At 36.9% G+C, this 60948-nt stretch overlaps 2 protein-coding genes, 2 long non-coding RNA genes and 1 pseudogene across 7 annotated transcripts; 2 read left to right on the top strand and 3 right to left on the bottom strand.

Moving 5' to 3' along the window:
- Positions 1–13888: 13888 nt before the first annotated feature.
- On the bottom strand, positions 13889–23968 carry LOC147567607 (AP-1 complex subunit mu-2-like; annotated as a pseudogene). Its single transcript, XR_015230803.1, has 7 exons — positions 23712–23968; positions 20695–20802; positions 15703–15799; positions 15504–15612; positions 15335–15465; positions 14848–14970; positions 13889–14359 (listed from the first exon to the last, which is right to left on the bottom strand). The product of XR_015230803.1 is annotated as an AP-1 complex subunit mu-2-like (transcript).
- On the top strand, positions 17980–20226 carry LOC147567608 (uncharacterized). Its single transcript, XR_015237822.1, has 3 exons — positions 17980–18862; positions 18941–19548; positions 19913–20226. It is a non-coding gene; the product is annotated as an uncharacterized LOC147567608 (long non-coding RNA).
- An 879-nt stretch (positions 23969–24847) lies between the features above and the next one.
- LOC147567606 (putative F-box protein At1g67623) lies at positions 24848–26084 on the top strand. Of its 3 annotated transcripts, XM_086654193.1 has the most exons (4): positions 24848–25060; positions 25229–25391; positions 25511–25949; positions 26001–26084. In XM_086654193.1, the coding sequence occupies exons 1-3, from the start codon at positions 24972–24974 to the stop codon at positions 25946–25948; spliced, it is 690 nt and encodes a 229-aa protein (XP_086510319.1). In that variant the 5' UTR covers positions 24848–24971; the 3' UTR covers position 25949; positions 26001–26084. The 3 variants fall into 3 exon arrangements, with proteins under 3 accessions (XP_086510319.1, XP_086510321.1, XP_086510320.1); XM_086654195.1 differs by having other exon boundaries at positions 24873–25060; positions 25511–26084; XM_086654194.1 differs by having other exon boundaries at positions 24955–25070; positions 25511–26084.
- A 259-nt stretch (positions 26085–26343) lies between these two features.
- Positions 26344–31232, bottom strand: LOC147567605 (AP-1 complex subunit mu-2). The gene is made up of 11 exons (XM_086654192.1): positions 30834–31232; positions 30318–30464; positions 30150–30212; positions 29876–30052; positions 29687–29790; positions 28421–28528; positions 28169–28265; positions 27978–28075; positions 27733–27874; positions 27230–27352; positions 26344–26736 (listed from the first exon to the last, which is right to left on the bottom strand). Exons 1-11 carry the CDS (start codon positions 30960–30962, stop codon positions 26638–26640), a joined length of 1287 nt encoding a protein of 428 aa, XP_086510318.1. The 5' UTR covers positions 30963–31232; the 3' UTR covers positions 26344–26637.
- A 14689-nt stretch (positions 31233–45921) lies between these two features.
- On the bottom strand, positions 45922–59079 carry LOC147567604 (uncharacterized). The gene is made up of 2 exons (XR_015230802.1): positions 58980–59079; positions 45922–46219 (listed from the first exon to the last, which is right to left on the bottom strand). It is a non-coding gene; the product is annotated as an uncharacterized LOC147567604 (long non-coding RNA).
- Positions 59080–60948: the final 1869 nt, after the last annotated feature.

Genomic DNA, 60948 nt, shown 5'->3' with positions numbered 1-60948 from the left:
GCTAATAAGAAATTTCTAGGGTTTAGTTTTTTCGAAGTGGTTTAATGGAAGTTATTTTCAAAACCCTAAATCAGTTCAAAGTGAAGAGTATGTTTCTTTTTTGCATGCAACAAAAAATTTGTATGGTTACCTTGTCTCTATTGTTGTGTAATTTCTTTGAAGAAATAACATATGAAGCTTGATCTCTTTATAAATTGTAGTTACTACTACATCTTCTGCTTAGATTTTTTATTGTAGACCGATAATTTAGGGTTCTATCTAATTTAGGGTTTTGTATTGTAGATTTTCAAGCATAGTGTTAGATCCAGAATATAGTTACTTTCAATAAAAACTTAATATTTTGTCTAACATTATTAAGTTTCTTATAAAACTTTATCAATGGTTATCTGTCAAACCTGATTTTTTGACAACCATAGAACATTACATGGTGTAATATGGGAAAAAAATGAGAGAATAAATTAGATTGTAAAAACAATGTCATTTTCTTGTCTAACATTTTTGAAGTTTATCATAGAACCTTGAAATGGTTACTGTTCAAAACTGGTTTCATAAGAAAAATGACTTGTTTGACTAGCATTTTTTTAGTTTCTTATAGAAATGCATAAATGGTTACAACCCAAAGATGTTGAATTGGTTTGTTGTTTGAACTTTGACAGGTCTGATTATGGGTTGTATGTGATTTTGCACATGGAAGAACTTTATATCGAATCGAACTATAAACATTTTCCTAACGAGATGCCAAAAGATGATTGAACAAAACTAGTGCAAAGGAAGAGGGGTGAACTAACTTGGTTGTTGTTGAATGAATCGAAGGATATATGGAGAAAAAATGTTTAAGTACTTTAACTTGTATTTTGTAACGGGCTATGTGATAAAACGTAGCAAACATGTTTATGTTTTAAGTTTGAATAACATCTTGAGCAATTATGGGATTATTTATCAATGTTCTATAATACCACAATTATATTATATTTTAGATGTCATTCAACAGGTTTATAGATACGATAAAGATGTTACTCAAATTTCTTGGACACTACTGAAACTATACAATTATAATACGTGGTAGGGCAAAGGCATGATGAACTCAAACACTTAATGCTGAATCCATTGATAACATATATAACTAAGAAAACAAATAGTTCGTACAAAAATATATCAAAAATCTGAACATTTTGATTAAAATATAACAAAGGCTAAAACCAACCTGCTTTGATTGTATTGAAAATTGCTAAAAACATCAAACAAATTTTTCTAGCATGGTCCAATGGGTATAAAGATACCAGTAAGATGTTGACAAAATTTCTCCAACATTACCAGCATTTTTGCAGTTTTTCGATATTTTGTAACTTTCTCTAGCCAAGTCATAATACTAACTGAAACATTGATCCAAATACATATGAGTATAACTACGATAATGTTGTAACCATTGATAAAATTTAATAGGAAATAGGAAAATCCTCTTGTTTAAATACGATAATCGGGTAACATTGATCAAATTCTCTAAACATATAAAAGACATAAGTAGAATATTTATATTTCTAGCAGAATAAGTAAACCTGCATAATCAAAATTTAAGTTAGTTATTATATAGCTGCCGTGCATGAGGCACTATTGTGATAAGCCGGTTTTTTACACCGACCGCAAACCCTCATTTTTTTTTGGTATGTTTTCTAAGCTCTCTCTTCTTACTGTTCTTGGTCTTCCCAGTTTTTTCTTTGTTACCGGAGGTAGTGTTCTGGTTTCATCGTTGTACTCCATTGGCTCATCACAATTTGGTATTGGGTAGACATAATATTGATACGTGTTGACGAACGCTTGTTTGGTGAAAATGATCAAAAAAGCTTTTCGTATCACCATTATAATTCTTGATGCACAACATGACATGTTGACAAGGGATACCATCTATCGACCACCTACCGCAACTACATGTGAGATCAATGAGATTGACAGAGTGGGTAGGAAATGAGCATACCTCATACACAAGCTACTGTAACAAATTCATAATAGATGTCACTAGCATCGATAAAATGCTAGTAGAATACGGAAAATGTAACCAAAACAATTTCACCTTATACATTTTAATTACTAAGAAGTATTTGTTAACCTACTGTAAATAATTCATTCAACAGATACCGATAGAATGTAGAATATGCTAGTAGAATCAATAGGATGCTAGAAAAATAGTATTTGCATTTTAACCTACTGTAATAAATACATTCAACAGATGCTAATAGAATGTAAAAAATGTTATTAGAATCATAAGATGCTAACAAAATAGTATTTGCTTTTCAACCTATTGTAACAAATTCATAACAGATGCTAATAGAATGTAGAAAATGCTAGTTGAATACAGAAAATGTAGCAAACACAATTTCACTTTATAAAATTTTTTTATGAAAAAAATATTGAATTGATAGAGATTTCAACATTCACTTTTTAAAGTGATAAAAAATGTTACATATAAGTTTTTTGTTAGAATAAATAATTTTTTTAAGAAGATTGTAGTAATAGAAATTGTAGTAGTAGAGATTCATAGATTCTAACGATCAATTTAAGTTGGACATACCTCACAAACGAATTTGTAGATGTCTAATTAGATCGAGGTAGAGATAAAACGCAAATCACAACTTCATACTTTCTTGAAGTTCAAAGAACAAAGTTACAGAGAGAGAAATTCGTTTTTGGGATTGAGCATCTCGTTTTAGGTAAATATCCATTGATTTGGTAGGTTACCTTAATCAAACACAACGGATTTAGAAATAATATACTTTCTTGAATTCAGAGAATATAGAGTTACATAGATAGAAACTCGTTTTTTTGAGAGGGCAACTCGTTTTTGTTAAATATCCACTGATTTGGTTAAATATTTATGAAGTTTATGGAAATAAAGATTGGTATTAAATATCCAACATAAATATTCTTTCATAACTTAACCAGCATAAACCTTTGGTTTGCCAATGGTTAAAAAATATTTATGAAAGGGCAAAAATGAGAGATAATTAAAGGATTGATGCATGGGGCCCACCAAATAGTTAATTTTTGGACTTATTTTAAATTTTCGTTTTATTTTAGTTTTATTTTATTTATTGATTTAGGAGTGGATATATGACTCATTACCCCCCTATTTTTGGACCTTAAACTCAAAAATCCTACCAACAATGAACAATGATATCCTTTATTAAAAAATGATGTTTGTCCCAAACTACGTTTTTCCCTTCTGTTTTATTATATAGACTAGGGTATATAACTCGTGCCGCTGGCACGGACTCTTTCATGGAACACATCATGTCAATAAACTTGTTTGCCCCATCTTTTTGAAGTGATAAACTACATTAAATTGAACCTAAGCTGGAGAAATTTGTGTTAATAAAACTACTTACGCAATAATTTATAAACTCCGAATTTTCAAATTAGCAATTGCGAAAAATTGATGTTGAAAAGTTATTAATTATGCAATATGAAAAATAAACAGCATATAATATTAAAATACTACCAAATGTGAAGACTAATTAATTAAGCCATGGTTTTAACTTCGACTTAGAAATAACTATAGCGAACAACAAATATGTAAGCCTTCCACTCTATGTCGAACAATTTCCTCAAGCGTCTAAATAACATAATAACAGTTATTAGTATTGAATGAACGGAAATGACAATTTAGAAATGCTTATAAGTATTGAATGTTCAATGTTGTCATATAGCTCATTCACGTTGAGGGCACCAGAAATTATCTTTAACAATTTTTCTTTTCAGAATCTAAAAGTCTGGTTGATCAAATTAATTACTTACTTTTTCATCAAAAGAAAATAAAAGCTTTCATTTATTTCTGCTATCCTTCCACATTGTAGTTATAAATATCAAAGAGGAAGCGGACAATTATAGGCAAAACGCATACACATCTTGAAATACATCAACATGTCCGTCATTTATGTACATTCTTAAATGCGGGAGTACCCCCAGCATAAGAATATTGTTTAATTGTGCGTTGATTATGTTTTGAAGATACAACGGGTTATTTGGTTGAGGATTTTGATCAAACATCTGGAGCTCAAAGTTTATTATGAATATTTCCACAATAAACAAAAAAAGATGACAATAAAATACTGAGGATTGAGAAAACCATAACTAATTATTTACCTTACTTTTGACGTTTTCAGGAAAAAACTAATTACCCCTAACCGTAAACCAAGAGGTCTAGAGGGAGCTGATCAGCTCTATGAGATAAATGATAGTAGGAGATATGAACGGTGAAACATCATCTTTATCATCTTTGGCAGCCGGAGCAAAGCTAAAATATTATAAAAAATTGTTCGAAAACTTGTTTATGAAGATTACCCGATCATTTCTAGCAAGAAACTATGATCATAGACTCCTTTACCTGGACCCCATGTAATAGTCGAAGAAGAGAGGAGGAAGGGAAGGGGTGAAAAGAGTAAATTAAGTGGGATTAAGAGATAAATATAAACATCTAATGGTCATAGTTGGAGTTGAAGGGTATGATAAAAGGGAAAAAAATCTCAAATATAAATTTTTAAGAGCTTTTCTAAATCATGTTTTTTATTAAAAAATGATGTTTGTCCCAGTCAGCTTTTTCTGTTTCTGTTTTATTATAGGGATATTTAGTAAATGCCCCCCATTTATTTCCCCTTTTTCCGTCAAAAACTCGTTATGTAGTAGGCGTGCGAGTCACGTGCTTGTCATCGGACCAGAATACCCCTGTCTTAATTTGTAGTATATGACCCACATTTATTTAATTATATTAGGACTACACCCCCGACCAAAATACCTTGTCCAGCCGAATAGTTTATCCCAAGCCAATACCTTCCCATCTCACGATCGGTTGAATCACCCTAGTTACATGTCGAACCACTAACTCCGAGGTTCGCCCATAGAATGGGCAATGCTCACCCCTATCCAGAGGTCGGAGCTAGATCCAATCCACGAGTGACTTCGGTTGGTGCAACCTTGTTACGTTCTCTATCTCATAAGTCTGAGGTTCGGTTATAGATTCGGTCATACTCCCCCCGAGCTAGAGCCAATCAGCTAGTGACTCTGGCCGAGGTGTCACTTGTACTCCGATGGTAGGGTGGATCGAGTCTTTACCAGTCCGAGGTATTTGTACCAAAAAATTACTTGTATAGGTCAAGTTGAATTTATAATATCTCCCAAACAGAACCCGAAAAAGAATGGAAGAACAAATAGTAGTAGTTTTACCCAAAAATGTGTAATTAGTTTCAAAAGTCTTTGTTTTATAATTTTTTATCACAAAAATCTAATATTGAATCTTCTAGTCCTGTTTCAAGGAGTTGCCCATTTCTTAGACATGGGTTTCGAAGAAAAGATGAAATCTTAGAAGATTTTGCTAGAAAAGAATTAAAATCTAGAATAGATGTAGAAGAAATTGAAAAAGAAGAATGAGAATCAATCAAAGAAAAAGAAACTGAGGAAGAAGTTCATCCATGTTAAATCGATTTTCAGATTCTCCTTCAACAACTAACCAAGGTATCTTGGTCGGGGTGTAGTCTTAATATATCTAAATAAATGGGGGTCATATACTAAAAATTAGGACGGGGGTATTTTGGTCCGACGACAAGCATGTGCCTTGCACACCCACTAAATAACGAGATTTTGACGGAAAAATGGACAATGGGGGTTAACGCTTGAACAATAATGTTTTTGGGGGTGAAGTCCTAATATTGCTAAATAAGTGGGGGGCATTTACTAAATATCCCTTTATTATATAGATGTCTGATAAGAGAAGTTCTAACCTCTCCAGGAGGCGCCTTTAACACCCAAAGTGTGGTCTTTAAGTGTAAATTCTTATTAGGCCCCAATTCGTTAACCACTTCCGTTTTCGAACCCAAGTGCATCCAAGCTTCTATATAGACCCTAAATTTTGTTTCCCTTTTTCCAATTATAATTCTTTTATGTTGTACTCAAATTATTTTTGTAAGTCACAGTTTCTTTTTTCTTTTATTTCTAACTTGTTTATCTTTCCTCCACTTCGTGATCTCGTTATTATTTGCTTATGTGTCGCCAATCGTTTGTAAAGGTTGTTTATTGACCCTCCAATCTCAGCATTTTTCTTCTTGGCTTCTCAAATTTAGCTATGCCTGATAGTAGAAAAATAATTTTTTATTACATGAAATGATGAAGTATGAAGCAATTGTAATCGAGCAAAAATATCCTCATCTTATGCGAGCAACTTTATGGATAAATTTTTTATATAAAAAGTTCACTTGAGTCAGTCCTGTCTCGAAATAAATCCTGGCTCGGCCCCTGTATATTTGATATAGCTTTTTCTACAATAATGATTTTTCACGTACCAGTGAAAATTATGAATTTTGATGGTCATTATTTGCTGTTGTTTTTTCTTCTTTCTTTTCTGTTAAGAGGATGGTCATTATTTATTGAAGTACTTATTTACTATAATTAGAAACTATTTTCTGTTAATAATAATTAGATACAATAATGACTTTTGACGTACCAGTGAAAATTATGAATTTTGATGGTCATTATTTGCTATTTTTTTTTCCTGTTAAGAGGATGGTCATTATTTATTGAAGTACTTATTTACTGTAATTAGAAACTATTTTTTGTTAATAATAATTACTGAGTAGTAAATAACTAATTAGAAACCAACCCCCAGTTGAATTATATTAGAATGATATTTCTATTTCAAGAGGAATAGAAGTTTCTAAATTTTAACTCCTAGCTTCCGACAAGGAAAGGGATAGGCCTAATCTCCTGTTCTATAAATTAACATTCTCTCGTGGTTTAAAGCGTATCGATTAATTAATTTATCGCCACCACCACTTCTCTAATATCAACTGGGGGTTTCCACCATAACCATCTATCAACACCTCCACCACCACCACCTACTGCAACCACCATTACCCTAGTCATGAATTTCATACCACAAGATGTAGGGTGTGAAATTTTAGGAAGGCTAGCATCTTCTTCTATCGTTGATCTCTTAAACGCTAATCAAACGTATGTATCGGTAATCCATGCATGCATGTTGAAGTACTTATTTACTGTAATTAGAAACTATTTTCTGTTAATAATAATTAGTGAGTAGTAAATAACTAATTACAAACCAACTCCCAGTTGAATTATATTAGAATGATATTTCTATTTCAAGAGGAATATGAGTTTCTAAATTTTAACTCATAGCTTCCGAAAAGGAAAGGGATAGGCCTAATCTCTTGTTCTATAAATTAACATTCTCTCGTGGTTTAAATTGTATCTGATTAATTAATTTATCACCACCACCACTTCTCTAATATCAACTAGGGGCTTCTACCATAACCATCTATCAACACCTCCACCACCACCACCATTACCCTAGTCATGAATTTCATACCACATGATGTAGGGTGTGAAATTTTAGGAAGGGTAGCATCTTCTTCTATTGTTGATCTCTTAAACGCTAATCAAACGTATGTATCGGTAATGCATGCATCCATGTTGAATTTTTTTTATATATCTTTATTTATTTTTTTGATTTAATTAACTTCGTAAAACACACTAGTTTTTATTTATTTGTTTAATGTTATTTTCTGGTTTTGATTATAATCTAATATGAATGGGGTTTAAATGCAGTTGCAAGTTTTTTCACGAAATTGAAGAAGCTAGATTGATATTTAAACAAGTTTCCATGGATGAGTTGCCTGTTGTTCAGTCGGTTTTGTAATATGTTAGGTTTCTAATGTGTTTTCTGTTATAAGGGATGCGACTGACCATAAAATCATTGGTGATGCAAGGGATTTGGGTGCCTTTAATATACCTTTTTCTTATCCAACTTATATCTATAGCAACCCATCATTTCTACAATACCACCTTGATGTGGTGTCACCTTATGGTAGCTCCATATGAGAAGTGTCACCTTATGGTAGCTCCATATGACAAGTGTTTGTGGTTAAGTGACACCACATCATGCAAGTGACAACACATGAGGTTATGTGTCACCATTCTACAACTCCATATGCAAAGTGTCCTCTTGGTGGTGACAACACACCATGCAAGTGACAACACATGGGTTATGTGTCAACTTCCTATTACTTCTCACACCCTATAAATAGGTGTACATGGTGTAGTGTTGGTATGAGTTTGTAAGAGATGAGAAAGTGTATGGAAAAGATTTGGAAAGAATTCTTCTAAATATAGTTTGGTTCAAGATCATCTTTTTTGTTTTAGTATAGCTCATTACCTATATCTCTTCCCCTTCTCTTAATTCCATTAAGTTGCATGCAAATATCGATACACGTTGAAGCAAATAGACCAACAATTTACAATACGTTATCAGCACGAGTCTCTAGCCAGCTAAAAGAAGTCGTTATTCTGTTCCGTGCCGAAATCAACATCGGTGAAATATCGAACAAAATAAGTCGTTACTTTGCCTAATTAAAGGTATATATTTCAATTATTGGTTTTATTATAACTAACATATTTTAATCTCATGTTGCAGATTTAGATTTATCCAAGAAGAGATATTGTTACAAATGAACAAGTGGTTGACTACATTAAATACCTTCCATGCCTTGGTTATAGTCCTGCAGACTTAATACCGAATGTGTTATTTCTTCAAGAATTCTCATGTGCTTACTTGTTTTGTTTGAAACGAACAAAACAACCTGTTGTTGTTACATAACCATGAATCTCGACCCACTGGGTTCATACTTGTGCCTGAAGCACATACAATATTGTCAAATGTTCATGGAAGGGAATAAAATTACATATGGAGAATTGGTTCTAAAAGAAACCACCAATGTGTATCCCCACAAGTAAATGAGGAAGAAATAGTAGACAAGCCCCTTACCACTAGAAGTGGGAAAAGGGATAAACTCAAAATATAGAGTTGAACCGAAGAATGATAAGGTAAATAATCCACCCAAGGTTCGAGAAGATGCTTGTCACATATGTGGAATGGTTAGTAGTTAATTCCGTACATGTTGTACGACAAAATAATTTGTGGATTTATATCTAACATCTTTGAAGTCTGAAGCTATAAAGATGAATCTCATGGGCTTGATCCACCATTGAGCATTAGAGATGATCTCCCCGAAGGAGTTAACAATGTGATCATATATTTAATTTTACTAACTAATATACTAACATATCTAACTTTGACTTATTTATTTTAGTTTTGGTATTGGGAATTTATTTACTTTCTTTTGCAATAGTGTTATTTTAATCTTATATTATATTATTTAATTTAATGAAAAGGTATGGATTCCAGAAGAAACATATCTAAAAGTGATGAAGATAGCTGTCTAGCAGATAATGGGACCACAAATTCGATACTTCGAAATACAAAATATTTCTCGACCTTAAAATTATGTGAAGCAAATGCGATTACTATCGCTGGCTCATCAAGCTTTATAGAAGGCTCTGGAAGAGCTACTATAATATTGCCCCGTGGTACGAAAATAATAATTGAGGATGCTTTGTACTCGACCAGATCCCTGAAGAATCTATTGAGTTTCAAAGACATTCGTCTGAATGGGTATCACGTCGAGACTGGGTCTGAGAATGATAAAGAATATTTATATATTACCTCGAGTATATCATACCAGAAGCGTGTTCTGGAAAGACTTGAAGCTCTTTCTTCTGGGTTATATCTTACAGAGATTAAAACAGTTGAATCATATGCCGTTGTCAACCCGAAGTTGCACGATCCAAATACTTATAAAATTTGGCATGATCGACTAGGACACCTAGGATCTACCATGATGAGTAGAATAATACAAAACTCTCAGGGACACCCTCTTCAGAACTAGAAGTTTCTGATAGATAGGGATTTTACTTGCACTGGTTGCTCACTGGGGAAGTTTATTACTCGCCCATCCCTGACGAAAGTACATATCGAATCTCCCAAATTTTTGGAAAGGATTCAAGGTGATATATGTGGCCCTATACACCCGCAGTGTGGACCATTTAAATATTTTATGGTGTTAATCGATGCATCAACTAGATGGTCTCATGTAAATCTACTCTCGACGCGGAATCAGGCGTTTGCAAAGTTATTAGCTCAGATAATTCGTTTACGAGCCCACTTTCCTGATTATCCGATAAAGTCGATTCGCCTAGATGGAGCAGGAGAATTTACATTGAGTACTTTTGATTCATATTGTCTCTCAGTTGGAATTAATGTTGAACATCCTGTAGCTCATGTTCATACTCAGAATGGTCTAGCTGAATCATTCGTAAAACATATCCAACTGATTGCGAGACTAATGTTGATGAGGACTAAATTACCGGTTACTGCATGGGGACCTGCAGTTCTTCATGCTGCAACCTTGATAAGGTTACGTCCTACTTCAAATAATCAATTCTCACCTTTGTAATATGTTCAAGGCCAGCAGCCAAACATATCTCATTTGTGTATTTTTGGATGTGCTGTATATGTTCCTATTACAGCCTCACAACGCACAAAGTTTGGGCCTCAGCGCCGACTTGGAATATATATTGGTTTTAATACACCATCTATTATTCGATATCTCGAACCCCTGACGGGTAAGACTTTCACTGCACGCTTCGTCGATTGTCACTTTGATGAGACAGTTTTCCCGCCATTAGGGGAGTAAATTTGCCTGAAGCAAATGTTACCAAAAAGGAACTTTCTTGGGTTAAACCAAATTTGTCTCATTTTGATCCTTGTACTAATCAATCTGAAGTTGAAGTACAAAGGATAATACATCTACAAGAGATTGCTAATAAAATGCCTGACGCATTTAGTGACGCAGCGAGAGTGACAAAATCACATATATCTGTAACCTGCTGCAAATGATCCAGAAAGGATAGATGTCCCTGAAGGACACGATAAAAATATTGCAGCAAATGAATCGTCCAAAACACGTCTGAAACGTGGACGACCAATCGGTTCTAAAGATATAGTTCCCCGGAAGAGGAAAAACCTACCACAAGCAAGTAATGTTCCAGAAGAAACAACAAATACACCCCTAGAAGTGGGTAAAGCCCCAGAAGAGGCAGAAGCATGAGTTATCTCCAAATGAAGAGATATCTATAAATTATGCATGTAATGGTAAAGTGTTGAATCGAGATAACATAATCATCGATGATATATTTGCGCTTTCGGTAGCCACTGATATTATCACTGAAAATGATGATTATGAACCACATTCTATTGAGGAATGTCGGAAAAGGACTGATTGGGTAAAATAGAAAGAAGCAATCCAGACAGAGCTGAATTCACTGTCAAAACGTAACGTTTTTGGACCTGTAGTCCTGACACCCAATGATGTAAACCCTATAGGTTTCAAATGGGTATTCGTTAGAAAACGAAATGAGAATAATGAAGTTGTTCGCTATAAAGCAAGACTTGTGGCACAAGGTTTTCTGCAGAAACCATGGATCGATTATGAAGAAACATACTCTCCAGTTATGGATGGAATAACCTTTCGATATTTGATCAGTTTAGCAGTTCTAGAAGAACTCGAGATGAATTTAATGGACGTGGTCACTGCGTATCTATATGGAAAATTAGATACTGACATTTATATGAAAGTCCCTGAAGGATTTAAATTGCCTGGAGGCAACCCACATACCATGTATTCACTAAAGCTTAATCGAGCATTATACGGATTGAAACAAGCTGGACGAATGTGGTACAATCGTCTTAGTGAATATCTGATCAAAGAAGGTTATGTTAATGATCTCGTTTTCCCATGTTTATTTATCAAGAAAGGAGATGTTGGATTCGCGATTCTTGCGGTATATAGTGATGATATCAACCTAATAGGAACTTTAGAAGAGCTCTCTAAAGCAGCATAATATTTAAAGAAAGAATTCGAGATGAAAGATCCCAGGAAAACAAAATTCTGTCTTGGCTTACAAATTGAAAGAAGCACAAGTGACATACTTGTTCACCAAATATTATACACTTAAAAAGTCCTGAAGCGCTTTAAGATGGAGAATTCTTATCCGCTTAGTACTCCCATGGTTGTTAGGTCTCTCGATGCTCTGAAAGATCCATTTCGACCTAAAGAAGAAGACGAAACACTCCTTGGTCCAGAAGTACCATATCTGGGTGCTATTGGTGCATTATCATACTTAGCTCAATGCACTAGACCGGACATTGCTTTTGCAACTAAACCTATTGGCCAGATATAGCTCTGCACCAACTAAGAGGCATTGGGTTGGAGTAAAGCAAATTCTAAGATGTCTGAGATGAACAACTGACATGGGATTGTTTTATTCAAAGAACTTATCTGGTGATTCTCAAGTAAAAGGGTACACAGATGTCGGTTATATTTCTGATCCGCACAAAGGGATTTCTCAGACAGGTTATGTATTCACAAGCGGAGGTACAACTTTCTCATGGCGATCTAGTAAACAAAGTATGCCCGCTAACTCATCTAACCATGCAGAAATTATTGCCCTACATGAAGCAACAAAAGAGTGCGTATGGCTTAGATCCATTATTGAACACATTAGAAGCTCAAGTGGTCTTGATTCAATCACAAATTCTCCCACAATCATTCATGAAGATAATTCAGCATGCATCGCTCAGATCAGAGAAGGATACATCAAAGGCGATAGAACTAAGCACATATCCCCTAAATTGTTTTACTCACATCACCTCCAGAAGAATAATGAGATTGATATCCAAAAGATACAATCATGTGAGAATTATGCTAACTTGTCTACTAAGTCTCTGCCTACTATAGCGTTCAGAAAATTAGTAGATGGCATCGGAATGCGAAGCTTGAATAGCCTGATGATGTAAGACTACATCGTTCCAAGATATGATATTCATCAGGGGGAGTCTATTATCATGTGCAGGTTCATGTATCGCTATCTACGCTCTGTACTCTTTTTCCTTCGTCCAGTTTTTGTCCCAATGGATTTTTCTGGTAAGGTTTTAATGAGGCAGTATTTTGCGTATCCGTCGTCACTCGATCTATCCTTTGTACTCTTTTTCCTTCATCAGATTTTGTCCCACTGGATTTTTGTGACAAGGTTTCAATGAGGCAATTATTTCGAGTGATGGTCATCCAAGGGGGAGTGTTATAAGGGATGTGACTGACCATAAAATCATTGGTGATGCAAGGGATTTGGGTGCCTTTAATATACCTTTTTCTTATCCAACTTATATCTATAGCAACCCACCATTTCTACAATACCACCTTGATGTGGTGTTACCTTATGGTAGCTCCATATGAGAAGTGTCACCTTATGGTAGCTCTATATGACAAGTGTTTGTGGTTAAGTGACAACACATGAGGTTATGTGGTACCATTCTACAACTCCATATGCAAAGTGTCATCTTGGTGGTGACAACACACCATGCAAGTGACAACACACCATGCAAGTGACAACACATGGGTTATGTGTCAACTTCCTATTACTTCTCCCACCCTATAAATAGGTGTACATGGTGTAGTGTTGGTATGAGTTTGTAAGAGATGAGAAAGTGTATGGAAAAGATTTGGAAAGAATTCTTTTAAATATAGTTTGGTTCAAGATCATCTCTTTGTTTTAGTATATCCTAATGTTTCTATCTTTTTTTCTTCCTTTAATTCCATTAAATTGCATGCAAATATCGATACACATTGAAGCAAATGGACCGACAATTTGCAACATTTTCTGTTTAATTCACTAAAATGTTTTGTAATATTATTTGGTTTTTAGTGTGCTGTATGTTTAATTCACTCTACTGAAGGTGTTCACCACATTTTATCTTTCAGTTTTGCATTTAGACTCGAATAATGACTCGAGCCGGAGTGGAACCTATTTTTTTCATATCCGAGTCCCTCAATCTGACAGATGAGTGTGTGGGAATCAAAACTATTTTCTCAACTTATGACTGAATGGAGAGTAAATATATGACTAGGCTTAGGTTAATATTATCTTGAAATAGGTCTGGAAAGAGTCACATTTAGACAACTTAGACATGAGTCAGATTCAGATACTTGAACACACACACACACACACTGATACAGACATACAGTCATAGTAGGAATCTAAGAACATCAGCTGCCACTAAAATTCGTAATAAAACAATCTTTCTTGGCCAAAATTCATAAGCGTGCCCTTACAAACCACTGTTACACAAAAACAAACACAACAAGGAACCGAAGTATCGCCAGAGAAGAAGCTTTTTACTGCACATACTGGAGCCTTGGACAGTCAGGAAAGTAACAGTTCACTTTCTATCATAAACTGCTTACATTTCCAGCAGATTCAAGTTCTCGGTCGATTACGATATCACACGTATGGTTGAAGTAGTGAGAACAGAGAATGGGACTTAAGTAAGTTCTCCAGCCATAGTTATGTACCTAACCCATGGTAGGGCTTGGTATCCACTCTTTTCGATTACCTTCAGGTAACGGACCTAAAAGATTAACACATAAATACGCACAGATAAGTATTACTATTGTAATGGTGGGTGACATATATACATATAAGAAAATGTCACTTTGCCCGGCCAAAATCCCGGCCGAATCCCGTGGCCGGGTAAGATTTAGTTAAAAAAACTCACTAAATCTGACCAGGCCACGTACCCCAGCCAGATTCGGCCCGGTGGAGTATCGGCACCGATATATATACACAAACGTTGAAACACACACTTCAAACTCATTAACCCTGGCCCTGCTTTTCCCCTCCGCAACTTTGTTGGATGCATTTGGTCTCAACTTAGCAACCGCGTAATCTACTTAAACGAAATACTTAGAACGGAATATATCAATGATTTCTCTATAGTAATATACTCAAATGCTAAACCAACTGAACAGAAATAAGGGTACTACTATGAAGAAGAAGTGACGTAAATCATATATTTAAGAAGACTAGTTAGTACAATGAAAGAAGGATAACCATTACCTGTATACCGGAGACGGTAAAATATGGTATCTCGAACTTGACACGTATAGGAGGTTTTCTCTCGGGAGCCGACTCTTCAGCAGTTATGCTAGGAAAACTGGATTCTGCTCTCAACATGTATTCCTAAAAGAGTTCCATTTCCACAAACAACAAATGAAATTTTAACTTTTATGCCATAAATACGGACCATAAATCTCGACATCTGAATCAACTAGAGTTAGACTTCGAAATGTTCATTTTCTATCTGACTCGTGCGTCTCATTCCTCTGAATGACCGACTCAGGAAGATTTCGAGTCCATGAGTAGGAATAAATTGAGCTGGATTAAGAGCTCATGGATTCTAGTGTGCCGCGGACTAAATTGAGTTAAACTCAAATTATCCAGATTCAGTCACTCAGACAAGTGAGACTTAGGCGAGTCTGATTTAGACTGAAAAAACACCACTTAGTCCAGGGTCTTCTAGGATAATGGTTACAATCTGATTTACCTTGCCACCAGGGAAGGATTTTATCTTCCAGCGAAGTGCATCGTTCTCGGGTGCATATGCAGCAGATCCCATGGAAGTACGTATATGAGGATTGGTAGCATCAGCTGGTATAGGTACTTCAATTTCAACACGTCAGTAGAAGCCAAGTAAATAGCCAACTATGACATAACCTAAATATACCTTCGCTCCTTGAACTGAGTTCTAGCTTTTATCATGATTTCAATACGACTTCTGGAATGCTTTTCAATTTGAGCTTCCACCCATATCAAAGGTTTCACCTGAAATTACAGACAAACGAGTATCAGTTAACGCAATCAAAAGAAAAAAAAAATGGCATTAGCCGAAAAAAATGTTTGAATTTGATGTACCTGAGTACTAAGTCTGTATGTCATCAGATCCAAAGATCCATCAGGCGGTATGAAAGATATAGTCCTGTCATTTTCAAACCTAGACAAGCGTACACACCTAATCCACAAAAAAAGAATCACGTGTTAGAATGCAAAAACTGGAACATGATTTTCTGTAGAAGTATTGGTCAAGGTGCCCTAATCAGGGCAATCTGATTTCATTATATAGATAAAGTATACAAAGTGAAAGGACAAAAAGACCCTTAGGAAAGTATACAAAAGACCAAAAAATACACTTATACTCTTATACACTTATATCCCCCCTCAAGCTGAACGCCGGTGACAAAGTGAGAGCTTGTTCTTTAGCATTAGAAATCTTGTGGTGGACAGACCCTTCGTAAACAAGTCAGCAACATTGTCTTCTCCACTGATATAATGTACCTTTAATCTTCCATTGGTAACTTGTTCTCGGACAAAGTGAAAATCAATCGCAGCATGCTTTGTCCGAGAATGAAGGACCGGATTAACAGCAAGATATGTTGCGCTGATGTTATCACAGAAGATAACCGGAGGTGCCTCTAGAGGAAATCCAAGTTCGAAGAAAAGATTCTTTAGCCAGGTGACATCAGCTGTAGTATGGGCTACGGCCCGGAACTCGGCCTCTGTGGAGGACCGAGACACAGTTGGCTGAGTTTTAGACGTCCAACTAATAACATTGGGACCCATCATTACACATAAGCCTGACGTGGATCTCCTATCATCAGGAGACCCTGCCCAGTCAGCATCGGAGTAAGCCCGAAGTTGTATTGACGACGATCGGCGAAATGTAAGACCATCGGAAATGGTACCTTTCAGATAACGAAGAATCCTTTTTGCCGCCATTAGATGAACATTAGTTGGAGCTTTCATGAATTTCGAAACTTGATTGACGGAGTATGTGATATCCGGTCGAGTAAGATTCAGATATTGAAGGGCTCCGACGAGACTTCTGTAAGTTGTAGGATCAGGGATCGGGGTACCATCATTGGAAGATAATTTAGAACCTGATATCGCCGGTGTTGATGTTGGTTTGGAATCACGAAGACCAAAACGACAAAGAAGATCATGAATGTACTTCTTCTGAGTGATAACCATCGAATCCGAGGAACGATGAACCTCCATGCCTAAAAAATATGTCAACTTTCCCAAATCAGTGAGCTTAAAACGTTGATGAAGATGAGAGATAATACTATCGACCTCCATACCCGAGAACCCTGTTATCAAAATATCATCAACATATAACAGAATGACTATAAACGATTTAGAATTCCTCCTATAATACATTGATGGGTCAGAAATCGACTGTCGAAACCCTAAATTGAGTAAAGAAGATGTGAATTTGGAGTGCCATGCCCTAGGGGCTTGTTTCAGACCATAAATTGCCTTCTTCAATCGACAAACATAAGATGGATGATCTGGATTATGAAATCCCTGTGGTTGTGTCATAAACACCTCTTCTGTCAAATCCCCATTTAGAAACGCATTCTTTACATCTAGTTGTCTCACAGGCCAGTCATTGTTGACAGCTAGAGTAAGAACACTTCGTATAGTTGCTGGTCGAACCACTGGACTGAACGTCTCACTATAATCAAGTCCTTGTTGTTGATGAAAACCACGAGCTACCAATCTCGCTTTAAACCTCTCAATGGTACCATCTGATCTTTGTTTCACTCTGTAAATCCATTTATTATCAATAATGTTCATGTGAGGTTGAAGAGGAACTAACTCCCAAGTATTATTTTGATGAAGTGCAGACATCTCATCCTCCATGGCTCGTTTCCAGTGAGAATATTTTGAAGCTTCGTGATAAGAAGATGGTTCAGTAAAATTAGGGTTTTCGAATTGGGAAAGAAGAGACGGAGGTAAGCTGTGTGAAGAGGTGAACAAAATTTTTGGCTTACGTGTTCCATCACGACTCCTAGTGACCATTGGATGTCGTGATGGAGCTGCCATCTGGGACGTGGGGACCGGGTTAGTGGGTAAAATAGGAACAGAAGTAGTGGGTGACGTAGACTCAACCTGATTCATGGGAGTGGGATTATCTGTCATAACGGCGTTAGGAATCCGTTGAGATGTGACAGGCCGAGAGACAGATGTTGGTGGAGAACGAGCATGAGGTACAGCTGTAGAGAGAGAGCGTAGAAACGCCACAGCTGGTGAAGGTTGGACCACAGATGTAGTTGTTTGTCGTTGAGACTGGACAGGTGGTGGAATATCCACATTTGGTGAAACAGAGGGAACCAAGGTACCTCTTCGTTCAGAAGAGGGAAGAGGACGAACAGTCCAAGAGAGAGAAGTTGCAGGAGTTGTTAATGGAGGATGAGAACCCACGGAAGAAGAAGAAGAGTTAGTTCGAAAGGGGAAAATTTCCTCATCAAACAGTACATTACGAGAGATATAGACTCGAGAAGAATTTTCTTCAAGACATCGATATCCTTTGTGATCCGAACTGTAACCTAGAAAGATACAGGGTTTAGTTTTAGGTTGAAGCTTAGAGGTGTTATAGGGAACTAGAAGGGGATAACACCTACAACCGAAAGTTCGTAAGTCAGAGTAATTAGGGTTTCAAAGATAAAGTTTTTGAAAGGGTGAAGAACCATTTAGGATAGGGGTTGGTAGACGATTTATCGTGTAAATGGCAGCATTAAAAGCTTCTGGCCAGAGAGTGGTGGGAGCAGAGGATTGAGAGAGAAGAGTCAGAGATGTTTCAACGAGATGTCGGATTTTCCTCTCAGCCACACCGTTCTGTTGTGGTGTGTGAGGACATGAACGACGATGAATAATGCCTGAATCGATGAAAAATTGGGAAAGTTGATGATTAACAAATTCACCTCCTCCATCCGATTGAAAAATCTTAATCTTATTTTGAAATTGATTTTCAACCAAATTTTTAAAATCTTTCATAATTTTTGTAACTTCTGATTTTTGATGTAGGAAATATATCCATGTGAATCGAGTAAAATCATCGATCAACAAGAGGACATATCTGAATCCAGAGGAAGAAACTGCCGGTGATGGACCCCATAAGTCAGCATGGATCAAATCTAAAGGAAAATTTGAATGATGAATAACAGAAGAAAAGGGTAAAGAATGATGCTTAGCCGAAACACAATTTTCACATAAATTGTTGTTGATTACAGAGGTAGTTACTGGTAATTGAAATTTAGACATAATAAATTTAAAATTGCGAATATGTGGATGAGCAAGTCTCTTGTGCCAGATTTCAGGGCTGGTACGAGATCCTTTTGACGCCACTTTGGTAAAGAAAGCTGAAGACGAAACAGAAGCAGAGGCAGGAAGAAGGCGAAAAAGGCCATCAGAGATCGTTCCGGCGAGTAGGGTCTTCCCTGTGGGAATTTCCTTAACAAAGAAACCAGAGCGATGGAACAGAATGAAACAGTTAATATCTCGAAGAAGCTGAGAGATGGATATGAGATTCTTTTTAAAATCAGGAACATGAAGAACATTTGTGAGTAAGAATTGATGAGAAGGTAGAAGAACATTACCAGTACCAGCTACAGAGGAGGTCTGACCATTTCCCACCATGACTTGTTCAGGAGCAGATGTCTCAGCACGAGAAATAACAGAAGCTGAATCAGAGGCAATGTGATTGCTAGCTCCTGAATCCATGTACCAATGTGGATCAGTGTGAAAATTATCAAGACCAAGGGTAGCAAATGATTGTGCTAATTCAGATGATCGAGTGATTTGAAAACATTGACGTGCTGTGTGACCAGGTCGGCCACAATATTGACAAATAACTCTGTCTGGTGGTGGTCCAAGAACAGAGGAGTAAGGTCGAGGAGAAGAACCCCTTCCACCATTTCGGTAAGACCCTCTCCCTCCACCTCTATTGTAAGACCTTCCTCTGTGAGGTCGATATTGAGTGAAAGAGGGACGTGAGGGAGAAGGAGATTGAGTGAGAAGAACAGTGGGTGAAGGAGTTGGAGTTTGAAGTAACTCAATACGAAACTCTTGGGTTAACAGGAGAGAGTAAAGTTCATCATAGGTAGGAGGAATGAGTCGAGTGGTAATCGAGGTTACAAAGGACTCAAACTCAGGTCCTAGACCAGAGAGCACAATAAGAACAAGTTCTTGGTCTGAAACAGAGTGACCAACAGAGGCTAAAGAGTCAGATAAGTTTTTGATTCGAAGAAGATAATCACTTATACTTTGTGAACCCTTTTTGCAGGTTTGAAGTTGAAGCTTAAGATTCATCAACCTAGCTGAGTTGAGTGAAGAGAAATTCCTTTCAAGAGCTTCCCAAACTGCTTGAGAAGTTGTCAATCCAAGAACCTGAGCTAAAACTGGCTCAGTGAGAGTGGCATTGATCCAAGAAAGTAGCATTTGATCAATGCGATGCCAGTAGCAGAAATCAGGATTAGGAGTTGAAGTGGAAGAAGAAGGATTGGGAAGAAACTCAAGAGGAGCAGGACAAGCTCCTGTAACATATTTGTATAAGTCTTGACTGTGCAAGATTGGTAGCATTTGACTACGCCAAAGAAGGTAATTAGTTCGATCAAGTTTGATTGAAATAAGATTGGAAATGTTAGTTAGGGAGGGAAAAGAGAAGGAAGTGGGTGGGTTTTCAGTAGAGAAAGCAGTGGGAGGAGAAGAAATTTGTTGAGTGGAATCCGCCATTGATGAAAGTATGAAGAAGAAGAAGAAGAAGAAGAAGCACTGAAAACAAGGGAGGGGAGAATATTTTAGACGGCTCTTGATACCATGTAGAAGTATTGGTCAAGGTGCCCTAATCAGGGCAATCTGATTTCATTATATAGATAAAGTATACAAAGTGAAAGGACAAAAAGACCCTTAGGAAAGTATACAAAAGACCAAAAAATACACTTATACTCTTATACACTTATATTTTCCACTCATATCTTGATACACATGTTTATGCACCCCCCAAGTATTTAAAAACACATTCTTGAAAAAAGTTTATGTAAATAGAGGAAATAATTAGATACATACTGGTGAAACTTAATATCATCAAGATCAATGGCTTTTCCCTTTGTGGATCGACCCTGAGCCTCCAATAATACTCTATCATTTAGGCCGAGCTTACACTCTGGCATACCACTGAAAAAGAAGCGCATCAAGTTATACTCTTCCAGTCCTTGCCAAATTTTCAAAATTTAACAGATTTATGTTAAATTGTTAATTGAATTGCTTTTTGACTAAGCAAAGAATTTATAATGTTAAATAAAAACTTAGGTTAAGAAATATGTCGAACAAAGTTTTGGTTCATCAATGAGGTCAGAAAAGGAATCACGATTCCAAGTCTAGGAGGGCTAGCTTAAAATTATTAAAATTAAACTTTTACCTTCAACCTATATTGGATTCTCAAACTATAATCAAAAGGAAACCTTTCAGTGTTCCTATCATGCTCAATGTTAATCTTAACTCACAATCTGAAAATGGAGGAATCTATTCAAGTAATTAAAGAGAGTATATTACTATTGCTATTAATTCCGTTTTCATGCACACGGCATTTTGGGTGTTCATCACCCAGTGTATCGACTAAGCTAGCTTAGGCTAGTCTTCAGATAGGCCCGCCCGCTCAAAGATAAAAAGGAAATGTCAATTTTGAACTTGCTATCTCAACGTTAGGATGTAACGACTACCTGTTAGTAAAGAGAGCTGAAATTTTAACTGATAGACAAAAAAACGGATTTTATATGATACAACTATACTTCAAAAGTATTTATTTGATTGGTTCAAAGGTAGCTCAGATGGTTTAGACGTTTAGTGACGCCTGACACAAACTATACTGGACAAGTTTCAGTGCTTGACTCCCCTCTAACTCTCGAAGATAATCTTTTTTTGCTACAAAACTATTTGGGTTAATTCCGTTTTGGCCCCCGATTTGTGACCAACTCGCCGTTTTGGCCCCTATAAGTGTCCGGCAGTTCGTTTTGGCCCCAATTTCCTGTTTGGCCCCAACATATTTTTGTAAGCTTCTTCATTCTACCCTTATGGCAATTTCGTAAATTAAATGTGTTTTCTTTCACTTTGTCCACCTCACCAATCAATTTCCACGTCACATTTGTCCACATAAGATCGCCGGAAAATGTCACGGCGACATCATTTCCGGCAACCACCATTTTTTTTTTTTTTGAAACTTCTTCTCCAATCATCTCCTCCACCTCCATTCCCTCTCTTCCACCTCCATTCTCTCTCTCTCTCTCCTTCCTCTTCTCTCTCCCTCCCCCTCTTCTGTCTCTCTAAAATTGTTAGGTTTCCGGGCGACATTTAAAATTGAAATTGAACTAACCTCTAAGAATCTAGTTTCCTGTTCAAGGCGTTTCAAATCTGCAATAAGACAATGTTTTCCTCGAGTTTCAGGAGTGATTATCGATGAAGGAAGCTGGAAGTCAATCGATTAAGTAGTTTGTGTTTCCATAGCCATTTCCAATCCGAAAATTCCTCAATTCGATTAAACCTTTCAAACAGTAAGTAAATAAAACCTAAAAAAACAGTAGAGATAGAAACCGATCACAACTATATAGAACAAGAACAGGAAGATAACGCCATTAAACAACTCATAAATAAAAACCCAGTCTTTTCATCGAATCAATTCGAATAAGAAGAAGAAGATCTTCAGCAACTAGAGAGAAGAAAAGCAGAGAAGGAAATATGGGGTTTTTTTTAGAGAGAGAAAGTGATCAATGGGAAAAAGGGGGGATTGGATTGGATTGGATTGGGGAATGAAAAGGGCATTTTCTTTTGGAATTATAGGTATAAAAAGGAGTTGGTGTTCTGTTATCTCTTGAACGAAGCTGTCTTTTTCTCCATTCATACAGATCCCATTGTTGACATATCAACCATTAATGGCAGACATAATTTCAACAATGGGAATTTCAAATCTTCAAATAACACCAAGACTTAATATTTATCTATCTAAGATTTTTCATCTATAATGTTTAGCTCAACTACTACCCATGCTTAATCACTCCATATCCATTATGAAATTCCAAACATACTAAAAAATCCTGATTACTTCAACTCTAGAAGAAACAAAACAAATCAGAATTTCATATCCAAGTAAAAGACAATACAAGTGATTACATAAATAAGATCAACAAGTAAAAAAACTCTATTTGTTATGAGAAGAAAACCTAGAATTGAATTGAACTTGAACTCTACATGGTGAATGTTGATGTTTCTGCCGTCCAGTAAATTTGTGATGTTTCCATCGGAAAAATTCGTCATCAGCGTAGAAGGAGCTTGAGACATTAGAGGAGACGACGAAATAAACCCTAATTTTGTTTCCGTTTGAGGATTTAACTGTAATAAGTAAGTTTTCGAGAGAGAGAGAGAGAGAGAAAGAGAGGATTTCTTTCTCTTTGTGTTTTCTGGAATAAACTGAGACGGTGGTATTTTTAGAGAACGAAGTTGTCTTTGTCAAATCTTCATTGAAAAGGATTTGAAATTCCCATTGTTGAACGAAGCTGTCTTTGTCAAATTAATGTCTTTTTCGACATTCTTTGGGTTTTCCCCAGATCCAGAAACCCAACATTTTTAGAGAGAGAAGAGGAAGGAGAGAGAGAGAAGACGAAGGAGAAAGAGACATGGAAGAGAGAGAATGGAGGTGGAGGAGATGATTGGAGAAGAAGAAGGTCCAAAAAAAAAAAAATAGTGGTCGCCGGAAATGATGTCGCCGGTGACATTTTCCGACCACATTTTCCGGCGATCTTATGTGGACAAATGTGATGTGGAAATTGCTTGGTGAGGTGGACAAAGAGAAAGAAACACATTTAATTTACGAAATTGCCATAAGGGTAGAATGGAGAAGCTTACAAAAATATGTTGGGGCCAAACAGGAAATTGGGGCCAAAACGAACTGCCGGACACTTATACTCTTATAGGGGCCAAAACGGCGAGTTGGTCACAAATCGGGGGCCAAAACGGAATTAACCCAAACTATTTAAAAGAGCGTAAAATAAAAAGGAATCACAAAGTCACTTGTAGAGATTCTAATTCAGCACCTCAACGTCAAGAGCGATGTCCGAACCACTGAGCTAATGGTGTATAACTTAAGTTCCAGCGCATGCCGGTCTTCACATAGGCCGGCCTCCGATTGACGTAATTTGTAGAAAAATAAAATACCTAATAGCATCCAAGTAAAAGAGAATCACGCCAAACAGACCAAGGGTAGAGGCTAATAACGAAACAAATAATGAGCTGTTTAAGACTTTAAGCCTCAATACATGAACTATTAATCTAAAATCTGAATCATAATCCACATTCGATTCCCCATTTCCTCAACCCACCTAATACATAAACTATTACTCCAACAATAATTGAACACACACTTAAATGCATAGAGGTATATAAAATAAGCATACTACACAAATTATCGGAAGCCTGCTTCATAACCCTGAAAGTATTTCAACCACGTCCAAAAAACCTAAAAAACAAAATAAGTGGTGATGTAAGTTGTAATAGTTGCTACTTCAATGGGAAGAAGAAAAAAAAAAGCAATTGATTTAAGAAACCGTTGAAGTAGTAATAATAATATACCTAGGTAACCCTTTCCAATTCCAGAGACATCAACAACAAGATCACCTTCCTTGAAGATTTCATCAACAACATCATATCCATGAAACTCCTGAAGATATCTCATAGGAGGAATAACCCCAATTTTGTTCAAATACCTGATCCCTGGTTTTGTGACTTCCTTATCCCTATTTGTTCAAATACCCAATTTTGTATAAATACTCCAACACCTGCTCTCATGCTCATTATGATGATACGGGTGATTTGCTGGAAGAAGTGGTGGTGATGGGATGAGGGGAGAAAGGAGAAGAAAATTATAATTTGTTTTTTTTATAACGGTGGTCGCAGGCCGGTGACCGTCAACCTCCGGCAGCCTTTTTTTTTTGTGAAGAGGATGGTCGATATTATTCGAAGTAATTATTTAGTGTAATTAGAAATTATTTTCTGTTAGTAATAATTAGAGAGTACGTAATTAGAAACCAACCTCCAGTTGAATTATATTGGAATGATATTTCTATTTCAAGAGGAATAAGAGTTTCTAAATTTTAACTCATAGCTTCCTACAAGGAATGGGATAGGCCTAATCTCTTGTTCTATAAATTAACATTCTTTGGTGGTTTAAACTGTATCTGATTAATTAATTTATCACAACCACCACTTCTCTAATATCAACTGGGGGTTTCTATCATAACCATCTATCAACACCTCCACCACCACCACCACCTACTGCCACCACCATTACCCTAGTCATGAATTTCATACCACATGACGTAGGGTGTGAAATTTTAGGAAGGGTAGCATCTTCTTCTATCGTTGATCTCTTAAACGCTAATCAAACGTATGTATCGGTAATCCATGCATTCATGTTGAATTTTTTTTTTTAATTTGTATCTTTATTTATTTTTTTATTTAATTAACTTCGTAAAACACACAAATTTTTATTTATTTGTTTAATGTTATTTTCTGGTTTTGATTATAATCTAATATGAATGGGGTTTAAATGCAGTTGCAAGTTTTTTCACGAAATTGGAGAAGATAGATTGATATTTAAACAAGTTTCCATGGATGAGTTGCCTGTTGTTCAGTGGCGTACATTGCCTAACCTTTCTTCTTTCTTAACACGATGTGAAGAAGCTAACAATCCCGAAGCTTTGTACAGACGAGGAATGGTAAGTCTTCCGCTTTTTATATTTGAGGTTCTAGTCTTATTACTTCCAAAAAAAATGTCTATACGACTATTAGGAAAATAATAGCCACAACTATTTTACCATTAAATTTTGGATTTCAGGTAGAATTTTTCAATCATAAAGAGATCAACACGGGTTGTGGATTACTGCAAAAAGCTGCCGATCTTGAACATTCAGCAGCAACTTATGTTCTTGGAATTATACTTTTTAATTCTCACGATGAACAATCCATTAGTAAAGGGAGAGAATTGCTGAAAAGAGTAGGCACAAAGAGAAGTAAGAAAAGATCAAGAGACGAAGAAATCGAAGAATGTAGAAAGAAAACTAAGAAGGTCGCTAATCAAATATGGATCAACAACTTCTTGACTCGACCCGAAAAGAGAATTTGTAACAATCTGAAATGTGAAAGTCAAGCTCCTCGAAAAAGAAATTGTAATTGGTCGCCTGATAATTCAAGAGATGATGAAGATGTTCTTTATTGTGAAACTTGCAAGTGTAATCTCGAACTTAGTCGGTTTTGTAATATGTTAGGTTTCTAGTGTGTTTCCTGTTTAATTCACTGAAATGTTTTGCAATATGTTTGGTTTTTAGTGTGTTTTCTGTTTAATTCTCTACTGAAGGTGTTCACCACAGCTTATCTTTTAGTTTTGCATTTAGACTCGAAAAATGAGTCGAGCCAGAGTTGAAGCTATTTTTTCATATCCCAGTCGCTCAATCTGACAGATGAGAACGTCCGAATCAAAGCTATTTTCTCAAGTTATGACTGAATGGAGAGTAAATATATGACTAGGCTTAGGTTAATATTATCTTCAAATAGGTCTGGATAGAGTCACATTTAGACAACTTAGACATGAATCAGATTCAGATACTTGAACACACACACACACACACACACACACAGATACAGTCATAGTAGGAATCTAAGAACATCAGCTGCCATTAAAATTCGTAATAAAAGATCTTCTCCATCCTCAAAATATTCATAAACAATTTTCTTGGGCAAAATTCATAAGCGTGCCCTTACAAACCACTGTTACACAAAAACAAACACAACAAAGAACCGAAGTATCGCCAAAGAAGAAGCTTTTTACTGCACATACTGGAGCCTCGGACAGTCAGGAACAGTTCACTTTCTATCATAAACTGCTTACATTTCAAGCAGATTCAAGTTCTTGGTCGGTTACGATATTACCCATATGGTTGAAGTAGTGAGAACAGAGAATGGGACTTAAGTAAGTCTCAGTTCATATTCTCCAGCCATAGTTATGTATCTAACCCATGGTAGGGCTTGGTATCCACTCTTTTCGATTACCTTCAGGTAACGGACCTAAAAGATTAACACATAAATACGCACAGATTAGTATTACTATTGTAATGGTGGGTCATATATATACATGTAGGAAGATGTAACTTTGCCCGGCCAAAATCCCGGCCGAATCCCGTGGCCGGGTAAGATTTAGTGAAAAAAACTCACTAAATCTGACCTGACCACGTACCCCGGCCAGATTCGGCCTGGTGGAGTATCGGCACCGATATATATATACAAACATTGAAACACACACTTCAAACTCATTAACCCTGGCCCCGCTTTTCCCCTCCGCAACCTTGTTGGATGCAGTTGGTTTCAACTTAGCAACCGCTATGCATAATCTACTTAAACGAAATACTTAGAACTGAATATATATCAATGATTTCTCTATAGTAATAAACTCAAATGCTAAACCAACTGAACAGAAATAACGGTAACTACTATGAAGAAGTGACGTAAATCATATATTTAAGAAGGCTAGTTAGTATAATGAAAGAAGGATAACCATTACCTGTATCCCGGAGACGGTAAAATATGGTATCTCGAACTTGACACGTATAGGAGCTTTTCTCTCCGGAGCCGACTCTTCAGCAGTTATGCTGGGAAAACTGAATTCTGCTCTCAACATGTATTCCTAAAAGAGTTCCATTTCCACAAACAACAAATGAAATTGTAACTTTTATGCCATAAATACGGACCATAAATTTCGACATCTGAATCAACTTGAGTTAGACTTCAAAATGTTCGTTTTCTATCTGACTCGTGCGTCTCATTCCTCTGAGTGGCCGACTCAGGAAGATTTCGAGTCCATGAGTAGGAATAAATTGAGCTGGATTAAGAGCTCATGGATTGAAATAACTCGAATGACTAGTGTGCCGCGGACTAAATTGAGTTAAACTCAAATTATCCAGATTCAGTCACTCAGACAAGTGAGACTTAGGCGAGTCTGATTCAGACTGAAAAAACACCACTTAGTCCAGGGTCCTCTAGGATCATGGTTAGAATCTGATTTACCTTGCCACCAGGGAAGGATTTTATCTTCCAGCGAAGTGCATCGTTCTCGGGTGCATATGCAGCAGATCCCATGGAAGTACGTATATTAGGATTGGTAGCATCAGCTGGTATAGGTACTTCAATTTCAACATTTGTTGCAGTGCTGAAGAGTCATAGCCACTAGTAAGTAAAACCAGGAAACTCTGATAATTAACACGTCAGTAGAAGGCAAGTAAATAACCAACTATGACATAACCTAAATATACCTTCGCTCCTTGAACTGAGTTCTAGCTTTTACCATGATTTCAATACGACTTCTGGAATGCTTTTCAATTTGAGCTTCCACCCATATCAAAGGTTTCACCTGAAATTACAGACAAACGAGTATCAGTTAACGCAATCAAAAGAAAAGAAAAAAAGCAGCATTAGCCGAAAAAAATGTTTGAATTTGCTGTACCTGGGTACTAAGTCTGTATGTCATCAGATCAAAAGATCCATCAGGCGGTATGAAAGATATAGTCCTGTCATTTTCAAACCTAGACAAGCGTACACACCTAATCCACAAAAAAGAATCAGGTTTTAGAATGCAAAAACTGGAACATGATTTTCCACTCATATCTTGATACACATGTTTATGCACCCCTCAAGTATTTAAAAATACATTCTTGAAAAAAGTTCATATAAATAGAGGAAATAATTAGATACATACTGGTGAAACTTAATATCATCAAGATCAATGGCCTTTCCCTTTGTGGATCGACCCTGAGCCTCCAATAGTACTCTATCATTTAGGCCGAGCTTACACTCTGGCATACCACTGAAAAAAAAGCGCATCAAGTTATACTCTTCCAGTCCTTGCCAAATTTTCAACATTTAACAGATGTATGTTAATTGAATTGCTTTTTGACTAGGTAAAGAATTTATAATGTTAAAAACTTAGATTAAGGAATATGGAACAAAGTTTTGGTTTATCAATGAGGTCAGAAACGGAATCACGATTCCAAGTCTAGGAGGGCTAGCTTAAAATTATCAAAAGGAAACATTTTAGTGTTCTTATCATGCTCAATGTTAATCTTAACTCATAATCTCAAAATGGAGGAATCTATTCCAGTAATTAAAGAGAGTATATTACTATTGCTATTAATTGCGTTTTCATGCGCACAGCATTTTGGGTGTTAATCACCCAGTGTATCGACTAAGCTAGCTTGGGCTCTTCAGATAGGCCCACCCGCTCAAAGATAAAAAGGAAATGTCAATTTTGGACTTGCTATCTCAACGTTAGGAGGTAACGACTACCTGTTAGCAAAGAGAGCTGAAATTTTAACTGATAGACAAAAAAAAACGGATTTTGCATGATACAACTACACTTCAAAAGTATTTATTTGATTGCTTCAAAGGTAGCTCAGATGGTTTAGACGTTTATTGACGCCTATCACAAACTATACAGGACAAATTTCAGTGCTCGACTCCCCTCCAACTCTCGAAGATAATCTTTTTTTTTTGCTACAAAACTATTTAAAAGAGCGTAAAATGAAAAAGAATCACAAAGTCACTTGTAGAGTTTCTAATTCAGCACCTCAACGTCAAGAGCATAAACAAACTAAGTTCTAGCTCATGCCGGTCTTTACGTAGGCTGGCCTCCGAGTGAGGTAAATTTGTAGAAAATAAAATACCTAATAGCATCCAATTAAAAGAGAATCACACCAAACAATCCATGGGTAGGGGCTAATAATGAAATAAGTCATGAACTGTTTAAGACTTTAAGCCTCCGGACATGAACTATTAATCTAAAATCTTAATCATAATCCACATCTGATTCCCCATTTCCTCCACCCACCTTATACATAAACTATTACTCTAACAATAATTGAACACACACTTAAATGCATAGAGGTATATAAAATAAGCATACTACACAAATTATCGGAAGCCTGCTTCATAACCCTGAAAATATGAAAAAGTAGAAAAAATGCACCTCAAATATGTTCTCATCTTCAACGCCCCAACAACATCAGAACGTATTATTTGCCCGTTGCTGTTGACAAGTATATTGACGCTTTCAACGACGTCCAAAAATACCTACAAAACAAAATGCGAGTCTTCAAATGGTTTTCTATCCAGTGCGGCGAAAAGCCAAAAAAAAAAGTCAAGTGAAAATTCCTACTTCATTCTTCTTATATCTTGTGCCTTCACTCCTCCAAGAAACTGCATTAGTCACAGCCATAGGAGGCCTTTGAGTGACTTCCATTCTGTAAGCATCAGTCTTGATAAACTCGCTTAGAATCTTTGCTTCAGTATACTGAGGGTAACCGAAGTCCATCATTTCGTCAAGCAACTCATACTGCCAAAAATTAGTTTACATCAGTAAAACTTAGTCTCATGCATTACTATCCTTTTCATCCATAACATTTGAAGAGAATGTTGAGAAATTCGCATACCACAACCACAAAGTTATCTCTCAACGACTCCTCTTCCAATTCTTCAAAATAATGTTTGAATACCTGCCACGTAAACAATAATAAAAGCACCTCAAACCCTAGACACTGCAAATCATTTATTTCATTTTCATGAGAGACGAATATATTAGAAATGCGAAAAGATCTTACGTCAACAACACGGTGTAGAAAGAGGAGAAGACTGGCAGCGTTACAGTTCTGCCTTGATGCAATCATTAAGTAGACATTGTTGTGTTGTATAAACATATAAGTGATACCATTATCATACACGACCGGATTTTGAGACTCTGCATCACCCTTTAAACAAAAAAATAGAAAAAAGGAATAAATTAAGTTATGCCATTCATTCTACAGAGTTGAAAAAAAACTGATGAAGCTAAACTAGTAAAACCCCACGGATTACTAAATAAACCTAATTGGACAAAAGGGTATCATTTGAACTGAAGGAACTAATACAAGATTATACTATTTTTACTAATAATTCAAATCAATATCAATTCAAATCAGTAATAAGAAGAAACAACTCCGCAATCTAAAGATTCAATCTTCAAACTTTCATATACTAAATGAAATCAAGATTTAGCCTTAAAAATTAAAACCCATCTAAACTGAAACCCTAATTTAATCATTAAGAGATAATAATAAATCAAATAGCATAAAAATTACATCTTTCTCGATTAGCTTTGAGAAGAACTTTTCAGCTTGTACAGCAGATACATCGCCTCGGAAATCACGCCATACAAGAACTCGACCTTTGATGTCGAGAAGAAAAAGCGCCGAGGCGGCGCCTGCCATTTGATTAAGGAAGGTTGCAAAAAGTTGAAGATCGAGATCAGATCAGAATTGCAGAAGCCAATCTGATCATTTTCAGAGTGACTATTAAGAAATGGATAATCTTGAGATTATAGATCAACTATTTTATGAAAATGGATCAATTTTCAATTTCGCCCAATCCTCTCTCTCTCTCTCTCTCTCTACTCTCTCGATTGATCGGATTTTGTTTAGACAACACTCGGAAGGAGTTTCAGAGAACACTCGTAGTTTGTTTACTAACATATGTATGATGCGTACTACGCACCCCGTCTTCTATTTGTAATGGGCTAAGTTGAGTAAGCCCAATAACAACCAGTTGACTATGTGAAGCTCTATAGGCACATTCAAAATAAAAAGCCCACCACGAAGTTGGATTTTTTATGAAGTGGTTGATAATGTTGACATAAACTCCATAATCCTAGAGGTCTCAGGTTCAATTTGGAGAGGAGGTTGAATCCATGGTTATTGAATTTGAGCTATTAAAGGTAAAAATAATGTAATAAGTTTGTCGGGCTTTAGGACTCTTTCATGTTGTTGGGCTTTTAGGCCTCTTTTATTATTAGTTTAACTTAGGCGGTTATCGTGCTTATCTCATTTTCATGATGTATCAATGTCTTGTAATAACTAACATAGATCGCAGTCGATTTCTGAAAAGAAAAAGTATGTCCACGCGGGACTAGGTCCCATATAGGGGTGTCAACAGGTCGTTTACCGTTAGGGTATCTAACCACCCAAAACTGGAACCTACAAATTGTGGTGGTTTTGGTTCTTGATAGTTCCAGAACTTTTAAATTTCCTAGGTCTCATCCGATATTGGTTATGCAAATTTCTTAGGTACCCATCCCTAGGACTATTTTTTTTTTTTCTTGAAAGATCCCTAGGAGGACTAGGTTTGAGACAATGAGATCGGAGTTGGTAAATTTTGTAAGCACTTTCTGTAACACCCCAAATCCAGATTTCCACGTCGGTCGCCATGAAAACCTAAACTTAAAGCATTTCTTCGCAGAACAGTAAACATATACGATATACTCATCAAGGAGACAAATAGTATCGAACTTGAAGCTCAAAAAGTAACAATAAATCAACTACTGAAACTTTACCAAGTTTCTCAAAACTCATAGGATGTCTCTAAATCATCGACACAAATGTCGGACAAGATAAAACATAAATAACACCAAGTGTTTAGGAGATACAACTCCAAATAACTACCTAAAGAAAGAAAGAAAAACCACTAAAGAAACTCCTCCAAGGCTAACTATGACTCAAGCAGGTGGCACTTCCCGATTTCCTTATCCTGAAAAATAAAAGGTTGGGTCAGACCCCAACAAGTAGATTTCGAAACCTCTAAAGCCTCAATAGACAGTTTCAAGAGCTACCAAAACAAATAGACAACCACTTATCATGAGAAGATGTCCAAGTATAGTATCCGAGTTGTGACCATTAAAAATAAAATGTACCACATGTGTAACAAACAACAAAAAGCGACATGACGAGTTGGTGTCCACCTTATGTAAGAGTGTGGCCCACAAGGTCATCTATTGTGTTAGCGCCGACCCCATACGCTCCATACCTATATCACATCCGGTAGAGAGGGTCGAACCAACCACAATACTCTTACAACCCTTCACCAACTCCATCACGTCACACATACATAATATCACACCATTTGTAATAAACAACCAAAAGCAATATGACAAGTTGGTATCCACGTTGTATGAGAGTGTGGTCCACAAGGTCATCCATTGTGTTAGCGCCGACCCCATACGCTCCATACCAATATCACATCCGGTAGAGAGGGTCGAACCAACCACAAAACTCTCACAACTCTCCACCAACTCCATCACATCACACACATATAATAGCATCACACCACAACATACATAAATCAAAATCATATTCGATAGCATATTACGACATACGAGTTCCATATTTGTAATTTTGCAAGTAATGAATCAATGATGATAATAGCCTAAAATTCTCATATCATGTTGAGTTCTAGGGCATGTTCATGTATCTATATAAAGAGTGTTGTCCAATAGTGAGAGACATATAATTATAAGAGCTATATACTAAAATCATGGCAAATAGAGAGGTTTAGCCCTAAATATCATTGTAATACACGAATCTAGCATGGAAATGTAAATGAAGGTTGTATGGTTCATCAAGTATGTCATTATAGCAAATATCCTCAAAATCTAACACATAGATGAGATTCAAAGTGACCAAAAATGAGTTTGTACAAATATAGATCTACTACTTCTAGCATATATATTTATGTCAAGAACCCTAATCTATGTTCAAGTAATACTAAAATCTAGGGTTTGTGGTGTTATCTAATTTGTCTAGGTTTTCTATAAAAATGGCTATTCAAGCCCTAGAGGAGTAGAAATCTACCTTAGATCCAAAGCAAACCAAGCCCCAAGTGAAGAACAACAAGGAAAAGAATCACGAAGCTCCAAACTCCAAGCCCTTCTTCTTCTAAACTTTCTCTCACTAGAAAGCCACTATCCCCTCACCCATCTCTAACTCACGGTTGTAGGGTTCAAAAGAATGAAGCATGGAAATTGTTGGCAGTAGGTTATTAAAGAGGCATTAGGTAGTGGTGCTAAAGGCACCTCAAAATTTGTTTAGAGGCACTGGAACTCTATCTGACACAATAGACACTGGAACTCCATGCAACCTGACAATCTCCTTAATGTAAAATTGTGTCAGTCGATCTCCATTATCTGTCGTCTTCACTGGTAAGAAGTGAGCCGACTTAGTCAGCCTATCAACTATCACCCAAATGGCATCAAAGCCTCGACTCGAACGCGGTAAACCTGTGATGAAGTCCATCGATATGTTCTCCCATTTCCACTCTGGAATAGCAACGGTTCTAAAAGTCCCAATGGATGTCGATTTTCTGCTTTCACCATCTGACACACCTCACACTTCCTCACATGTTCAGCAACATCTTTCTTCATTCCGGACCTCCAATATTGCCTCTTCAAGTCTTTATACATCTTGTTACCACCAGGATGAACAATGTACTTACTCCGATGTGCCTCGTCTAATATATCCCGTCTCAAGATTGGATCTGCCGGTACAATTAACCTCCCTTGGCATCTCAATCCTCCGTCCTGTCCTGTACTGAACTCAGTTTCAGTTTCTTGCATTAACGAAACCTGTTTCTGGCACCACTCATCGTTAACTTGTGCATCCACAATACGGTTCAGTAAGGATGGTCTAACAACCATACTACCCAGAACTAACGAGTCAACTCCTGACCCAACCATATCAATGTCATATGTTGCCACATCCTCCAACATCTTCCACTGATTCATCATCAATACGGCTATGATACCCCTTGGTTGTCGACTTAATGCATCAGCTACTACATTAGCCTTACACGGGTGGTATTGTAGCGAGAAGTCATAGTCTTTCATCAACCCTAACCATCGGCGTTGGCGCATGTTCAACTCCTTTTGCGAGAATAGATACTTGAGGCTCTTATGGTCGGTAAAGAGATCAAACTTTTCTCCGTACAAATAATGTCTCCAAATCTTCAAAGCAAACACTATAGCTGCCAACTCTAAGTCATGAGTTGGATAATTCCGCTCATGCGGTCTCAACTGCCTCGAAGCATAGGCAACCACCTTATCACTCTGCATAAGAACACAACCCAAACCCTGAATTGAAGCATCAGTGTAAATCACTAACCGAACACCACCCTCAGGAATGGTCAAAACTGGTGCAGTAGTCAATCTCGTCTTTAGTTCTTGAAATGCCAAGTCACACTCTGTAGACCATCGAAACGGAACTTCCTTCATAGTTAGGTTTGTCAAAGGATCTGCAATACTCGAGAACCCCTTGATAAACCGCCTGTAATATCCAGCCAATCCCAGAAAACTACGAACCTCCGTCGCAGATGTTGGTACCTTCCAATTAAGCACTGCCTCGACCTTAGAAGGGTCGACTGATACTCCAATGCTAGAAATAACATGACCCAAGAACTTTACTTCTTCTTGCCAAAATTCACACTTCTCGAACTTAGCATACAACTGATGTTCCATCAATCTCTCTAGTACTTGTCGCAAGTGATTCTCATGATCTTCCTTAGTTCTAGAGTAGATAAGGATATCATCAATAAATACGATGACAAACTTATCTAAGAAATCTCGAAATACCCGATTCATCAAATCCATGAAAACTGCTGGAGCATTAGTCAAACCGAAAGGCATAACCAAAAACTCATAGGAACCATAACGTGTCACAAATGCAGTCTTAGGAATGTCTTCTTCTCTAACCCGTAACTGATGATACCCTGATCTCAAGTCAATCTTCGAAAACCACTTGGATCCTCTCAGTTGATCGAATAAGTCATCAATCCTCGGTAAAGGGTACTTATTCCTCACAGTAACCTTATTCAACTCCCTATAATCAATACACAACCTCATCGACCCGTCTTTCTTTTTAACAAAAAGAACAGGCGCACCCCACGGGGAGCTACTCTGGCGTATGAAACCCAAGTCAAGTAACTGTTGAATCTGGTCCTTGAGCTCACGTAGTTCAACTGGAGCCATTCGGTAATGAGTTTTAGCTATCGGTGCAGTATCCGGTTCCAACTCTATGCAAAAGTCAACCTCTCTGCGTGGTGGCAACCCTGGTATATCGCCGAACACCCCATGGTACTCACATACCACATCAATCATCTCTAGCGTCTTACCCATCACCGGATGCTCTATCAGTTCCACGTTACCCAAGTGCATCTCCCTCATCTGTCTCGTAAGTCCAGACACAACCAGCACCTCTTCACTCGGAAGAGAAAATGTGACCGTCTTGGCAAAACAGTCCACAAGTGCATGATATGAAGCAAGCCAATCCATGCCTAGGATGACATCATAGTAAACTAACTGAAGTACAAAGAGGTCTGAAGCAAACTCTCGTTCACCTAACTTAATAACGCACCCCCGACAAATGTGGTCTATCACTATAGACCCACCCCATGGTGACGACACAATAAAAGGGCTCACACATCGATCTAACACAATAGGCAAAGTGCGTACAAAAGAAGTAGAAATAAATGTACCCATGGCACCAGGATCAAATAATACTCTTCCCAGATTACTATGAATAAGAAATGTACCTTCAACCACCTCAGCAGGTGCTCCAACATCCCTAGGAACTACGGCATTCAGCTGCAGCTGCTGACCCCGTCCCTGCAACCTCCCTTGTTGATTATGATCATGTTGTCGCCCTTGATTACCAATTCGAGTCTCATTCTTCCTAGGACAATCAATTGCTCTATGACCCTGCCCATGACAAGTGTAACAAATTCCCTGGAAAGCTCTCTGTCTTCCCCAGTTGCCATTCAGTGGTTCTGGTTGTCCACCAGTTGCTACCACTGCTCTATCATCCCGATCTGTACGAGGCCTCTTGCCATCACGCTGTCCATGATAGCGGTCACTTCGATTCTTACCACCGTTCTTGTTGTTATTACCACTCCATTTCTGGTTATGTCCCATCTCTTCCTTGCCACTCCTCTGCTTCCTCATCTCTTGAATGTAGTCATCTTGTGCCTTAGCACATGTCACCACTTTCTGATAAGTGTCAAAACTAGGTTGCCCAATGATTTGTCTCGCAATGTTAGGTAACAACCCACTTTGTAACACCCCAAATCCAGATTTCCGTGTCGGCCGCCATGAAAACCTAAACTTAAAGCATTTCTTCACAGAACAGTAAACATATACGATATACTCATCAAGGAGACAAATAGTATCGAACATGAAGCTCAAAAAGTAACAATAAATCAACTAATGAAACTTTACCAAGTTTCTCAAAACTCATAGGATGTCTCTAAATCATCGACACAAATGTCGGACAAGATAAAACATAAATAACACCAAGTGTTTAGGAGATACAACTCCAAATAACTACCTAAAGAAAGAAAGAAAAACCACTAAAGAAACTCCTCCAAGGCTAACTATGACTCAAGCAGGTGGCACTTCCCGATTTCCTTATCCTGAAAAATAAAAGGTTGGGTCAGACCCCAACAAGTAGATTTCGAAACCTCTAAAGCCTCAATAGACAGTTTCAAGAGCTACCAAAACAAATAGACAACCACTTATCATGAGAAGATGTCCAAGTATAGTATCCGAGTTGTGACCATTAAAAATAAAATGTACCACATGTGTAACAAACAACAAAAAGCGACATGACGAGTTGGTGTCCACCTTATGTAAGAGTGTGGCCCACAAGGTCATCCATTGTGTTAGCGCCGACCCCATACGCTCCATACCTATATCACATCCGGTAGAGAGGGTTGAACCAACCACAATACTCTTACAACCCTTCACCAACTCCATCACGTCACACATACATAATATCACACCATTTGTAATAAACAACCAAAAGCAATATGACAAGTTGGTATCCACGTTGTATGAGAGTGTGGTCCACAAGGTCATCCATTGTGTTAGCGCCGACCCCATACGCTCCATACCAATATCACATCCGGTAGAGAGGGTCGAACCAACCACAAAACTCTCACAACTCTCCACCAACTCCATCACATCACACACATATAATAGCATCACACCACAACATACATAAATCAAAATCATATTCGATAGCATATTACGACATACGAGTTCCATATTTGTAATTTTGCAAGTAATGAATCAATGATGATAATAGCCTAAAATTCTCATATCATGTTGAGTTCTAGGGCATGTTCATGTATCTATATAAAGAGTGTTGTCCAATAGTGAGAGACATATAATTATAAGAGCTATATACTAAAATCATGGCAAATAGAGAGGTTTAGCCCTAAATATCATTGTAATACACGAATCTAGCATGGAAATGTAAATGAAGGTTGTATGGTTCATCAAGTATGTCATTATAGCAAATATCCTCAAAATCTAACACATAGATGAGATTCAAAGTGACCAAAAATGAGTTTGTACAAATATAGATCTACTACTTCTAGCATATATATTTATGTCAAGAACCCTAATCTATGTTCAAGTAATACTAAAATCTAGGGTTTGTGGTGTTATCTAATTTGTCTAGGTTTTCTATAAAAATGGCTATTCAAGCCCTAGAGGAGTAGAAATCTACCTTAGATCCAAAGCAAACCAAGACCCAAGTGAAGAACAACAAGGAAAAGAATCACGAAGCTCCAAACTCCAAGCCCTTCTTCTTCTAAACTTTCTCTCACTAGAAAGCCACTATCCCCTCACCCATCTCTAACTCACGGTTGTAGGGTTCAAAAAAATGAAGCATGGAAATTGTTGGCAGTAGGTTATTAAAGAGGCATTAAGTAGTGGTGCTAAAGGCACCTCAAAATTTGTTTAGGGGCACTACACTTTCAATCTTTTCAAAGCCTCTAAACACGCTTTTCCAAATGTGAGGGCACCTATAGAGGTTCACCTCGACTATCTCCAGGAGGACTAGGTCTAAGATCCCAGATTGGTAAATTCTATAAACACCTTCATTTTTTGCTCAAGTAACATACGCTTGGTTGTCAATAACGGATCTCAATTTTCGAGTCATTTGTTAATAGTTTCGCGACCCTTTGTTGAACTAATTGCCACAACTCAGATTTGGGTTGTGGGTACTTCCAGAAGTTACTATAACATAACTGCTTCAACTTCATCTTGTTTATATCTTAATGTAAGATTTCTCAATGAGACTTCTATTTTATTCAATCTTAATTGTCTTAGGTATTTAAGAGTGACTAACTAATTCTGTTATTCCACACAGGTGTTGTTGGTGTGTGCTTATAGACACATATGAACCAGTAGAGTCAACCATGGGCCTGACTGTAGAGTGCTTTGACCATTGACTGAAATGTTGACTGGTTGACCTTCTTAATACAATTAGTTGAAACCCTAATTGATTAATCATTTCCCTCTTTTCTTCTTTTACTTCTTCTCTGCCGAGAAACCCTAGGCGAGTGTTCCTAACACTTAATATTGACGTAGTGCACTCAGCTTTCCACATTCTATGATAAAGAGTACAATTTTTCTAAGTAAGATTATATTCCCAATTTATGCATTCCACATAAACAATAATAAATAACAACGTTATCGAAAAAAAAATTGCAATGTGTATTAAGCCGATTGTTGTGTATCCGTACTTTATAATATTACGAGATCTTATGTTTCGAGTCTTAATTTATATGTACTGCAAAGATAGTTTTAGTTTAATGTCATTAGGGGAGGAGGAATCCTTAAAATTGTAAAGCTCTGGAATGAACTTTTTGTACAAATTTAACCTTTCGGGGTTTGAAGAGACTGTACGTTCCCGCCGCTCGGAATATAAACTTTAGCCCTTACCAAAAGATGTCACTCCTCTACTTAAATTCTTCCATATATTCTCTCCTTAACTTTCTCTATTCTTTCTCTCTACTCTCATAATAAAAAAATAAGATTTTTGAATTCACTGATCTCAAAGTCTAAACCTTTTAATATATTTCAATCAAAAGTGCATGTAATCTTGTTTACTTTAATCAAATACTGTGTATCTGTACAATAAAAAAAATGTGTCTATTTAATATAGCTACCATCATTTCAATTGTTGTTATCTTACAAAACGGCTGCCTCTATATGAAGAGAAAAATGAAATTTTGTTGAGTATTGTTTGTCCCAAAATTTGGGATTGTATTCAATAAGTACTCAATCTTTTCTTAGATCTTGTGAGTTGCCCTTGAGAGAGATCCTTCTTCAGTGGGGCTAGAGTATCTTCTCTCATGGTAAATTTGAGAGGGAGATTGGGAGGGAAGAAGGCCCCTTTAAGATGTATGAGACCGCCTATAAAACTTCGCATTCAATAATTATATCACATGCTTACATGTTGTAGTTGATTGATTATTTAACTTCACAATTTTTATAGGTCGCGGCTTTGGGGAATAAAGAAAATTCTCCAGGGAATAAATTCTCGAGGGAATCCAGATTTTTTTGAAAGTTCTTCGGGGAATAAATATTTATGGGGAATCCAAAATACATTTTTTTGAAAGTTCTCCTCCATCTCATCTGTTCTCTCTGCCACTTCATCTTCTCGCCACCTCATCATCTTCTCCGGCGAAGGTCGCCGGCCGGCGACCTTCAAACATAAAAAAGAAATTTTAATTAAATTTTTTTTTCTCTCTCTCTCTCCAATTTTTTTTCCTCTCCTCTCTCTCTCTCCAGATCAAAAGCCAAGTCCATGTATTTGTAGAGAGAGAGGAGAGAGGAATGTTCTCCTCTTTGGTTGTGCTTCTCCCACTTCCACCTCCGGATCCGCCATTATTTACCATTCTCTCTGTTCCTGTGAGTCTTACCAAGAGAATTGTGGGTCTTACCCACGTTTAATACAAGCCATAATAATCAGACTCCATAATTAAGCACAAGAGAACACATTGGAAGAGATAGATTATTAGAAAAATGAGATTTTATTGGCAAAACAAGCTCAAGTTGGAATTGCACTAACATAAAACTCTTGCCATTTCCTTATGGGTTGGCAACCAAGATCAAAACCCATTTACCAAAAGAATTTCTTCACTATGAATTTTCTCTTCTGAAATAGTAGTACAATCAAGAGAAATTGAATGAGAAAGAGGCTTATAACCTTCATCTCGCATTTGTTTCGTTAATCTTCGGATTTCTGTGCATATATTTTCAATCTGTGGATGCAACTGATCTCCAACTACAAATACATGGACTTGGCTTTTGATCTCAATCCAACCACACCCTGGTTCTTTGTTTACTCCTCGAAGCTTCATCATCCTCCTTACATGGGATGCAACAGATCTACTCTCTCTCTCCCTGGTTCTTTTGATCTACTCTCTCTCTTTAGATCTGTTCTAGAGAGAGAGGAAAGGAAAGAAAAAAATTTGGAGAGAGAAAGGAGAGAGAAAAAAAAATTAATTTAAATTTTTTTTTTATGTTTGAAGGTCGCCGGCCGGAAAATTAGCCGGCCAGCGACCTTCGCCGGAAAAGATGATGAGATGGCGTGAAGATGAGGTGGTAGAGAGAGGTGATGAGATGGAGGAGAACTCCCAAAAATTAGAAGTCCCTTAGCAATAAAAAAAAACATAAAAGTCAATCTTATTTGACTAGTTTTAAGAAAAGTCTTTATTCCCCGGAGAATTTTCTTTATTCCCCAAAGCCGCGGCCTTTTTATAGGCTGCCCTTTTGGAGAAGTTAAAAAAATTTCTTAGTACAAAATCCAGAAAGGAAATTGTAGATTTTTTCATATTTTTCGGGGTACAAAATTTAAAAAGAAAATTGTGATTTTGTCAAAATTCCAAGAGAACACAACTTCTTCTTCCTCATCTCTGACCACCACATCCGACCACCAGTACCACCGTTTCTCTAGGTTCGTTCTCTCTTCTCACTTACACACTCTGTTAAATCTTTATATATATATATATAAACTACAACTTTCTCATTCTCGTTCTCTCTCTCTCTCTCTCTCAATCCTCATTATTCCGCTAAAAGAAATGGTTCTTTTCGGCGAATCTACCTTCATCCTTGCGGAGCATACTATTGGTCAGCTTTGACCAAGTCAAGGAGTCAACAAGCCGACCAAAATACACATAGGGCAACCCTTGTTAAAGTCATCAAGGAAGTGGATCCAACGGAAACTTCTCGCCTGATCTCTCACATAGGAGGTCAACATGAGTCTCCTAGGTGCCTTGAACCCTGCTCCGGCTCAGTGACAAGCCAAGAAAAAATCAAGCCAGCTCTGGTAAGAGCTATGTTCTGGGTCTCGAAACAGTAACTAGGCTTGCAAAAATGATCTCAACACCTTGAGCCTTGTACTGCCTTGAGGCAAGTGGGAAGGTAGGTCTGAGACGAGATTTACTAATCTGGGCCCTGATATAGTCAGAGGCTTAGAATAGAGAAATCAATAAAGAAAAGGTCGGTTGCTCCGAGCTCGGATTAACCTAACAAAACAATAATGTAGAAGCTAGATAGGGCCAACCATCCACTTTTCATACATGAATGGTTTTATGTCAGGGATCGGTCAGTGTCAAAAGATACTTATTCATCATATATTATCCTCTAAACGACCTCCGAAACGTGGCTCTCATCAACACGGTGTCTTACCACCGCATCATCTTAGTCGAGCATCATTATAAGTCATCCAGACCTACATAAGCATATTAGGTTGGCCCTCTTATTCTAAACTCAAACTTTTAATTCATCTAGTGACCCGAACTTCCAAAGGTGGTCAAGATTTTCTAGATCTTGCTACAAAAAATAGTAAGTTTCATTCCACATTACACTTGATATGTTTAATCTTAGTATCTATATGCCATGTGTAGACATTAACCAATTTTGCGATGTTTGTCAAAGACGAATGGGAGAATTGAGGCAAAAAGAATGACCCAAAGTACTCCTACTTCAGAATTTGACTCGTCTAGTCCCATTGACGTATTTGGCACCCTCATATGACATAAACTAGGTGGTCGAGTTCGTTGCATGACATTGGACAAACCAAAACATTTACGGGGGTCATCTTTTATTAGCATCGATTTAAGGGAGAAGTACAACATATTGACGGAGATAGGAGTCATCTTTAGCTCCGCATATTTTTTTCATCTTTGTCTTCGTCTTTAGAGCATCCCCAACTGCACTGGAAATCACCAAATTTTGGTGATTTCCAGTGTCAACCCAACCCAACGGCACAGGAGATCACCAAAGATCTCCCGTGGCGTGAACAATGTTTTGGTGGGATGGTGGGTCATGGGTAAATTTTATGTTCTTTTTATCCTCTCTTTGTTTTTTTATTTTGTTTTCTTTATTTTAACCCTTTTAGTGTTTCTTTTTGTGTGTTTGGTCCCATAAAAATTATAATAAAACTGAAAATTAAACATTTCACTAGAATATTCGAAAAAAAACTACCTTAAATATTTTTATTTATATCCTTAATAACACATAATCGAAATATTATGATTATCATCTCCACCGTTATCGATTTTGTGTACTCCGGGTTTTCAGAGACATTACAATACTATTCGACAAGCATACTTTCGAAGATAACAAGAAGAAATATTGTTTGGAAAAATAAGTAGTGGAGATGGAGGTGGTCATAGCGGTGGATGCGGAGGTGACTATGGAGATGATGATGATTTACCTCCGTATTAAAGAAGTAGTTTCAATTTGTAGTTTTCGTAAATGTTGTTCGTAAAATGTCCGTATGGATGTGAACATGGATGTGGACATGGAGGTGGAGATGTAGGTAGGTGGTTATAGCGGTGGATGCGGAGGTGACTATGGAGATGATGATGATGATTTACCTCCGTATTAAAGAAGTAGTTTCAATTTGTAGTTTTCGTAAATGTTGTTCGTAAAATGTTTTAGTTTTAGTAAATTATTGTATTAGCTTCAATTTGTAGTTTTAATAAAATGTCGTATTAGTTTCGGTTTGTAGTTTTAGTAAAATGTCGTATTAGTTTTAATTTGTAGTTTAAGTCTTGTAATTTCAATTAATTTAATTTATTTAAAATAATTTACTGTTAAAAATGATAAAAATGAAATTTGGTATGATGAATAGTGATTTGGTGAGACTATTAGTGTTTTGTCATTGGTTTCAAAAATTTAGAAACACCAAATAATTTGGTGAAGATTCCTTTCTGGTGATTTTTTTGGTGACCATTGGGGATGCTCTTAGATCTAATTCTCTCTCCATCTCTAAATTTTTTTTGTTCATACGGTGTTCTTTTCTCTGTAAGAAGAGGTTGATTTGATATTCACTTGAAATTACTTCGACTGAAATTTTTAAGAGATAAAGAGGGTTGAAATTAATTTTAACATTGAGTCAATTTCTAGTGGTTCTTGTTATTCTTGAAAGTCAAATCCAGACTACTCTAAACTCAATCTACACTTCTAAATTTTAATTAAAAAAAAATATTATGTGATTACTGATCTCAAGATCACTAAGAACAACAATAATAGATTCTAATTAGTGATTATTGATCTCGTTGATTTAAGCTGGTATCTAAAATACTCATATTTAAAATTCTAAATTAGTTTACTTCATATATATATATATATAAATATATATATATATATATATTATATATATACTAGGCATAACCCCCCGCCCATCGGGAATGCCCTTTACGCAGTGGAATAGTAGACACAATATTAAATTGAATATTGTGTATGAGTTGAAAATGTTGAAGAGGTATATGTATCACTCTCTTGAACTTTTGTCACTTGTTGTTCGAGGATACACTGTACAAGCCAAACAACAAAAGAAATCATCTTATAATAATACAAAAAAGATGATTTATTTGTGTTGAGTATAAAAAAAATGTTGGTATTACTAATTTATAAATATTAAATATTATTTAACGTCGTTGACATAACCATATAAATAACAGAGTTGTTTTATTTCGGTAAGAATTGACCATAAAGAAATAAATTACATTTCTTTATATCATTTATTAAGATTTCTTGCGCACTAATACAAATAGTAGATTTTGACAGTGAGTCCCTACGAAAATAATAAAAAGTTAATTTTACACCCTGTTTAATTCTTCATAACACTCTTCGTAACATGCAAATCTGGCACTGTCATATTCATCAATAAATTTGTTCAAGTAGGCTACATGTTCTGGCATCGTATAAATCTATGTCATTAGTTGGCCCAAAAGTTTTATTGTATTATACTCACTAAATTGACCATATTATCATGCGAAGCAATATCGACACTTTCCCTCCTTCTCCTGAAACGAAAAATCCTTCGAGTCTTACATGTACTTAAACACCCTCTGGTGCGATCTGATTGTGAACTATTATAGTTAATACCAACTCCCAATATACTTATCCTAAATTAATACAATATGTACCCAAGTAGAGTCGTTGTTGATGGTCGGCGAAAAAAATCTTATGAACCGGAAATAATTAAGTTTCCTAAATATAATTTAGCCAAGGTTTACTCATGAATTCCAACTCTATAATCCTATCATCCCTCGAACTATACATAAAATCTCCAACAAGTAAACTATGAAATGCTTGAATGGAACTGAAGCCTAAATGAAAATGAACAACATAGCAATGTTATAAACACTAAAAAGGAGGTGTCGGCAAAATTAAATCCTGAAAATAAGTTTAGAATTGGGGAAAGGGAAAAGAAACATAATTGGGAAATATAAAAAAAATATGATTTATATATACCTCAAAACGTTCTGTTTGTCTACCTAATCTCTCGACTGTTCATCCATGTCTCTTTCATCCCAATTATAAAGGTGCAACTTTAACGGTGGTGAAAGAGAGATTTAATAAAGGTGAAGATTCAATTAACAACAACATTGTAGACTAAGCGTTCTGCGTTAGGGTTTCTTCCGTTTCAGTTAATAGAGATAAAGAATGAAGTTATCAGAGGGAGAAGGAAAATGGAGGGTTCACGTTTCGTATCCGAATGAGGTAATTGAAGGGACAATGAAGAGGTAATGTAAAGGACAATGAACAACTTCTGAGGGAGAAGGAAAATGGAGGGTTCACGTTCCATATCTGAATGAGGTAATTGGAGGGACAATGAAGAGGTAATGTAATGGGCAATGAAGTGTTCATGGACAACCTGATTTAATCCGGGAAAGAAAACAGATGGCTGAATTTGAATGATAAGTGTTTGTCCCAGTCATATGTCTGCCAAGTCACTGTCTAGCACGATTTTAGTTACATGTGAGGAAAACAAAATGTACCGTCTTTTGTAGTTGACCTTCGACAAATAAAGAATTAAAATGTGAATGAACATAGAAGAATCATGTAACATTGAGGACAACAAAATCGACCATGGTTTAATATGAAGATGTATAGTTTGAGGATTGAGAGACAATGTACGAAGGTATATTTAAAGATAACAAATTGAAAAAGAAAATTGTGTGTGCAGTAAGACTTTTAATTTTATGTCTTGAACAGATTTGTTTAGCGATTAGGGGAAATACATGATTAGTAATTAGAAAAATAAAAGCAAAACAATTTTATTGAAAATAGAAACAAAAGTTTGTTATAGATTGAAATCTATCGTAAACTCCTTTATTGCGAAAAATAAAATAATAGAATTGTAGTATTACTTAATCTCGTCTGCCGCTTCAATTACCGGAGTATTATAATTTTCACCTTTATAGACATATTCGTGTATATATTTAATTGCATCCATCCCATGTTTGGAACTTAAAGGCCTAATGAGTAGCTCTTTTGCATGAGGGTCCTTAGACAACTTCATCTCCACTTTCACGTGACAATTCTTTCTTGATCCGTCTGTACACAAAAAAAATGAGATTAAACAATATGGAAACCACTTATATTATGTTAGCGTAAATAAATGACAGAAAAAATATCTCCCTATCCAAATTTAATACTAACTTTACTCTTATTATTTTGTAACCAAAAGAAACTTGACTCTTTTTGATCCATGGTTAATTTTGGGTGAAAAGTTCCAAAAATCCATCTTTATAAGTTTTATGCCCCGTTCAAAAGTCAGATACTCAACAAATAGAAAATAATGAAAATTTATGCTTAGGGATTCACCAAATTATTTGTTTCTCGAGAAACTCAACAAAAAAGAAAAAGATTGAAGGAGTAAATTTGATGAGACATGGAAATGTCCCATCTGAGTCTCTTAATTTAGACGAGTTAGTCTCTCTAGAGCAGTTACTCTCACGAATTACTCTCTTTTATGTTCAGGTACCTTTTTACAGAGTTACGCGTGCAAAACGGATAAAGTCGGAAAGAATACAGACTAGGGGCATTTTGGTCATTTGTTAATTCTGACTTCTTGGTCAAGATTAGTGTTCGGATGGAAAGTAGAGTCCAAGACGAGCCCGTAGGCGAAAACGGAAGTCAAATCGGAGTCCGGATCAATAAAATATTCAAGGTCAAAGATTGGGGTCAAAATCATGTGACCAAAACACCTAGAGCCACGTGGCGCAGATCTATCGGGAGGACATGACGCGATCTGACGGTACCAGGAGTTTGTGGTATACTGTCGGGAGGCTTGGTGGTCACGTAGGCTGTATTCGGGATAACTCCTAAGACACTCCCTCCATGTAACCCGGTGCAAGTTAATACAGTAGTCCCGGGCACTCCATGCCATCATCTCCACACACGCTGAGATCCAACGGCTATATTTAGTCGCGTCATATGGCTTCACCGGATGGATAGGTTATTTCCTTCTCTCTCTCGTCTATATCTAATCCTTCATGAAACTGTTACAAAACAGACCCGAGAGAGAGATAGAGAGAGAAGGATTGAAGGAGATATTGGCTTCAATTCGAATCAAAACAGAGTGAGAGGATTTTTCGGTTGGTTTTCCTATAAAAGAGAGAGGAGTTCGGCCATTGAGGATCATCACGGGTTGAGGGATTTTAGAAAGAGGAACAGTAGAGAGAGAGAAGTGGAATCTCGGCTGGGGTATCATCCTCCTCTCAAGCTCAACTACACACAGTAAATTAGAGAGAGAGAGAGATGATCATCACGGTTTAGAGAAGAAAACAGAGAAGGAGGAGTAGAGAGAGAAACTGAGCCGAGACCATTGATTTCATGATTTTCCTTTTATCTATTTAACTTTTGATTTTCTTTTTTGCTTCCTCTACTTCTTAGTGAGAGAGAGATAGAGAGAGACAGAGAGATTAATATGAGAGTTTTGTAGAGAGAGAGAGAGAAACCGAGAGCTTTATCAACTTAATTTTTCTTGATTTTTTTATTTCTCTTTGTTATTGTCTACTTCTTAGTGAGAGAGAGGGAGATTAAAGAGAGAGAGAGAGAGAGAGAGATTACAGAAAGAGTGAGAAAGAAACAGAAAGTTTAGAGAGAGAAAGAAGGTTGAAGAAGGTGAGAAAATTATTTTCCCAGAAGGAATCCATTTCCGGGAAGACGAGAAAATCGTTTTCCCAGAGGGTGCGTTTGGCAGATTTCCGGGAAAAACAGAAGGAAATCAATTCCTTAAGGCTCTGTTTGGCTGCAAAATCAGTAAGAAATCCAACTTTTTCTACTTTTCTCCCATCATTTATTTAGTTAAACTTCCATCTATCATCATGAGAAACTAAATTTCTTATCTAGGGTTTTAGATGAAGTCCGTAATGAGAATGTTATTGTTTTGATTTATATGCAAGTCAATTTTTAGATTAAATCTTCATATATTTTAAAGTTCTTATTGATTTTAATGACAACATCTTCCGGATTCTAGAACGTTCATGTAATAGAACCCGAGTAAAACAAAGAACTTAGTTGATTAAGGCAAATAAATCGTCTTTAGGATTATCATGTGGATGGATTCAAAAACCCTAGGTTCCCTTTTTCTGAATACCGACTTATTTCTTTGTTTATTTATTTATTTATTTTTTTGTTTTATTTTTATTAAACCTCCATCAAACCATTTTTAAATCTCAATAGTTTTAAGGTTAGATTTTAGTTTAACTTAGTCTCTGAGGAACGAACCGGTCTTACCGGACTTATTACTTGACGCCCGTATACTTGCGGGTGGAGACCTTTTAGGGTAACCTTTTAGGCCCATCAAGTTTTTTGGCGCCGCTGCCGGGGACTTAGTTTAAATTTAATCTAATTTTATTTCTATTTTTGGTAAGTTTTTATTTTTGGACACTTTTACTTGCTTTTCCGTTTTTGGTGTAGAAAAACACTAAGGAGCAAAGGAGAAGGCGCAACAAGGAGAGGAGCTCAAGAAGAAGAATTTACAATTTTTGTTATTTTTTATTTTTATTTTATTTTTTTGTGAGAGAGAGACTTTTAGACTTTCTGGTTTTATTTTTTATTTTTAAGTTTTGACCCTAAATTGGAGGGCTTAATTTAATTGTAACCGAAAAACCAAAACGAAGCCTCGGGTCGGAACATTCGCGGGTCATCTACAAAGGTCATCGCCCGTCTTGAACGGGAGGTAAATTTCTTGAACACCCACGAATCTCCTGTCAGTGGGTATTGGTGTGAATTCGTGTGCTTAATTGCTTTGATCGAACTGTTAGTGTAATCATTCTAGTAAGGGCACTAACCCAGTTACAAGATAAGAAACGGATTTCATCACCGTTCTCTTGCCCACATAGGTAACAACATTCACGAACCCAAACCTCACTTAAAAAGCTAAAATATTATTTAGACATCAGCCCCTAAGGTAACGAGCTCATAGGACCCTTCAAAAACAACTCGGGAAATTGTCTTTTATCTAGGCATTCTCAGAGGAAAGTTTGTAAACAATTCTTGTCAAAAAGGCCGCCTCGAGAAGAGGAAACGTTTGCCGAAGGAAGACGGCTGTCACAACGTTCATCGTTGGTTGTCTTCCTGGAGAATTGTTTACCGACTACTCTGATCGAGTAACCTTTATAACAGTCAAAGTTCAAGTGTTGTGGAGAAGTAGGAGCTGTCTAGCTTTTTAGGTGAATCTGACAAACCCACTCATTGCTAGATTTTGTCTAGGTTGCTTGGTGGAGTCAGCCTGATTATGTTTGCTTTCCTATAGGATCTTCGTAGGGCTTCTTCGGTTTTCGGTCTTCGTAGGGGATTGAACTTTTTGCTAAGTCCTTATTTCAAAAATTCAAAAGGGTTCAAAATTTTTCAAAATTTTTAATTTTTGGATTGAAAATGTGAGTCTAGTTGTTTTTGTTTGTTAATGGTTATAGAGTCTAGTTGGTTTTACTGTGCTTTTGCTAAAGGTTTTTCCACGAATTTCGAGTCTTGAGGTTGTCTGTGCACTAGCCATGTGAGTATTAGATAGGTGAAGAATTGACTTCTCTGAGAGAACTTAATCGATCATTAGTGGAGACTTAACCCGTGTGAGATTCTGAGCCTTTCTTGTTGTTTTGAGTGATCTCTTCTGAGCTAATTCTGAGTAGAATGAAGAGCTACTCAACCTCGCAATATTGAAAAAAGAACTCATTTGATCTCCTGAGTTCAAATTTTACAACCACTAGGGATGTCATCAGGAAGTAAACCCTTCTCTTGTAGTCTGGAAACTTGAAAACAGTGTCAACTAGAGGAAGATAGGAACCTCATCATTTAGAACCCTGAGAATACGGCATGAAGCAAAGTGGAGAGAATTATACCCAAGGAAAGTGTTAAGAAAGAAGTATTTGTATTTTGAGTTTTATTACCAGAAGTGTATTGAAAAAAAAAAAAAAAAAAAAAAAAAAAAAAAAAATGAAAAATGCAAGAAAAAAGTGGTTATGTAGTTTTGTTTGAGTGTTTTCCCCTTGAAGAAGTTCTTGAAGATTTGAAGACGTCGAGTTCTCAGGAGTTCTAGTCAGATCCTCATTAGTGTCCATCGACCTCTAGGAAGCATTGTTAGATAGTAGATCAGGTGAGAAGAGTCGGTTAGCTTCCCCATTCCATATTAGTGGTTGTTTCCTTCTTTGAGATCAGTCGTCCACAGAATTTTAGTCCGTCTTTTTCATGTGTTGAGTTTTCCTTCATATTCATACCAACACATAGAGTGAACCATTCTTGAGTGACTTTGATTTTTGAGTGTATGACCGTGAGGCAGTAGTCGAGGCGAAATGTATCGAGACGGTAATTGAGGTCTTGTCTTTTCAGAACCGAAATGATACTCATATTGGCTGGTCACGTGCACTTCGAGTCTTGATTACTAGTGAAGGGATTTTTAGCATTTGCATGGTTTGGTCGACTTAGATTTCATGTCTATTAACTTTCGAAAATCTACCGGATGAACATTTTTAGTCCACATCATATTTAGACCCTTTTGCATCTTTGATCTTTGAATTTTGTGGGTATATTCACTGCAAACCCTCACGAGACAAAACTCGTCCTCTTGGGTAACCTAGAGGTTTAACGGCTTGTTGCACGTGCTAAGTGCAATCGTGGGTCCCTACGAAAGTGGTGAAATGGGTTTAGTTTTATTTTTCTGTTTTGCTCGAGGACTAGCAAAATCTAAGTTTGGGGATGTTTGATGAGACATGGAAATGTCCCATCTGAGTCTCTTAATTTAGACGAGTTAGTCTCTCTAGAGCAGTTACTCTCACGAATTACTCTCTTTTATGTTCAGGTACCTTTTTACAGAGTTACGCGTGCAAAACGGATAAAGTCGGAAAGAATACAGACTAGGGGCATTTTGGTCATTTGTTGATTCTGACTTCTTGGTCAAGATTAGTGTTCGGATGGAAAGTAGAGTCCAAGACGAGCCCGTAGGCGAAAACGGAAGTCAAATCGGAGTCCGGATCAATAAAATATTCAAGGTCAAAGATTGGGGTCAAAATCATGTGACCAAAACACCTAGAGCCACGTGGCGCAGATCTATCGGGAGGACATGACGCGATCTGACGGTACCAGGAGTTTGTGGTATACTGTCGGGAGGCTTGGTGGTCACGTAGGCTGTATTCGGGATAACTCCTAAGACACTCCCTCCATGTAACCCGGTGCAAGTTAATACAGTAGTCCCGGGCACTCCATGCCATCATCTCCACACACGCTGAGATCCAACGGCTATATTTAGTCGCGTCATATGGCTTCACCGGATGGATAGGTTATTTCCTTCTCTCTCTCGTCTATATCTAATCCTTCATGAAACTGTTACAAAACAGACCCGAGAGAGAGATAGAGAGAGAAGGATTGAAGGAGATATTGGCTTCAATTCGAATCAAAACAGAGTGAGAGGATTTTTCGGTTGGTTTTCCTATAAAGGAGAGAGGAGTTCGGCCATTGAGGATCATCACGGGTTGAGGGATTTTAGAAAGAGGAACAGTAGAGAGAGAGAAGTGGAATCTCGGCTGGGGTATCATCCTCCTCTCCAGCTCAACTACACACAGTAAATTAGAGAGAGAGAGAGATGATCATCACGGTTTAGAGAAGAAAACAGAGAAGGAGGAGTAGAGAGAGAAACTGAGCCGAGACCATTGATTTCATGATTTTCCTTTTATCTATTTAACTTTTGATTTTCTTTTTTGCTTCCTCTACTTCTTAGTGAGAGAGAGATAGAGAGAGACAGAGAGATTAATATGAGAGTTTTGTAGAGAGAGAGAGAGAAACCGAGAGCTTTATCAACTTAATTTTTCTTGATTTTTTTATTTCTCTTTGTTATTGTCTACTTCTTAGTGAGAGAGAGGGAGATTAAAGAAAGAGAGAGAGAGAGATTACAGAAAGAGTGAGAAAGAAACAGAAAGTTTAGAGAGAGAAAGAAGGTTGAAGAAGGTGAGAAAATTATTTTCCCAGAAGGAATCCATTTCCGGGAAGACGAGAAAATCGTTTTCCCAGAGGGTGCGTTTGGCAGATTTCCGGGAAAAACAGAAGGAAATCAATTCCTTAAGGCTCTGTTTGGCTGCAAAATCAGTAAGAAATCCAACTTTTTCTACTTTTCTCCCATCATTTATTTAGTTAAACTTCCATCTATCATCATGAGAAACTAAATTTCTTATCTAGGGTTTTAGATGAAGTCCGTAATGAGAATGTTATTGTTTTGATTTATATGCAAGTCAATTTTTAGATTAAATCTTCATATATTTTAAAGTTCTTATTGATTTTAATGACAACATCTTCCGGATTCTAGAACGTTCATGTAATAGAACCCGAGTAAAACAAAGAACTTAGTTGATTAAGGCAAATAAATCGTCTTTAGGATTATCATGTGGATGGATTCAAAAACCCTAGGTTCCCTTTTTCTGAATACCGACTTATTTCTTTGTTTATTTATTTATTTATTTTTTTGTTTTATTTTTATTAAACCTCCATCAAACCATTTTTAAATCTCAATAGTTTTAAGGTTAGATTTTAGTTTAACTTAGTCTCTGAGGAACGAACCGGTCTTACCGGACTTATTACTTGACGCCCGTATACTTGTGGGTGGAGACCTTTTAGGGTAACCTTTTAGGCCCATCAAGTTTTTTGGCGCCGCTGCCGGGGACTTAGTTTAAATTTAATCTAATTTTATTTCTATTTTTGGTAAGTTTTTATTTTTGGACACTTTTACTTGCTTTTCCGTTTTTGGTGTAGAAAAACACTAAGGAGCAAAGGAGAAGGCGCAACAAGGAGAGGAGCTCAAGAAGAAGAATTTACAATTTTTGTTATTTTTTATTTTTATTTTATTTTTTTGTGAGAGAGAGACTTTTAGACTTTCTGGTTTTATTTTTTATTTTTAAGTTTTGACCCTAAATTGGAGGGCTTAATTTAATTGTAACCGAAAAACCAAAACGAAGCCTCGGGTCGGAACATTCGCGGGTCATCTACAAAGGTCATCGCCCGTCTTGAACGGGAGGTAAATTTCTTGAACACCCACGAATCTCCTGTCAGTGGGTATTGGTGTGAATTCGTGTGCTTAATTGCTTTGATCGAACTGTTAGTGTAATCATTCTAGTAAGGGCACTAACCCAGTTACAAGATAAGAAACGGATTTCATCACCGTTCTCTTGCCCACATAGGTAACAACATTCACGAACCCAAACCTCACTTAAAAAGCTAAAATATTATTTAGACATCAGCCCCTAAGGTAACGAGCTCATAGGACCCTTCAAAAACAACTCGGGAAATTGTCTTTTATCTAGGCATTCTCAGAGGAAAGTTTGTAAACAATTCTTGTCAAAAAGGCCGCCTCGAGAAGAGGAAACGTTTGCCGAAGGAAGACGGCTGTCACAACGTTCATCGTTGGTTGTCTTCCTGGAGAATTGTTTACCGACTACTCTGATCGAGTAACCTTTATAACAGTCAAAGTTCAAGTGTTGTGGAGAAGTAGGAGCTGTCTAGCTTTTTAGGTGAATCTGACAAACCCACTCATTGCTAGATTTTGTCTAGGTTGCTTGGTGGAGTCAGCCTGATTATGTTTGCTTTCCTATAGGATCTTTGTAGGGCTTCTTCGGTTTTCGGTCTCAAAAAAAAAAAAAAAAAAAAAAAAAAAAAAAAAATATATATATATATATATATATATTAATGAGAGATGGATAGATCGTGGTCCCAACATAATGGCAGAAGGGACGAGAGTTCTTCAAATCTACCATGGTGGTATTTAGCAAATGGTCAGAATAGTGTTAGTCATCCTAGATACAATGTGCATAATGATGGTCATAGGGATTATCATCAACCTCAAGAAGGTTATGAACCATATTATAGGTATCCTGACAGATCATCTTACATGCATTATAGTAGAGAGTCTTATGCTCCAAATGTGTCCCAACCTCAATGGGAAAACATTGAAACTAATGACTCTTACATGCATTATAACGAAGAATTTTATGCTTCACACGTATCTCAACCTCAATGGGATAACGGTGAAACTATTGATCCTTCATCTCCAACATCACCTTCGTTGGCCGAAGAAATGAGTATGTTAAAGAAGGTTCATGAAGAGTCTATGAGTGCGCTAAGGAGGATTAATGGAGAGTCTTATGCTCCACACGTGTCTCAACCTCAGTGGGATAACGGTGAAACTATTGACTCTCCATCTTTAGGATCATCTTCGTTGGCCGAAGAAATGAGTATGTTAAAGAAGGTTCATGAAGAGTCTATGAGTGCGCTAAAGAGGATTAATGGAGAGTCTTATGTTCCACACGTGTCTCAACCTCAGTGGGATAACGGTGAAACTATTGACTCTTCATCTTTAGGATCATCTTCTTTGACCCAAACTGTTAGTGATCTTCAAAAGAGTACTTTCGAGTTTTGTCAGACTTTAGAAGAAAAGAATGACAATACCTATAGAACTCTAAAAGAAATAACAACTAGTATTATAGAAGAAGATCACCATGAGAATGTAGAGTACGGTCCACAGTGTCCTGTGTACTATGATGACGAGGATACAATTTTAGAGGAGTACAGTTCTCCCGATAACATCGTTATTGAGACCAAAATCTCAGAAACGATGGAGCCCAATATAGAGATATCCTCTCATTGTATCGAACTTGAAATACATTCAGACCATAATGAAGAGTTCACTAGAGTTGAAGATGATTTGAAGTCGTTTGACTCAACTGAGGATGATGAATCATGGTTGACCAATTTGCTAAATGAGAGGATTGACTCGCCTGATTTAGGCGAAGATTTAGAATTCTTTAGGGACACCGATGATAACATGATAAAAGAAATTATAGAAGGACTATCTAACTCGACTTCTAGGGATTGTGAGTCTGATAGTAGGGTTTCTCCATTGAAGGAACTCGAAGTACCTGTTTTAGAGAACCCTAGTTTAAGTCCGGGTGTCATTGATAGTCCTCTAGATTGCTTTGTATTTTGTCCCTCAAAACCATGTGTAGATTTTGAAGCACTCACTCCCTCTGTCGATCATCCATATGTAGACCCATTCTATCCGATCTGTACTCTCTCTAGTGCGGTGCCAAACTTAACGACCTTATTGTCGTCTAAGTTTGGGGATTGCCCTTCTTACTTGATAGTCTCACTTACACTATCACCAATTCACAAAAATGTGAGACTATCGTTCACTGAAAACTTTGTGTTTTGGGTGGACCCACAGATGTATCGAATATTGGTTTACAGTTAGTTACACTTCTGTAATCCAGTAGGTATAATTTTTTCCCATTTTTCGAATCATCTGTTTCGTCTGGCTGAAGACGTTAAACTTAGCGCTTTCTGGGAGGCAACCCATGCAGAGGACGCGGAATCAGGTAATATCTTTCCCTTCACCCTGTTATTTTTTGCATAGTCTTCAGAACATTGAGGACAATGTTCGGTTTAAGTTTGGGGATAGGGGATTGAACTTTTTGCTAAGTCCTTATTTCAAAAATTCAAAAGGGTTCAAAATTTTTCAAAATTTTTAATTTTTGGATTGAAAATGTGAGTCTAGTTGTTTTTGTTTGTTAATGGTTATAGAGTCTAGTTGGTTTTACTGTGCTTTTGCTAAAGGTTTTTCCACGAATTTCGAGTCTTGAGGTTGTCTGTGCACTAGCCATGTGAGTATTAGATAGGTGAAGAATTGACTTCTCTGAGAGAACTTAATCGATCATTAGTGGAGACTTAACCCGTGTGAGATTCTGAGCCTTTCTTGTTGTTTTGAGTGATCTCTTCTGAGCTAATTCTGAGTAGAATGAAGAGCTACTCAACCTCGCAATATTGAAAAAAAAACTCATTTGATCTCCTGAGTTCAAATTTTACAACCACTAGGGATGTCATCAGGAAGTAAACCCTTCTCTTGTAGTCTGGAAACTTGAAAACAGTGTCAACTAGAGGAAGATAGGAACCTCATCATTTAGAACCCTGAGAATACGGCATGAAGCAAAGTGGAGAGAATTATACCCAAGGAAAGTGTTAAGAAAGAAGTATTTGTATTTTGAGTTTTATTACCAGAAGTGTATTGAAAAAAAAAAAAAAAAAAAAAAAAAAAAAAAAAAAAATGAAAAATGCAAGAAAAAAGTGGTTATGTAGTTTTGTTTGAGTGTTTTCCCCTTGAAGAAGTTCTTGAAGATTTGAAGACGTCGAGTTCTCAGGAGTTCTAGTCAGATCCTCATTAGTGTCCATCGACCTCTAGGAAGCATTGTTAGATAGTAGATCAGGTGAGAAGAGTCGGTTAGCTTCCCCATTCCATATTAGTGGTTGTTTCCTTCTTTGAGATCAGTCGTCCACAGAATTTTAGTCCGTCTTTTTCATGTGTTGAGTTTTCCTTCATATTCATACCAACACATAGAGTGAACCATTCTTGAGTGACTTTGATTTTTGAGTGTATGACCGTGAGGCAGTAGTCGAGGCGAAATGTATCGAGACGGTAATTGAGGTCTTGTCTTTTCAGAACCGAAATGATACTCATATTGGCTGGTCACGTGCACTTCGAGTCTTGATTACTAGTGAAGGGATTTTTAGCATTTGCATGGTTTGGTCGACTTAGATTTCATGTCTATTAACTTTCGAAAATCTACCGGATGAACATTTTTAGTCCACATCATATTTAGACCCTTTTGCATCTTTGATCTTTGAATTTTGTGGGTATATTCACTGCAAACCCTCACGAGACAAAACTCGTCCTCTTGGGTAACCTAGAGGTTTAACGGCTTGTTGCACGTGCTAAGTGCAATCGTGGGTCCCTACGAAAGTGGTGAAATGGGTTTAGTTTTATTTTTCTGTTTTGCTCGAGGACTAGCAAAATCTAAGTTTGGGGATGTTTGATGAGACATGGAAATGTCCCATCTGAGTCTCTTAATTTAGACGAGTTAGTCTCTCTAGAGCAGTTACTCTCACGAATTACTCTCTTTTATGTTCAGGTACCTTTTTACAGAGTTACGCGTGCAAAACGGATAAAGTCGGAAAGAATACAGACTAGGGGCATTTTGGTCATTTGTTGATTCTGACTTCTTGGTCAAGATTAGTGTTCGGATGGAAAGTAGAGTCCAACACGAGCCCGTAGGCGAAAACGGAAGTCAAATCGGAGTCCGGATCAATAAAATATTCAAGGTCAAAGATTGGGGTCAAAATCATGTGACCAAAACACCTAGAGCCACGTGGCGCAGATCTATCGGGAGGACATGACGCGATCTGACGGTACCAGGAGTTTGTGGTATACTGTCGGGAGGCTTGGTGGTCACGTAGGCTGTATTCGGGATAACTCCTAAGACACTCCCTCCATGTAACCCGGTGCAAGTTAATACAGTAGTCCCGGGCACTCCATGCCATCATCTCCACACACGCTGAGATCCAACGGCTATATTTAGTCGCGTCATATGGCTTCACCGGATGGATAGGTTATTTCCTTCTCTCTCTCGTCTATATCTAATCCTTCATGAAACTGTTACAAAACAGACCCGAGAGAGAGATAGAGAGAGAAGGATTGAAGGAGATATTGGCTTCAATTCGAATCAAAACAGAGTGAGAGGATTTTTCGGTTGGTTTTCCTATAAAGGAGAGAGGAGTTCGGCCATTGAGGATCATCACGGGTTGAGGGATTTTAGAAAGAGGAACAGTAGAGAGAGAGAAGTGGAATCTCGGCTGGGGTATCATCCTCCTCTCAAGCTCAACTACACACAGTAAATTAGAGAGAGAGAGAGATGATCATCACGGTTTAGAGAAGAAAACAGAGAAGGAGGAGTAGAGAGAGAAACTGAGCCGAGACCATTGATTTCATGATTTTCCTTTTATCTATTTAACTTTTGATTTTCTTTTTTGCTTCCTCTACTTCTTAGTGAGAGAGAGATAGAGAGAGACAGAGAGATTAATATGAGAGTTTTGTAGAGAGAGAGAGAGAAACCGAGAGCTTTATCAACTTAATTTTTCTTGATTTTTTTATTTCTCTTTGTTATTGTCTACTTCTTAGTGAGAGAGAGGGAGATTAAAGAGAGAGAGAGAGAGAGATTACAGAAAGAGTGAGAAAGAAACAGAAAGTTTAGAGAGAGAAAGAAGGTTGAAGAAGGTGAGAAAATTATTTTCCCAGAAGGAATCCATTTCCGGGAAGACGAGAAAATCGTTTTCCCAGAGGGTGCGTTTGGCAGATTTCCGGGAAAAACAGAAGGAAATCAATTCCTTAAGGCTCTGTTTGGCTGCAAAATCAGTAAGAAATCCAACTTTTTCTACTTTTCTCCCATCATTTATTTAGTTAAACTTCCATCTATCATCATGAGAAACTAAATTTCTTGTCTAGGGTTTTAGATGAAGTCCGTAATGAGAATGTTATTGTTTTGATTTATATGCAAGTCAATTTTTAGATTAAATCTTCATATATTTTAAAGTTCTTATTGATTTTAATGACAACATCTTCCGGATTCTAGAACGTTCATGTAATAGAACCCGAGTAAAACAAAGAACTTAGTTGATTAAGGCAAATAAATCGTCTTTAGGATTATCATGTGGATGGATTCAAAAACCCTAGGTTCCCTTTTTCTGAATACCGACTTATTTCTTTGTTTATTTATTTATTTATTTTTTTGTTTTATTTTTATTAAACCTCCATCAAACCATTTTTAAATCTCAATAGTTTTAAGGTTAGATTTTAGTTTAACTTAGTCTCTGAGGAACGAACCGGTCTTACCGGACTTATTACTTGACGCCCGTATACTTGCGGGTGGAGACCTTTTAGGGTAACCTTTTAGGCCCATCAAAATTCTTTACCATCGTTTAAATGGAAATTGAGATAAGAGACTACCTTTCCTCGAGGGTGATTCATCTGAAGGAAACTTCCTGTTATTTTCCATAAACTTCACCGGGAGATAACTAAATCAAGATATATCCCTAATCCTTGCAACTTGAAAGTTGAAAACACAAACTTAAGTGGTGGAAATATTGGCAAGTATTGATTATATAAAGATGGGAGGAATAAAAGGAGTGTAAGTGAATGGAGATTGTAAACTTGTCAGTTCAAATAGGAGATAATGGGACAGTAACTCCCAATTTTAATGAAAAATGAGCCGTTTTGTCAATTAAATAGTGTAACAGAGGGTGTAAATACCAAATGTATAACAACTGAATAGTTTTAAATCTTTGATTGAGTTACTAATACTTATAGATGTAATAACATACCAAACATGAACAATATTGCCCACCAAGATCTTTTGGAAATCAAATCCAAGTAGACCATCGAACTGTGAAATGGTCCTCAGTAAAGAAACTCGAAAGTGTTCCAGTTCCATATTGAATGAAGAAAATTTACCTGCAACAATAAAGATATACTATATTAAAAGTTTTACTAATGCCTATCTTATTCTAGAGTAATAATAATTTGTACAAGTGAATCTCCAAGAACTTATAAAATACTGGTATTTTCTTTGTATATATACAAGATAGAATTACCTTCAGACTTTTAATCTCCTTTTGAAGTTTTTTATTTGCATCTTTAAGCTCCTAACTTTCACTTGTTAGTTAAAATTCAACACGGATGGCATCACTTAGTATGGCAGACCTGTCAGTTTTGGCGGGTGTCCCAGGTTCCAATGTAGAGATCGATTCTGCAAACCTGCACAAAGCATAGACACACCTTTCAGCCTAAATACTTCTAAAGTGACTCGATTTGTCTAAGAAAACATACGAATACTGCACCAACCATGTTTTTGCTCTAACGGTCGGATAACTCTAGTATATTACTGAAATTGAATTCCACGAACGTGGTAGACCGAGTATCAATATAGAGCAATGGATCCTTTTCATTAGTTGTTCCATTCGCTCTTTCCTTCACAGGTTCATCTGTGGCAATAGAGTTATCATGCTTAAGTTGCACGAGTTTCACTCGACTAACAGAAGGATCTTGGTGTTCCTAAGAAGGTTGTAATCACGTTCCCCAAAGTGAACAACGCTGCCAAACATATCAGCTACAACCTGCGGATTAATTGGTATTCCAGAGGTGAATCAGAAGCTTAAACACCGAAGGCAGAGATAAAAAACAAAAGACAACTTTATTAACTATGGAGTACCTGGAACTCAATGTGCCTTGGGTTTTGTACGCACTTTTTTAAATAAACTCCATCGTTTCCAAATGTTGCACCAGGTTCACTCTTTGCTTGCTGTTTAATATGTCAGATGTTATAGTGATTGTGGGAAGATGTTGCAATTTTAAGTAGAGTTCTTTAATCTTAAATATACGGACACTTCGGACCTAATTCAGAAAATTTGATCAACTACCGATAGACAAGAAATTTGTAACCACGTAAGGAAGTAAGAACAGGATGAATGTAGAAAGAATAGCTTAGGGGATACCTGTAACAATTTGAAGAACTCCTCGGGTTCTTTGGCGAGACGGATTCCACGTCCACCCCCACCAGCAGTTGCCTTGAAAAACAACAATAAGTTTGGTAAAACTTCATACCGATATGAATGAAGACTTGCATACCGAAGGGTTACCATACAGAATAGATTACAATATTTATCTTTAGTTTATAATGGCATATTAACACTGATATTCTCCAGTTGGCTAACGGCTAACTTGGATTTATAGACATATTCTAGATATTAAGTTTATGAGTAAGATTTTTACTATATGACTTAAGAAGAAGGAATTTAATTTGTTGATAAGTTTCAGAAAGACAAAAAGTCAGAAAAAGAACAAATGTTTCTAAGAAAAATGAGAAAAAATACAATTTGGAAAAGGCTTGAGATCTGGAATTTTTTGTGCACCGTCAAAA

Source organism: Eschscholzia californica, unplaced genomic scaffold (genome assembly GCF_041429995.1).
Source record: "Eschscholzia californica isolate CP2 unplaced genomic scaffold, dmEscCali1.0.p SCAF_1, whole genome shotgun sequence".
Taxonomy (NCBI): Eukaryota; Viridiplantae; Streptophyta; class Magnoliopsida; order Ranunculales; family Papaveraceae; genus Eschscholzia; species Eschscholzia californica.
The sequence above is the reverse complement of the archived record's forward strand: the minus strand, read 5'-3'. Positions and strand labels throughout refer to the sequence as shown.

Excerpts from the sequence above, each read along its gene's own strand:
- LOC147567606 (XM_086654193.1), top strand. The coding sequence starts at position 24,972 with ATGAATTTCATACCACATGACGTAGGGTGTGAAATTTTAGGAAGGGTA. Across the intron at positions 25,061-25,228 it reads CTCTTAAACGCTAATCAAAC|TTGCAAGTTTTTTCACGAAA; the intron begins GTATGTATCGGT and ends GTTTAAATGCAG. Across the intron at positions 25,392-25,510 it reads CTTTGTACAGACGAGGAATG|GTAGAATTTTTCAATCATAA; the intron begins GTAAGTCTTCCG and ends TTTGGATTTCAG.
- LOC147567605 (XM_086654192.1), bottom strand. The coding sequence starts at position 30,962 with ATGGCAGGCGCCGCCTCGGCGCTTTTTCTTCTCGACATCAAAGGTCGA. Across the intron at positions 28,529-29,686 it reads AAGATGAGAACATATTTGAG|TGGTATGCCAGAGTGTAAGC; the intron begins GTGCATTTTTTC and ends CTTTTTTTTCAG. Across the intron at positions 26,737-27,229 it reads TTACCGTCTCCGGGATACAG|GTCCGTTACCTGAAGGTAAT; the intron begins GTAATGGTTATC and ends TTAATCTTTTAG.